The 56,528-nt window shown below is 47.2% G+C and overlaps 1 protein-coding gene across 1 annotated transcript; it reads right to left on the bottom strand.

The window, feature by feature from the left end:
• Positions 1-32,323: 32,323 nt before the first annotated feature.
• Positions 32,324-55,958, bottom strand: LOC104678180 (chromodomain-helicase-DNA-binding protein 6; the record flags this gene model as incomplete). Its single annotated transcript, XM_030926554.1, has 10 exons — positions 32,324-35,519; positions 42,099-42,218; positions 43,227-43,418; positions 45,075-45,527; positions 46,468-46,674; positions 47,118-47,269; positions 50,392-51,963; positions 53,330-53,538; positions 55,006-55,222; positions 55,898-55,958. Coding segments are annotated over 10 exons (4,080 nt in total), but the record flags the coding sequence as incomplete, so codon positions are not given.
• Positions 55,959-56,528: the final 570 nt, after the last annotated feature.

Raw genomic sequence — 56,528 nt, 5'->3', positions numbered from 1 at the left:
ATGCCCCCTCAGCTCATGGGCAGGACCTTCTTGCAAGGAAGCACATGCAGCTCTGGGTTTGGAAAATGTCAGTGCTTGGATGGGCCAGGAATCCATGTTCCTCTCACTCATCAAGAAATCTGGCAGAGGTCGCACTCAACAGGGGTGCTGTGGGTACCCCACCCAGACTCCCTTTCCCTGGTCAGTGTACCCACGAATCCCCTGGCTGCAGGTGTGATGACTGGGAATGCTCCCAGTTGCCCCTTCTGCGAATTGCCCTTCGCTGAGGAGTGACTGGCTGATAGGGTGATATGGTTTGGCTGTGTCCCCACCCAAATCTCATCTTGAATTGTAACTCTTACAATTCCCATGTGTCGCGGGAGGACCCTGGTGGGAGGTGATTGAATTACGCGGGCAGGTCTTTCCTGCACTGTTCTCATGATAGTGAATCAGTCTCACAAGATCTGATGGTTTTAAAAAGGGGTTTCCCTGCACAAGCTCTCTTTCCTTGTCTGCCACCATGTGAGACATGCCTTTCACCTTTCACCATGATTGTGAGGCCTCCCCAGCCATGTAACTGTAAGTCCAATAAACCTCTTTCTTTTGTAAATTGCCCAGTCTAGAATATGTCTTTATCAGCAGCATGAAAACGGACGAATACCCAGGGGGACATATAAGGCAGCCTCCTCGTCTCCTGGTGGACAGCCCAGTGTTAGTTTATGTTGCAGAGCCCCCTTGGTCAGGCCCCTCTAGACTCTACCTGGGATCCATTCTTGCTCTATGTCCATCCTCTCCTGTTTTCCTAGCTCCCTTATGTGTCTCCCCCAGGAGCCCCCTCGATAAATGACCTATAACTAGATCACTGTCTCAGGATCTGCTTTTGTGGAACCCAACCCAAGAGAGGGGGACAGACCTGCATGCAGAGGGGGACATTAACTTGTATAGTCAGGAACCGTAGGGTAGCATGGGTTCACAGAGGAAGAAGCGCCTGGGTTCCTGGGCTTGGGGAAAGGGATCAGAGGGTGTTTCACGAAACAGGCAACACTAGAGTCCACCACATGGGGAGAAAGCACCCTGGGTGGTGGGTACGGCATGTGCATGGCCTGGAAGCAGGAGAGAGCCTGGTATGTTTGGGGAACCTGCAGAGCTCTGGGTAGCCCAGGCTCCGAGAGAGGTTGGCAGGGGCCAGACGAGAGGGGCCTTGAATACCCCAGTGAAGAATCTGGACTTTACAGCTGGGAAACAAGGTGTACAGAACTGTCAGGAAAAACATCCTGTGGCTGCAGCTGTGTGGAGCAGACATGGGAGGTGGGGTGCCAGTGGGGTGGCCCTGGCAGCTGTCAGCCACCAGGCTAACAGGGACCGAGAGATGGGGAACAGGGCGAGTTTCTAAAGGCTTTCAGGACAAAGGACTGAAAGGCCTTGGTGACTAATTTGGGGACTCTGGGTATGGGAAGGAGTCTGGAAGGCATCACAAAGGGGGAGATAAAATGTCAGGGCTGAGGCAGGGTTGAATGAGCTGTACAGGGCAGGGGTCTGCATTCCCTGTGTCCACCACAGCTAGAGCCAGCCTGAGCCTCCAGCTGGAAGGTCTGGACACTGACCAGAGTATGTGGCACAGCTGGCCTGACCCCAGTAGGACCTGGGGCGGCCCCTCACTGGAGGGGCTGGCCTCCAGGCCTGATTAGGACAGGGATGGGGAGAGGCTGGGGGCGGGGGAGTGAAGTGGAGTGCAGAGCTGCTCAGGCACCAATGCGGGGGTGTGGTTGCAAGGCCCTGGGAAGGGCTCTTCGCCAGCTCTTCTCTAACTCTTCTATTCATGGGCACCAGAGTAAAAACTACACAAGATTACCCGCTGGTGATGGGGGAGGCAGACTTGCAATGCAGGGCGGGTGCAGAGAGGCCAAAATGAGCAGGGGAGGGGGCTACTCTCCATGGGGGGAAGGAAGGGGAGGTTGTTGCCATGGAAGACTCATGCTTGGACAGGCAGAACCTGACCTTCACCCAGACACTGTCCTTATCTCAGACCTGCTCTGCCTTAATTCCTTAATTTGCTGGGACATTTGCTGGGCACCTGGTGCTGGAAGCGCAGACAGGTCGGCTCCAGGCTCTGCTCAAGGCACCCAGAGGGGCAGAGGTGGACGAGAGTTAGAGAAGCCCCAGGAGGGGCCAGAAAGGGGCCTGGGGAGGTGAGAGGGGAAGGAGCATCCATAGTGGGAGGCACGTGCTCCAATCAGACCGGGGGGACTTAGGAGGGGACATGGCTGGAGGGGAGAGGGTTGCATGCAGGCTGAGGACTTGAGGAGGCTGGGGGGGTGGTACATGGAGACGCTTGGCCTTCAGCGCCTTGAATCCACTCCAGACCACTTCCTAGTGCCACTGCCATTTTCTGTTTGAGTCAAGCTCCAATCCAGACTGGTAGTCCTGGATGCAGGGGCCATCTCCTGCCCAAGTTGGCTGAATGGATGCACCGTGGGTGTTAAATGGGTCATTCTGTAGCCATGAGGAGATGGCACTAGGCAGGCTGGCGCTGGGATCCAGGCAAGAGATGCTGGAGATGAGAGAGGGTGGGCATTTTGGAGAGAGAGCCACCAGGCTTCAATGAGCTGGCTGGAGAAGGGTCAGGGCTAAGGTCTGGGTCGGTGGGGCCCCGGGATTCTGTCTTATGCTTAGGGCTAGATATATATTTGGCATCTATTCAAAAGGGCTCCCCAGGCTGGGCACGGTGGCTCACGTCTGTAATCCCAGCACTCTGGGAGGCTGAGGCAGGTGGATCACGAGGTCAGGAGATCAAGACCATCCTGGCTAGCACGGTGAAACCCCGTCTCTACTAAAATACAAAAACTTAGCTGGGCGTGGTGGCGGCGCCTGTAGTCCCAGCTACTCGGGAGGCTGAGGCAGGAGAATGGCATGAACCTGGGAGGCGGAGCTTGCAGTGAGCCGAGACCGCACCACTGCACTCCAGCTGGGTGACAGAGCAAGACTCCTTCTCAAAAAAAAAAAAAAAAAAAAAAAGGGCTCCCTGCCAGGGCCTGATCCTCTGACACCCCTTTCTCCTCCAGAGCAGCCCAGCCTTCTCCTTTTGCCCGGGTCCCACCCACCTGTCCTCGCCACCACCATGTGACCTTTGAGGCCTTCCCCAGGTTGAGTCTTTGCAGCCGGGAATCCCACATTCCTGGCTATGCTGGTGTTGGCCAGCAGCCCCAGTTCCTTTGGGGAAGAGCGGACAGGAGGCTCCCACGGGTGGGACTGTATCCTTTCCTTCCCTCCCTTGCCCCAGGAGCTGCACTGGGATTAGGGTATCTTCCTCTCTGGCCATATCCCCACAGTCCCACCTCCAGTCACAGTCTCCCCTCCCCTCCCTCTCCCTCCCTCTCTCCATCCTCCTCCTGTGTCTCTGGCCTCATGAAAAGGCCCATCGTCCCCCCAGCTGTCCACCATGGAGTGGGTGGTTGGTAGTGCCAGTTAGGTGGCAGTGCTGGTGCCTGAGCCAGGGTGAAGGCTGGAACCATGTTGGTGAGGATGGAAGGGAGCAGCTGAAAGCATCCAGGCAATGAGGCCTTTCGACTTTTGAGGGGCTTCTGGATGACTACAGGCTTTTGGCTTAGGGGGCCTTTTGCTGAGACAAGGACAGAGAGGCACACCAGTTTGGAGGGAAGCCATACTGAATTGGAGGTGCCTTCAGGTACCCCGGGGGAGAAGGCTGGAGGGCAGCAGGATATACACACTGTTAAGGTGTCCCATTTGTTGGCTGCCCCTTTGAAGCTGGGGTCAGGGCGGGGACGTGCTGTAGTGCAAGGTCAGAGGTCCACCCTATCCTACTGCTGTCCAGGGCTCCTGTTAGAGCCACAGGGAAGTGGCTGACTGGCTGTCCTGGTGCCCCCTCCTCCCAGATAGCTGATGAAGGCACTTGGTCAGAGGGCACGGCTGGCTGAGGCCACAGCCCCTCTGCTGCCCCGAGGCCATCCTTCCCTGTTCCACGGGCCTGGAACTTCCCAGGTGGCTGCCGCACCACGGATCATCCTTCCAGCTTTGGGTCCCTCGTGTGTTTTTCGTCCTTCCCCCCGTGCCTAGCCTCTCTTCTCACCATCTCCTTTCCAGGGGCCCTCCCTTTCTCCTCCCGCAAACCTCATTCTTCTCCTTTTCCCATATCAGGAAAAGCTTTGATTGCCTATTATACCCGGAACCCAAATTGTCACCAGGAGAGAAACTGGTTTCCCCCACCTTGAGAGCCTGACCTTAGACACTCAAGTGTGCCAGTCAGGGCAACATTCCTGGGAAGAGAGGGGAGGAGTCTAGGTTCCAACCAGGCGAGGGTCACCCTCCCCAGAAGAACGGGTCAAATGACTCCTAATACAAGGGAAAATAGAGACAACCCCCCAAAAAAGTCTTACAACAAAACCAGCTAATGTTCAAAACTTGCCCCGTCTCATTTCTTTGAAATTGAAGAGAATTTAACTCATCAGAAAAAATAAAGGCTATGGGAATGAAGAGATCTCCAAAGGAGTTTGTAGGCTGGGCACAGTGGCTCACACCTGTAATCCCAGCACTTTGGGAGGCTGAGGCAAGCGAATCATTTGAGGTCAGGAGTTTGACACCAGCCTGGGTAACATGGTGAAAGCCTCTCTCTACTAAAAATACAAAAATTAGCCAGGTGTGGTGGCATGTGCCTGTAATCCCAGCTACTCAGGAGGCTGAGGCAGGAGAATCGCTTGAACCTGAGAGGCGGAGGTTGCGGTGAGCCGAGATTGTTCCACTGCACCCCAGCCTGGGCAACAGAGTGAGACTCTGTCTCAAAAAACAAACAAAGGAGTTTGTGTGGTGTAAGAAGAAAACTGGGGACATTTAGGGTGAAAACTAAGGAAAATGAGTCAGTGAAGGAGATCAGAAAGAAGTGGTCAGAAGAGCTGGAGGAGGGGTGGGAGAGGAGGGGAGAGAGAGAGGGAGAAAGATGGGGGGAGACAGAGACAGAGAGAGAGACACCAGCCAAGATAAGAGAGCAAGAGATGGAGGAGTTTCCAAGAGACTGAGAGAAGCTGCAGGTGAAGAGTTGGAGTTCACAACCCAGAGGGAAGGTGATGGTGCCCTCTGCCTGGACCAAGTTGGGTGGAAGCAGGGTGGGAGGTGAGGGAGTCATGGAATGCAGGCAGTGGCTGTGGGGAGGGGGCAGGAAGAAGTCTAAGGCAGCTGAAGGAAAATGAGTGAGCCCAGGGAAGGGTACGGTGCTGAGCTGGAAGAGCTGAGATGTTTCTAGGCAAAGGGGAGGGAGCCAGAGAGAGGAAAGCAAGGCCCCTCGCGGGCAGGACCCAGGCTGGAGGGAGGAGGGGCAGGAGAAGGAGGAGGCAGCAGGCAGGCTGGGAGGCAGAGTACCTGCAGGTGTGGTGGGGACTGACGGGGTGGCAGGAAGCAGAAATGGCCTCTGCTTATTGGTCTGAATGGGAAGTGAGGTTTTCTCCTGAGATCTGGAGAGAGGATGGAGGGATATTTAGATGAGGCTGAGGAGAAGTGAAGGTTTGAGGACAGGCTAGACCATAGCCTCTGCGGTGGCTGCCCCTTGGCCACAGCCCCCAGCAGTTTGAGGACGGGGCCAAAACATTGCCTACAGGAGCGGGTCCAGGGCTGTAAGGGTGGATCTAGGGAGGGAGAGGAAACATGGGGAGAGTAAGGATTGCTGCTCCCCAACCAGTTTCCTAGGGAAAACCAAATTTAGAATCGACAGAAATGTGGCTGGGCATGATGGCTCACGCCTGTAATCCAGCACTTTGGGAGGCTGAGGCAGGTGGATCACTTGAGGCCAGGAGTTCAAGACCAGCCTGGCCAACATGGCGAAACCCCGTCTCTACCAATAAAATACAACATATACAACATATTAGCCATGCATGGTAGCACGTGTCTGTAATCCCAGCTACTCAGGAGGCGGAGGCATGAGAATTGCTTGAACCTGGGAGGCAGAGGTTGCGGTGAGCCGAGATCGCACCACGGCACTCCAGCCTGGGTGACAGAGTGAGAGACTGTCTTGAAAAAACAAACAAAAAAATCAACAGAAACCTGGCAGGGACTTCAGAATTGTAAAATGTGACTATTTGCTTTGTAGCAATGTAAAAAAAAAAATCACATTTTCACTGAGAAAGAAGAACAAATGAAGAAAACCGAATGTCTGGGGACAACCTGACGCTGACATTTCTCTGCCTTGCTGGTGTCCACCTGCCCACCTGCCTGGCTTGTTTATCGCTGTGCTTACAGATATTTCCTACTCTTTACTTCTTGACATCTTGACCAAGGTCACTGTGATGAGTGAAGACACAGTCTGTTGTCATTTTCCAGCAAGAACTCACCCAAAGAGTTAAGTGATGGCCCAGAGTTTTCCAGAATCATTAGCACCTGGCACTAAAATAGAGGCAGAGAGTGAATGATCCTGTTCCAAGACAAGTGTCTCTTATCGTGTGAAGATAAATGCTGGTTGATATCGCCCATTAGGCCGGGTGCAGTGGCTCACGCCTGTAATCCTAGCACTTTGGGAGGCCGAGACAGGTGGATCACCTGAGGTCAGGAGTTTGAGACCTGCCTTGCCAACATGGTGAAACCCTGTCTCTACTAAAAATACAAAAGTTAGTTGGGCATGGTGGTGCACACCTGTAGTCCTAGCTACTCAGGCGGCTGAGGCAGGAGAATTGCTTAACCCGGGAGATGGAGGTTGCAGTGAGCCGACATTGCACCACTGCACTCCAGCCTGAGAGACAGAGCAAGACTCCATCTCAAAAAAAAAAAAAAAAAAATTGTAGGAAAAGAGACCTTTAGATCAATGAAGATGAGTGGTGCTCTTTGCAAAAGTGTACAAATTCTAAATGGAATTGCTGGGAAAAATAAACACTGAAACATTACAGGGTTTTATATCTATCAATGTATTCCCAGCTTAAAAAAAAAAAAAAAAAAAGGAGTCCTTGGACCCTAGTGTTGGGTCCACAGAGATTCAATATGTTATGGCTCCCCTTTTGTGTGGTGTGTTTTCAGAAGTTTCCATAATTGGCCAGCCTGTAATCCCAGCACTTTGGGAGACTGAGGCAGGCCGATCACTTGAGGTCAGGAGTTCAAGACCAGCCTGGCCAACATGGTGAAAGCCTCTCTCTATATATACATACATACATATATATAATACATATTAAATATATATTATATATATAATGGTTCCATAATAAAGTCTTAACTTTTTTTAAAAAGATGGAACAATTGACAATGGACACCTGTCATTCCTCTTGTTCCCTTCTTATTTTGGAAGCTCTGCTAGATGCTGCTGTCCGCAAGTACTGACCTTGCCTTTTCTGATTTTCATTAAAAAGAAACTCGTGGCGGCCAGGCGCGGTGGCTCAAGCCTGTAATCCCAGCACTTTGGGAGGCCGAAATGGGCGGATCATGAGGTCAGGAGATCGAGACCATCCTGGCTAACCCGGTGAAACCCCGTCTCTACTAAAAAATACAAAAAACTAGCCGGGCGAGGTGGCAGGCGCCTGTAGTCCCAGCTACTCCGGAGGCTGAGGCAGGAGAATGGCGTAAACCCGGGAGGCGGAGCTTGCAGTGAGCTGAGATCCGGCCACTGCACTCCAGCCTGGGCGACAGAGCGAGACTCCGTCTCAAAAAAAAAAAAAAAAAAAAAAGAAACTCATGGCAACTAGGTACCAATTAATTCCTCTCACTGGAGAGCTCTTGTCCCTGTTTCTCCTCCCCCAGACAATAGGAGATATGTAAAATGCCTTTTCAGGCTCCCTTTCCCCTCCTCAATGCCTACATTTTGCCATCATTCAGCACTTTCCCTTTAGGTTAGCAATACATGTTATTGCATCTCTCTTCTGTTTAAAAGAATATACTTAGCCGTTACATTACAAATTCCATCCTATCATTATTTATTCGAAGGTAATTGTACATGATTTGGTCGGCTCATGGCTCACCACGGGTTCCTCTTTTCTTCATCTCCTTGTCTTCAATCTGATTCATCTATTTCCTGATTAGATTCCTTTCTATGGCATTTTCCCCATATGGGAAAATTACGTGGACCTTTGCATTTTTTCCATCCTGGGAAGGTGAATGGCAACCTGGTTGATTTAGGATGCTTTTCTCTCAGTGGTCTGTGGAGGTGATTCACATTGGTTTCTAGCTTGCAAATAAGATGTATGATTTCAGTCTGATTCTTTTCTTTCTATGCAACTTATTTTCTCATTAGGGAAGCTTGTCTGAGTTTTCTCTTTAATCGTGGAATTCGGGAAACTTACCAGGCTATGCCTCGATGTGTGCCTTTTTTCCATCATTCCTGCCTGGAACTCAATGAGCCTTTCAATCTTCAAACCACGGAAAATTTTCTTTCTCATTTAAAAATGATTGCTTCTCCTCTATTTCTTCTTTTTCTTTCTGAGATTTTTATTCTTATTTTCATTATTCACCTATTACAACTCCTGGATCTCTCTCCTCTGAGGCATTTTTAGACTTTTACTTTGGGTTTTGTGTTATCTCTTCCATGTGGTTTCCCAGGTCTCCATCCTCCCCTCCAAGTCATTTTAAATTGAAAACGACGTTTCCTTGTTTAGGAAAGTATTTGATTTCGCCTTTGCCTATTTTATTTTATTTTTGAGATGGGGTTTCGTTCTTTTACCCAGGTTGGAGTGCAGTGGCATGATCTCGGCTCACTGCAACCTCCGCCTTTCAGTTTCAAGCAATTCTCTTGCCTCAGCCTCCTGAGTAGCTGGGATTACAGGCACCTGCCACCACACCTGGCTAATTTTTGTATTTTTAGTATTGATGGGGTTTCACTATGTTGGCCAGGTTGGTCTCGAGCTCCTTGTGATCTGCCCGCCTCAGCCTCCCAATGCTTTTGGTTTTTTAAAATGTGAGCTTATGGTTTTGTTTGCTTTTCCTGTTGTGCAGGTTGTGGTTGGCCTCCTCTTGCCATGCTGGGTGAATTGCAGGCTCTTCCTTCCTGGCTGCTGGATTCCCTCAGGTGCCGACTGTCTTTCTGCCTTCTTGCAGCCCTAATCATCTCCAAGGCTCAGATCCAGCTGACAAATTGGCTGCACCTCTCTGTGTCCCAGGAGAGAGCTCTCTGCTCATTCTGCTGTTCTGCATCCCCGTCTCCCAGCCTCGGGGCAGGGAGGGATTCTGCAGGGCCTCCCAGGACCACCCAAAGCTGCTGGCTCTGCCTCTCTTGTGCATGCCTGCTCCAAGTTCGCTCTTGGAACCTTGGAGGTCCCGTTCTTACCCAGGGCTCTCTCTGCTGCGGGTCCCTACTGTCTGCCCCAGAGGGAGACTAAGTCCTAAGCCAGCCCTATCAGGACAAAGGCCCTGTCCAACCCACTATGCCTGGCTGCTGGCTGACCCAGGAGCTCTGCTGCGGGAGCCCATTGGAGATTGGAAAGGAGGGCAGCAGGGTGGTCAGGCTGCCTACACCCTGGAGGTTTAATTAAAGAGAAGTTCTTGGGTTTCATGATATTGAAGAGATGACTGGGATCAATTACCTTGCAAAAGTATATCAGAAAAAAATAAAAATAAAAAGCAAAATGGAATGGATTTGAATAAAATCAGGTTTTTTTTTTTTTTTTAATTTACTAGGTCTATGAAGACGCATCTAGCATGCATAGAAAATTGAGTGACATTGAAGGAGTTCTGAGGAATTCTGCACATCTTTTGGTTCTGGTAATTATAGCATTTTGTGAGGAAAAGAATAAACCTTAAATGCTCTCAGTTCTCTCCTTGGCACAATACTGTGTACCCACCAAAAGAGTTTTCCAAACCTTTGAACGTGGGTGAAGATGAAGTGTGCAGGGAGCAGGGTGATTTCTTTTTTCTTTTCTTTTTTTTTGAGACGGAGTCTCACTCTGTCCCCCAGGCTGGAGTGCAGTGGCGCGATCTTGGCTCACTGCAAGCTCCGCCTCCCGGGTTCATGCCATTCTCCTGCCTCAGCCTCCCGAGTAGCTGGGACTACAGGCGCTTACCACCATGACCGGCTAACATTTTGTATTTTTAGTAGAGACGGAGTTTCACCGTGTTAGCCAGGTTGGTCTCGATCTCCTGACCTCGTGATCCACCCACCTCGGCCTCCCAAAGTGCTGGGATTACAGGCATGAGCCACCATGCCTGGCCGATTTCTTGAAAACACTTTGGACTGGGCCTCACGGTCCATCTTCAGCTGTGGCTGAAGAACTTTCGTATACCATTAGACCACAGGAAGTTGTAACAAATGACTCTTCAGCTCTTGCAGGTGATCGAAGTACACAATTGCTATCATTGATTCCAACTTTGATTTTGTCTTTTGTTTTACTTTTTTTTTAACCACATGATAAGTGTCCCAGGATTTTTTTCTAAAGAGCTTCAAAGTGAAACTGTAGACACTTTCTTTGCCTTTAAAAGCCAAAAAAGATCATCATCTGAGAGAAATTATGAGCCTTTCAAGGCCACTTGGGACATAGTGGATAAATTATGCCAAAAACCAATTCCTCCAATTCCTAAGGACTTCAAAGTTGAAAAATATTTCCTTCAGAAGAAAAGAACTTCTGAGATAAAACAAATGATAGCAATTCCAATTATGCATTTTTCCTACTTTCTCATAAGAAAAGTATTAAATTAATGTCTCTATGAAGGATGGGTTCCTAGATTACATTTAAATTTACAGTTTCATAGAAACGATCATATTGAAGTGAAGCAAATTTCTGAGCAGTCCCATTCAGTTGAAATTAAATAATACATAGAAATAGCCAAACACGTGCAAAATTTGTGCAGCCTGGAAGCACTCTAAATCCCACAATTCAGAGTGTGTTTTATGAAACTCCAAAAAGATCACTTCTGCTATGATTGTATCAATTTAATTGATCTTGGCAGCCTGGTGATTTGACACTGTCTTCACCACACTGCTCTTTAGTCTCAGCGATTACAATAGCAGTGCAGAAAGCTCATTTTCTTTTTTTTTTTTTTAGTAAAATATTTTTTGTTTATTTTTATTTATTCATTTTCGTGCACATTTTGTTTTCATAAAAAGGTTCTATTCAGATGTAAATCAAAACCTCAGCACACCAACATGGCACAAGTATACATATGTAACAAACCTGCACGTTATGCACATGTACCCTAGAACTTAAAGTATAATAAAAACATAAATAAAAAAAAGAAAGCTCATTTTCTACTCTTAGTGGCTTAGAAACCCACTTTTGCTGCTCTGTCCAGTTAGAGGTTCTGGCCCCAACAGCTGCAGAGTGAGACAAACCATATCGAATGTTTCCTGAGTCTTTCCTTTTCCACCCTGATATGGTTTGGCTGTGTCTCCACCCAAATCTCATCCTGAGTTGTAGCTCCCAGGAGGGACAGGGTTGGGAGGGACTGGGTAGGAGACAACTGAAACATGGGAGCAGGTTCCCCCATACTGTTCTTGTGGTAGTGAGTAAGTCTCATGAGATCTGATGGTTTTTTGTTTGTTTTTGTTTTTTGTTTTTTTTGAGATAGAGTTCACTCTCTGGCCCAGGCTGGAGTGCATTGGTGCCATCTCAGCTCACTACAACCTCTGCCTCCCAGGTTCAAGTGATTCTCCTGCCTCAGCTTCCTGAGTAGCTGGGACCACAGGCATGCACCACCACACCTGGCTAATTTTTGTGTTTTTAGTAGAGACGGGGTGTCACCATGTTGGCCAGGCTGGTCTTGAAATCCTGACCTCGTGATCTGCCTGCCTCGGCCTCCCAAAGTGCTGAGATTATAGGCATGAGCCACCACATCCAGCCGAGATCTGATGGTTTTATAAGGGGAAACCCCTTTCTCTTGGTTCTCATTCTCTCTCTTGCTTGCCACCATATAAGACATGCCTTTTGCCTTCTGTCATGATTATGAGGCCTCCCCAGCCACATGGAACTGTGAGTCCATTAAACCTCTTTTTCTTGTTAATTACCTAGTCTCAGGTATGCCTTTATCAGCAGCGTGAAAAGGGACTAATACACACCCTGAACTCATTCGTTCGTTCAGTCTTCAAGCAACCCTGCAGGAAGAAATCACTAGTCCCATTTGCTGTAGGAGGAAAGTAGGGGTCAGAGATGTTAAGTGACCTGCCCAAGGTTACACAGCAAGTAAAAGTCAAACCTAGCCTGATTCCCAAGCCAGTGTAATCACTGTGCTCGGTTTGCAGCCAAACGGGTGAAGATCTGAGGCTCCTGTGACATAATGGATCATCTATATTTGCTGAGATAAAAATGATGTGCTATTACTTTAATCTCATCTGTAAGAACTGTTCATTCCTGGAGTTATGACGTCTTTTATCAGGACATCCGCGTATGGTTCTGAAGCTCCTGCTGAATAGAGTGGGCCATGGAATGTCTGGTTTGTTGCTGGGGTGGCATAAAGGGCATACACTGAAGTGAAATGCTGCCAAACCATTCCTCTGTTCTTAAAAAATAAAAAATGTGTCTGGCTAAACAAACTGTGGAGTATTAATATAATGGAATACTACTAAGCAATGAAAAGGAACAAGGTACTGATTCATGTAGCAACATAGATGAATCTCAATAGTCTTACACTGGGCCAAATAAAAAGCCTGACATGAAAGAGCACAGAGCAAATGACTTTATATGAAATTCTAGAAAAGACAAAACTGAGTGTATTATTGTGCTAGGGCTACCAATGACAAAGTACCAGAGACGGGGTGGCTTAAACAGCAGAAATTTGTTTCCTCACAGTTCTGGAGGCCAGAAGCCTCTATCAAGGTGTTGGCAGGGGTGGTTTCTTCTTAGGCCCCTCTCCTTGGCTTGTAAATGGCGGTTTTCTCCCAGTGTTTTCATGTGGTTGTCCCTCTGTGTGTATCTGTGTCCTAATTTCCTCTTCTTATAAGGACACCAGGCATACTGGATTACGTTCCACTCTAAGGACCTCATTTTAATGTAATCATCTCTTTCAAGATCCAACCTCCAAATACAGTCACATTTTGCAATACTAGGGATTAGGACTTTAACATGTGGATTTTGGGAGAACACAATTAGCCCACAACACCTAGACTACGGTGAAAATAACCAGAATAGTGGTTGCCTCTGGGAGGAGTGTGGGTTAGGGATATACTAGGAAGGGGTTTGGGGGACTTTCTGGGGTTGATGGAAAACTGGATTTGGTGATAGGGTTTGGGTTATACAAATATCTACATTTGTTGGCCAGGCACGATGGCTCAGGCCTGTAATCCCAGCACTTTGGGAGGCCGAGGTGGGTGGATCATGAGGTCCAGAGATCGAGACCATCCTGGCCAACATGGTGAAACCCCGTCTCTACTAAGAATACAAAAATTAGCTGGGCATGGCGGCACACGCCAGTAGTCGCAGCTACTCGGGAGGCTGAGGCAGTAGAATTACTCAAACCCATGAGGCAGAGGTTACAGTGAGCTGAGATTGCGCCACTGCACTCCAGCCTGACGACACAGCAAGACTCTGTCTCAAAAAAAAAAAAAAAAAGAAGTATCTACATTTGTCAAACTCGCTGGAATAAAACATGTAGTCCATATTGTACATGGAATAGTACAATTTGTGCATTTAATTGTCTGTTAATTTTGCCTCAAAGAAAACCAGAAACAAATATTGAACTCTAGTTAATAATATGCATGCATACTGTTAAGGGATAAAGTGTACTGCTGTCTGCAAATAGCTTTTGAACTGATGGCTGGGTCTACAGATGAATAGATACTTGAAAACGCAAATATAACAACCTACCAACAATTGCAGACTTTAGATGGTGGATTCACTGTACAATTATTATTATTATTATTATTATTATTGAGATGGCGTCTTGCTTTGTCACCCAGGCTAGAGTGCAGTGGTGTGATCTAGGTTCACTACAGCTTCTGCCTCCCAGGTTCAAGTGATTCTCCTGCCTCAGGCTCCTGAGTAGCTGGGATTACAGGTGCCCACCACCATGCCCGGCTAATTTTTGTATGTTTTTAGTAGAGACACGGTTTCGCCATGCTGGCCAGGCTGGTCTCAAACTCCTGGCCTCAAGTGATCCACCTGCTTCGGCCTCCCAAAGTGTTGGGATTACAAGTGTGAGCCACTGAGCCCAGCCCAGCCCTTTCTTTTCTCTCTTTCTTTCTCTTTCCTTCTTTCTTTCTTTCTTTCCTTCCTTTCTCCCTTCCTTCCTTCCTTCCTTCCTTCCTTCCTTCCTTCCTTCCTTCCTTCCTTCCTTCCTTCCTTCCTTCCTTCCTTCCTTCCTTCCTTCTTTCTTTCTTTCTTTCTTTCTTTCTTTCTTTCTTTCTTTCTTTCTTTCTTTCTTTCTTTCCTTCTTTCTTTCTTTTCTTTCTTTCTTTTCTTTCTTTCTTTTCTTTCTTTTCTTTCTTTCTTTCTTTCTTTCTTTCTTTCTTTCTTTCTTTCTTTCTTTTTCTTTCTTTCTTTCTCTTTCTTTCTTTTTTTTTTTTTTTTTTTTTTTTTTGACAGGGTCTTGCTGTGTTGCCCAGACTGGAGGGTAGTGTTGTGATCTCAGCTTACTGCAACCTCCGTCTTGTGGGCTCAAGCGATCCTCCCACTTCAGCCTCAAGAGTAGCTGGGACTACAGGCGTGTGACACCACACCCAGCTAATTTTTGTATTGTTTTATACGAACTGGGTCTCACCATGTTACGGAGGCTGGTCTCGAACTCCTGGACTCAAGCGATCAGCTTGCCTCAGCCTCCCAAAGTGCTGGGATTACAGGCATGAGCCACTGTGCCTGGCCTCATTGTATAATTCTTTCAACTTTTCTGTATGTTTGAAATTTTTCGTCATAAAATGTTGGGGGGGGATAAAATTTCCATTTGAAAATATTAGCTAGATGTTTCTCATAAAATCTTTCTTCATTGCTAGATCAAGGTTGCCACAAGCCTACGCCCAAGTCATTTGTCCTTGTGTCCCCCACCAATGTGCCCAGGAAGAAAGAGTAGGGAGGCAATTCAGAAAGAGGCCTGAGGGTGTCAGGGAGTTCTAGGGACTAGCTAAGGCGTTTGGGCTCTGTGTTTGAGGAAACTGAGGCTCAGGCTGTTTAGCGTTGCTGTTTAGAATCCAGGGAAGTCCATGATGTTTTTTCTTAAGCTATGTTGGAGTGCTTAGGTTCAGTGGAGAAGTTGGGCATGGCCATATGAATGATATGCAGTTGACGGCACATAGTAGGCACACAAGTGTTTGCTGAATGAATATTTACATGAAATTGGAAAGGAGCCTTCCGAAGATGGAGCCAGCAGGAGACAGTGAAGTTGCCTGTGGGGGCAGGGAGGAGTCTGTCTCTGTCTGTGCCCCAGCCCACCTCTGGTCTGGCCTGAGATACCTTGAAAAGTGGGCCCAGGAGAGGCCCCTGGGTCCCTGGGTTCCTGGACAGCCAGGGTGAGGGCGCTTTGCCACATTCTTAGGAGAGAGCACATCCAAAACAATTTCTTTTTCTAAAAACTCATTGCTAACGGATTCCAGATGTCCGTTTGTTATATAATGGGGTTTGTTTTAATAGCGTCAACTTCCAGATGTGCAGCCTGGAATCAAGAAGCCCATTGGCCCCCTGAGGACACTGTGAGCCAAGCTGAGAGCTGCCCGGGGGAGAGACATGGACGTGCAGAATCAGGGATGGGAGAGGAGCCAGGGTGCCTTCTCGATGCCCACTGGGCGCTCACCTGCCCTACAGCTGTCCCTGGACTGAAAGGCAGGGAGGGTGTTCCCGCTCCCTTTTTTCCAGCCCTGACTCTGAGCAGGGGCTCCCAGGAGACAATCATAGACAGGCAGCTTGGGGAGGGTCTGCTTTGGAATCCGGTTCAAGCAGGCCTAGCTGGATGAGCCTGGAGAAGTCCCTTGGCCTCCCTGTCTTTGAATGGAAAATAGAATAACGCCATTCTGCCCACAGAGGTCATTGTGCAAAATGAAATGCAGTAAGTAGCATAGCGTGGGGCTCAGAAAGCCTTGGCTTTCCCTTTGGGCAGAGTGGAGAGAACAGGGGCCCAAGTAATCAAGCATCCTCCCCTACTCCTCTCAGCAACACGGATGCCCCTGGGCAGCACGGGCTGCCTTTTCCCTGGAACACTGGAAAAGAGCCAAGGTGGGGAGCTCACCACCTCCCCCAGCGGCTCGTTCCATGGCCCTGCAGCTCCAACGGATAGAACATTCTTCCGTTCACTGAGCCAAAGACGGCCTCTGTGTGACCCCTAACTGGTCTGAGTTCTGCTCTCTGGAGTTCTGCTGAGCAGGCCACACCCTCTTTCACCTGATACCCTCGAGTATGGAAAGACAGAGACCAAGTCTCCCGACCCTTTTCCTAGTAGGCAGCTGCAGTTATGACATCAGATGGACAAAGATTAAGATGCTCTAAGGAGAGGTGTTCCAAATCCCAAACAAGAAAAGTCACCATGTCTGGGGAAATGACTGTGGTTCTCCCTGTGTACATGTTAATAAAATCGGTATGCCTTCATTCCAATTCAAAGAGAACTGGGAGGCCGAGGAGGATCACTTGAGCCCTGGAGTTTGAGATCAGCCTGAGCAACATAGAGAGATCCTGTCTCTACTAAAAATAAAAAAATTAACCAGGGGTGGTGGCATCTGTGGTCCCAGCTAACTGGGAGGCTGAGGTGGGAGGATCACTTGAGCTCGGGAGTTCGAGGCTGCAGTAAGCCATGATTGTGCCACTGCACTCCAACCTGGATGAAAGCGCAAGATCTTGTCTCAAAAAGAAAAAAAGTCACAATATCTGAATGCAGTCACAGGGGTGAGATGTCCACAAAGAGATAAACTCATCATCTTCTCCAAATGAATCTATATAAACAATGCCCTTCCAACAAATTTCCAATCAAATTGGCGGGGGTAGGGAGAGGGTGCAATACAAAGTAGAACATAAGTGTACAATACTCACCGTATCTCTGCAGACGAAAAACATTAAGGCGTGACTTACCCTCCCAGATGTTAAAACACAGGTAACACTAGAATACCTTCAACATTATGGTACTTGTGCTGGCGCAGCAGAGAGGGAAATGGCACAGAAAATGGAAACATGAGCAGTAAACCCATCTCCAGATGAGAATGTGGAATGTGGCAAAGAAATGCGTGTCACACTAGGCTGGGCGTGGTGGCTCACACCTGTAATCCCAGCACTTTGGGAGGCCGAGACGGGCGGATCACGAGGTCAGGAGATCGAGACCATCCTGGCTAACACGGTGAAACCCCGTCTCTACTAAAAATACAAAAGATTAGCCGGGCGTGGTGGTGGGCGCCTGTAGTCCCAGCTACACAGGAGGCTGAGGCAGGAGAATGGCGTGAACCCGGGGGGCGAAGCTTGCAGTGAGCTGAGATCGACCACTGCTCTCCAGCCTGGGCGACAGAGCAAGACTCCGTCTCAAAAAAAAAAAAAAAAAAAAAAAAAAAAGGAAATGCATGTCACACTAAAGTAAATAGGAAATTTCAACAGTGGTTACTTTTGGGGAGTGGGACTTGGCGTGGGACAGTAGCGAGTGAGAGGGAAGTGTTTATTTTTCATTTTGTATCTTTTAGAGTTGTTTTATTTTTCCAACCTTATATATGGTTTTTTTGGTTTGTTTGCTTTTTGTTTGTTTTTGAGACAGAGTCTTGCTTTGTTGCCCAGGCTGGAGTACTGTGGTGCAATCTTGGCTCACTGCAACCTCTGCCTCCTGGGTTCACGGGATTCTCCTGCCTCAGCCTCCTGAGTAGCTGGGACTACAGGCACGCACCACCATGCCCAGCTAATTTTTTGTATTTTTAGTAGAAACGGGGTTTCACCATGTTAGCCAGGATGGTCTCGATCTCCTGACCTTGTGATCTGCCCGCCTCGGCCTCCCAAAGTGCTGGGATTACAGGTGTGAGCCACTGTGCCCTGCTGTATGTATTCTTTTTTTTTTTTTAAAAAAACAACAACATATATATACACACACACACATATACATATGTACACACATACATATATATATATATATATTTGTTTGTTCGTTTGTTTTGAGACAGGGTCTCGCTCTGTTGCCCAGTCTGGAGTGCAGTGGCATGATCTCTGCTCACTGCAACCTCCTTCACCTGAGAAGCCAACATGTTTTTATGCCAAAATATGTTCCAGAGGTTTTGATTCTTTTTGGGTTTTCTCTTTCGAACATCTCTGCACTTAAGAGAAACCTAGCAAGTGTTGTAACACTAATAACAATAGGATATATAACAAACAATGAACAGTTATTGCCTCTACCTCAGGGAGGTGAAAGGGGAGGAGGGCTTTTACTTCCTAAGCCATTCATTTCCCCACTTCTCATCCCCCGCCTGCTCACTCCTCTTCTTTTTTCTGGATAGCAGGTATAACTTTAAAAATTGAGGAGAGGGGGGAATTGAAAATTTGAAAAAAAAAAAAAACAGGGCAGAAATGATGGATTACTTAAGAAGTGGGACTGGACAACTGGCTAACAATTTGGAAAAAAGTTAGATTTCTACCTTAAACCCAAATAAACTGCAGATGGCTTAAAGATTTAAATGCTAGAAGGTAAACCATAAAAGAATCCAAAAACAGGCCGGGCGCAGTGGCTCAAGCCTGTAATCCCAGCACTTTGGGAGGCCGAGACGGGCGGATCACGATGTCAGGAGATCGAGACCATCCTGGCTAACACAGTGAAACCTCGTCTCTACTAAAAATACAAAAAACTAGCCAGGCGAGGTGGCGGGTGCCTGTAGTCCCAGCTACTCGGGAGGCTGAGGCAGGAGAATGGCGTGAACCCGGGAGGCAGAGCTTGCAGTGAGCTGAGATCCGGCCACTGTACTCCAGCCCGGGCGACAGAGCCAGACTCCGTCTCAAAAAAAAAAGAATCCAAAAACTTACACAACTTTAGGGTAGGGGACAACTTCCTAAGAAGACATCATATGAACAGACTGACAGATTTCACGACATGATAATGGGAGGCTTCTTTCCATTAAAATATAATAAAATAAGGTCAAACTGTGAAAAAAAATGACAGACAATATTTAACAGAGGATCAAGCATTTTAATATAGAAAAAGCTCTTACAAGAATTCCTGCCTCATAATTGTTTCCCCTACGCTAAGAATGGAGGGGAATTTGACCACAGTGAAATCAGGGTTTCTAAGGGCAGGAGGAAGGTAGGAGGGGAAGGGCTGAACAGAGTTTTCAGGTTGGGGGTGGACAGCTCAGGGGGACAGCTCCAGGGCCAGGGTTGGGTGACCTCCATGTGGCAGGGGTTCCCCACTCTCCCTGGCATTCACAGTCTTATCTGGTGCCAGTCACTTCCTCAGCCAGCCTAGCCTCCCTGCCTGGGACATTTAACGTTTTGCCATCTTCCTCACACATCAGGCATTTCCCTGTTTCCATGACTTTTGCAAATGCTGGTCCTTCTGCTTGGCTCACTCTCTTTCATCTCTACCTGAAAAAAATCCAACTGCTCCTTCAAGTCTCAGCTCAAATATCCCCTGTTCTGCAAAACTGTCTTTAATCCATCTGCCCCCGCTGCCCCCAAGGAACTCCCTTTGGGCTCCTATGGCAACTGCCCATTAGTCTATTCGGCACTTACTACACTGCATTGTCATTTTCTGCCCACTGGCTCACTCTAGACAGGGGGCTCCGGGGACCCCTTTCCCCCTCTCCATATCCAGCAAGGAGCAAGTGTTCAATTAAAATTTCATGAACAAATGCATCGAACTGTGAGTAACAGACCAGGGCAATTGAACTGACGCTAATTGAGCTTCAGGTTCAGTCCATCTCTTTTATATTTTTTGAGACAGGGTCTCTCTCAGTCACTCAGGCTTGAGTACAGTGGCATGATCACGGCTCACTACAGCCTTGAACTCCTGGGCTCAAGCAATCTTCCCACCTCAGCCTCCTAAGTAGCTGAGACTACAGGTGTGTGCCACTGTGCCTGGCTAATTTTTTATTTTTTATTATTTATTTATTTTTTTATTTTTTTTGAGACGGAGTCTCGCTCTGTCGCCCAGGCTGGAGTGCAGTGGCCAGATCTCAGCTCACTGCAAGCTCCGCCTCCGGGTTTACGCCATTCTCCTGCCTCAGCCTCCCGAGTAGCTGGGACTACAGGCGCCTGCCACCTCGCCCGGCTAGTTTTTTGTATTTTTTAGTAGAGACGGGGTTTCACCATGTTAGCCAGGATGGTCTCGATCTCCTGACCTCGTGATCCGCCCGTCTCGGCCTCCCAAAGTGCTGGGATTACAGGCTTGAGCCACCGCGCCCGGCCAATTTTTTATTTTTTGTAGGGATGGGGCCTTGCTATGTTGTTAAGGCTGGTCTCAAGCTCCTGGCCTCAAGAGATCCTCCTGCCTCAGCCTCCCAAAGTAATGGGATTATAGGCATGAGCCGCTGTGCATGGCTGATTTATTTCCTAAAACAGTATGCGTTTATTTAAAATAAGGGCAAGTTATTTAACGGCGATGCAATTAAGAGAAATAATTTTGTATAATTCAATTATGATGTAGTAACTTATAATTGCATCATAGTTGAAAGATATCAAGTTATAGTAAGATCAGAAGACACGCTAAGGGACATTGGTACGTGAATGCACTTGAACTATTGAAAGCTGCTGTCAGACTCCACAGTGGCTTTCTTTCTTTCTTTATTTTTATTTTTTATTTATTTTTTTGAGACAGAGTCTCACTCTGTCGCTCAGGTTGGATGGAGTGCAGTGGCGCGATCTCAGCTCACTGCAAGCTCTGCCTCCTGGGTTCACGCCATTCTCCTGCCTCAGCCTCCCGAGTAGCTGGGACTATAGGCGCCCACCACCATGCCTGGCTCATTTTTTGTATTTTTAGTAGAGACGGGGTTTCACCATGTTATCCAGGATGGTCTCCATCTCCTGACCTCGTGATCCACCCATCTTGGCCTCCCAAAGTGCTGGGATTACAGGCGTGAACCACTGCACCTGGCCCAATTTTTTAAAACTTTATAAACAAAAGAGGTTTAACTGACTCATAGTCCTGCATGACTGGGCACGCCTTACAATCACGGTGGAAGGCAAAGAGAAGCAAGGCACATCTTACGTGAGGGCAGGAGGTGGTGGGGCAGAGAGAGAGAGAGAGAGAGAGCGCCCGAGAGAGAGAGAGAGAGAGAGAGAGAGAGAGAGAGAGAGAGAGAGAGAGAGAGAGAGAGAGAGAGAGAGAGAGAGAGAGAGCGCCGCAATGGCTTTCAATAGTTCAAGTGCATTCCCACCAGGCGCATTCCTGCCCTTGAGATTCCTAGCATCAGCCAGGAGCACCTTAGTGGGAGAAAGAGCTGTGACAGTGATGATAGTGACATTCCAAAGTTTTGTGGCAACATGAAGGAGGAGGTGTGTCTGCGCTTGCACAGTGACTGCAGCCCTCAGGCAGATGTGGAGAATGTGTGAGGCTAAAGGCTCCCAAGCAGCATGGGGCATAGGGAGCCTGAATGTAAGCCCCAGGGCGGGAAGTTTTGCCTATCTGTCCACCGTGGAATCTCCAGCATCTAGAAGAGCATAGTAGGCCTTTGGTAAATATCTGTTGAATGGAAGGACTGAAATTAGTTCTGAAAGTGTCTGGAGGGGGCTTACGTTACCTCTGAAGGGCCTCCAAAGCTAAATCCTTTTCCTGAGTTAGAAAAACAGGACTGTTCTCACTGAAGTTTTGGCCTTCAGAGTGTGATGAGGAGTGCAGAGGGGCATGGGGCAGTTTCAGGGACATGGCCGGGACCACAGGCAGTGAGAAAAGGGCACAAGGGAGGAGGGGCGCTCCCAAGATGGCAGTCCCTAGAGATCAGGCCTGGGTCTTGCATTCCTCCCTGGGGCCAGCGCAGCAGGAGAGGGTGCTGGGCAGGGGTGCTGGGGGCTGAGAGGACCAACCCAGCTTCACCAGGCCCAGAAGAGAAGGTGTACACAGGGAGAAGGCAGCTGTATGCAGTGGGCTCAATAAAGAGGATTTAGGCTTGGTGTGGTGGGTCATGCCTATAATCCCAGTGCTTTGGGAGGCCAAGCTGGGAGGATGGCTTGAGGCCAGGAGTTCAAGACCAGCCTGGGCAACACAGCAAGACCCCATCTCTATGATACATTTTTTTAAAAAATGAGCCAGGCGAGTGGTGCACACCCATAGTTCTAGTTACTTGGGAGGCTCACAGAGGATCACCTGAGCCTGGGAGTTCAAGGTTACGGCAAGCACTCCAGCCTGGGTGATGGAATGAGAAATGAAACCCTGTCTCTAAATAAACAAATGAATAAATAAAAAGATCTGCCTCTGTATAACAGGAGTTTGAATTTAGGGCTCAAAAAGGTCAAGCACATTCTCAAAATCACTCAGAGAGTGACAAAATCAGGATTCAATTTCACATCTTTCTAATTCCAGAGCCTGACTTTTTTTTCACTCTGCTAAAAAAAAGTGAGGTCACAGGCACATGGCAGGCATGGAGCCCCGGGCGAGCCAGGTCTCAGTCTGGGTCAGTGTCGCACCAGGGCTGCGGTCAGAACCACAGTCGTTCTGGAGACAGGGCCAAGCTAGGGTTAGAGGTCAGGGTGGCCAGGCCTGAGAACAACAAGCTTTCCGGGCTCTTTGCCACCAGCCAGACGCAGGGTCCTGGGATTGGTGGCAGGGCCTGCTGGAGCCCCCAGCTCCCTCTTTCCACCCCCCATCTAGGGCCTGGCCTGACCTTCTTCCCCAGGGCAAGGAACTGGCCTGGCTTTTATCCTGGAGGAGGTTGCAGCTGCTCCTGCAGCCCTGGTCCCAGCAGACAAAGGCGCTTTCTTTCCTAGCACAAGGTCTTGATTGCATGTTGCCCTGGATCCAAAAGTTCCTATGGAGGAAGCGGTTCCCTCTCCGGGTGTGTGTGTGTGTGTGTGTGTGTGTGTGTGTGCACATGTGTGCTGGGTTTCAGGGAGTTGGGTTGTCAGGGAGTGGAAGCCCTCTCCCAGCCTCCTGCGTTTAGCCTGGCATTGCTCAATCTGCATCCTTTGTGTACATCTCTAAGTGTTTATGCATGTGTGTATACACGGTGGTGTGTGATTGTACGTGTGAGCATGTGTGCATGTCCCTGCAGCTGCAGGTGTGAGTACCTAGTATGTACCTGTGCATATTTCTGTACACATCAGCACATGCTTCTACACAGTCACAAGCCTGTGTATCTGTGTGACTTGTGTCTGTGCCCACATGCGTTTGGGGGTGTATGCGTATGTTTCATGTGTGTGTCTACCTGAGACACCTGGTACCAGGTCCCTACCTCTGCTGCCTCTGGCCGGGCCTCCCCACACCTTTTGCTGCTGTGTGGGGGCTCTGCAGTATGCAGGTTCTCCTAAAATAGCCCCCTTTCTCCTTCCCAACCCCCGGCCCCGCCTCTGCATTTGTCTGGGAACAACCTGGCCTCTTTCGGCTCCGGGAGGGAGACAGGTTTGTACAGCTTGGCTTGGCCCATACACTTTCCAAAAGCTCTCTGGCTCCCAGCCAAACTCTTTATGAAAGGCTCATGGGGAATAGCCTAACAGGAAGGTGGGAACTCTGCCTGGGGGGCTCAGGAACCCTGCTCCAAGCCCCAAGATTAAATGGGAGCATCAGTCAGCTGAGCTTCAGCCAGAGAGGGCCCTGCAGCCCGAAGCCGAACTTGGTTAACGGACCCTTCACCCCCAAAGACGGGGACACAGCATCTCAGGGTCTCATGTCCAGGGTGGCAGAGCTGGGAGGGGTCCCAGGGCTCAGGCAGCTCAATTCCCCATGGGCACACTGGAGGGAGAGGCCCAGAGGGATGCCCCAGGCCAGGCAGGAGCTGAGCCGCTTCCTGTCATCCTGCAGCCCCAGGCCCTGGTGACCCTGCCATGGATAACCCTGGGTCTGCCTCTTCTGCAGGGAGATGGGTGCCACTGTCAGACTTCAGAGTAGCAGGCTCTGAGCCTGGCTGGCCCTTTTGCTCAAGGTCTCCTGAGTCCATATCACAAAGTCAGTGTTTGATCACAGGGTTGGTTTACCCAGCACTTGCCTTACTCGGGGTTCTGGGGACCTCAAGCTGTTTCTCCTAGTCCCACTGAGGCACAAGGGAGAGGCTTTCTGTACTGCTGTCTCCCCTACTGGGGCTCAGTTGTTTTTTTTTTTTTTTGTTTGTTTGTTTTTTTCTTTGAGACTGAGTCTCGCTCTATTGCCCAGGTTGGAATGCAGTGGTGTGATCCCGGCTCACTGGAACCTCCGCCTCCCGGGTTCAAGCAATTCTCCTGCATCAGCCTCCTGAGTAGCTGGGATTACAGGCGCGCACCACTATGCCTGGCTAATTTTTGTATTTTTAGTAGAGACGGGGTTTCACCATGTTGGCCAGACTGGTCTCGAACTCCTAACCTCAAGAGATCCACCCTCGGCCTCCCAAAGTGTTGGGATTACAGGTGTGAGCCACCGGACCCAGCCTCTACTGGGTCTTAAGGGTGCCTTAGGGTGAAGATGGGAGGGCAGTCCAATGGGTAAGAACCTATCCCAAGTGGATGCTCAGGGCACAGGTGGCAGCCCCCTCACTGGTTCATCACAGGAGACACAGGGGCTACTGCTGGAGATGCCACAGTCATGTGGGAGGGGCAGGCTGGTGGGGCACCTGAGGAAGAGGAGCCTGGAAGCCTGGTTCCAGACATGGCTCCAGGGGCCTCCTGGGTGCTGGAAACAGATGAGAGACACCCTCAAAGAGGATGGTTCCTTCAGTCCATCCCCACTGACCCCCACCAATCACCCCTCTCCTCTTCCCTTCAGGAACCCTTTTCCTGGCAGGAGGGATGGTAGCTGGGAAGCTTTGCTCTTATCTGTCATATGCCCAAGCCAGGCACCGAAACTCAAAAGCCAGACAGAGAATCTTTTTTTGTCTGCTTCCCATTGTCATATCTTGTCCTTGAGAAACACTCATGGACCAGTCCAGCTTGAAAGGGAGTCAGAGAACACAAGAAACAACCAGGAACTCCAAAGAAAGGTCAGGGTTTCAAGAACGTTGTGCCACCCCAGTTGACTGTGCAGAGAAAGTACCTCTTTGGACGGAGGTTTTATGTCTTTGAACTCTTGTTCCTTACAGAGGCTGGGAGTGGTTGGACTCATGGGGTGGGGGTGGTAGAACCCGACCCCTTGTCCTTGGGCCTGTTTTGGGGGTGCTGGGTTGTATAGTGGGAGTGGAGTTGGTGGGGGCTCTGAATCCTCCTCCCACACTCAGTCTAGGGATGGGAGCTGCCTCTCTGTTCCCTCATGGGATGCTAATTATCCTCAACTTGTCTGGGGGAAGAAAGGAAGTAGCTGCAGGGGCTTAGCCAGGAGGAACACCTGCTCCCCTGCTCCACCGCCCTCCAGCTCTCCCTCCCTCCCTCCTTCCCTCTCTCTCAGATGCACACCAACACTAGGAGTATCCTTATATACGTATGTCCTGCTTCTTGACGGGGAAATTTGACAAGGGACTGGGGTCAGGGTAGGAGTATCCTCTACCTGGGGAGGCCCAAGGGGCTGCGCGGCTGGGGGCTTTCCTCAGCCTTGTACAATCCACCGCCCCACCCCCAACCCCTGCCCAAGGCACTCACCGGGCCTTGGCCTCCGGGCTCTTTGCCGGTCTGGAAAGTCTGGGATCTGTGAATGGAAAAGCCTGGGTCAGAGCTGGAGTGGGGAGTGGGTGGGAGTTGGGAGCTGTATCTATAGAGTTTAGAGTTTTCTTGGTCTGAGCCAGGAAAGAGTCTAAATACCCAGCAGTGCTGAGTCCTTGCCTGCCCTGTGCACCATGAACCTTCCTTGGCCCGGCTCTCCTGACCCACGCAGGCTTTGGGAGTCCCTGAGGATTTTCAAAGAGCCTCAAGGCGCTGGACACAGAGAAAGGTGAGGCCAGGTTGTCATCCTGAGGGGGAACAGGCATACACGGCCAGCAGGGGCCTGATGGTAGATGAGACCAGGGGGACGTGGCAAAGCTGCTTCAGGCTGGCCACAGCACTGTGTCGACCTGGACTCTTTTTTTTTTTTTTAAATATTTATTTATTTATTTATTTATTTATTTATTTATTTTTGAGACGGAGTCTCGCTCTGTCGCCCAGGCTGGAGTGCAGTGGCCAGATCTCAGCTCACTGCAAGCTCCGCCTCCCGGGTTTACGCCATTCTCCTGCCTCAGCCTCCCGAGTAGCTGGGACTACAGGCGCCGCCACCTCGCCCGGCTAGTTTTTTTGTATTTTTTAGTAGAGACGGGGTTTCACCGTGTTAGCCAGGATGGTCTGGATCTCCTGACCTTGTGATCCGCCCGTCTCGGCCTCCCAAAGTGCTGGGATTACAGGCTTGAGCCACCGCGCCCGGCCGACCTGGACTCTTGAGCCTGTCCTAGTGTCCTGCTTCTGAGAGCCAGCTGGACATCTCAGTGGGGAACAGGACAGTCACTCTCGAGGCAGGAGGATCGCTTGAGCCCAGGAGTTCGAGGCTGCAGTGAGCTGTGATCACACCACTGCACTCCAGCCTGGGTGACAGAGGGAGACCTTGTCTCAAAAAAACAAGAACAACCAAAAAAGGCTCCGTGTGAAGAGGGGAGGGGGACGGGCAGCTCCAGTGTTTCCTCCAAAGTGAAAGTATCCCCTCGGGTTTGGAGGCTGGCCCTCAAGAAGCACGCCCAAAGCCGAGGGCTTCTTGGAAGCATTTTATCTCAAAAGTAGACATGAATCTTATATTCCACTATGTGATTCACTTTTATACAAAACCATGTTTGAGTTAATATGAAATATACATACATATATATGTATTTTTTGAGACGGCGTCTTGCTCTGTTGCCCAGGCTGGAGTGCAAGGGTGCTATCTCAGCTCACTGCAACCTCTGCCTCCTGAGTTCAAGCAATTCTCCTGCTTCAGCCTCCCAAGTAGCTGGGATTACAGGCACCTACCAACACACCTGGCTAATTTTTGTATTTTTAGCAGAGGTGGGCTTTTGCCATGTTGGCCAGGCTGGTCTCAAACTACTGACCTCAGGTGACCCACCCGCCTTGGCCTCCCAAAGGGCTGGGATTACAGGCATGAGCCACTGTGCCTGGCCATATGAGATACTTTTAATGAGTTTTTGCATTGAATCTATGAATAAAATTGATGCTGCAGGATGGGGATCGACAAACATTTTCTGCAAAGGATCAGACAGTATAATAAATATTTTAGACTTTGCAGGCTGTGTGGTCTCTGTGACTACTGCTTCATAGCCCAAAAGCAGCTTTGAGCATAGCTGTGTTCAATAAAACTTTATTTACGGCCACTGGAATTTGGATTTGGGATTTTTTTTTTTTTTTGAGACGGAGTCTTGCTCTGTCGCCCAGGCTGGAGAGCAGTGGTGCGATCTCGGCTCGCTGCAAGCTCCGTCTCCCGGGTTCACGCCGTTCTCCTGCCTCAGCCTCCCGAGTAGCTGGGACTACAGGCGCCCGCCACCACACCTGGCTAATCTTTTGTATTTTTAGTAGAGACAGGGTTTCACCGTGTTAGCCAGGATGGTCTCGATCTCCTGACCTCATGGTCCGCCCGTCTCGGCCTCCCAAAGTGCTGGGATTACAGGCGTGAGGGGATCATTTTTATGGTCATGACATATTTCCCTTTGATTGTCCAATTATTTATAAATATGCGTCCTGGTTCTTGGCTTGTGGGCCTTGGCTCTGACTCCACCGCGGGAAGAAAGTGTGTTGGGCCTGTGGCTCCACATGCAAAGCCAAGACCTGAGCAAGAACACTAGATTTTGGAATCAGACCCATCTCTAAATTCTTGTACTTCCTCATTAGTTGTGCCACTGAAGGCAGGTGACAACCTACCAGAGCCTGGTCCTCCTGGAGAACATGTTTTGGAATGAGCTCACAGAAGGCCTGCACAGTGGCCTGCAGAGTAGGTATTGACTAAGCAGTGCTGTGGCCACCTTTAGTGGTGCACGTGGCTGAGCTTCCCTGGGTAGGAGGAAGGTCATGGCCAGCGTATGGGTGGGTAAGATGTGCCTCTTCCCCTCCCTGGTCAGCTCCCCCATCCTTTTCCCCAGGTCACTCTAGCTGAACAGTTGTCCTACCCTCTGCCATCCTTCTTTCCACCTTCCAAGATTGGACACTGCTTCTCACGGGGCTCCTTGGCCCTGGGCTGGTGAGTCCAAGCATTTAGACACTTACTCCCTAGGATAAGCCCCAGCTCAGAGGCCTCCCAACACCAGCACAGCAGGGATGGGAAGGAAAAACTGAGGCTAACTGCCTCCCCACTGGCCTCAAGGATGGTAGCTGCAACCCATGGGCAGCAAGGGCCAGAGCAACCTCTCTCCCCTTGCTCATCATTTGTGCTTAGTGCTATTTTATGAAGCTGCACTCTAGAGGGATGGCCCGCTCCAAGCCTCAGACTAAAGATGCCCATCCTGGCTCCCCTCCTGATCAGTTTACAGTTCTGGGTTTACTCCTTCTGAGTCCCCGAAGCCCAGTCCTGACATTTTCCAGCTGGATGATTGGGCAAGTTACTTAGCCTCTTTAGGCCTGGGCCTGTTTCCTTGTATGTATGAGGACAACCTCATAGGGTTATTGTGGGGATTAAGAATTTGGCCATAACATACATAGAACAAATCCTACTCACAGGAAGTGCCTAGTAAACAGCACACTATTGCTACTAAGTAAGGTTACCAGATAAAATACAGGATGTCTGGTTAAATTTTAGTTCCAGATAAACAATAAATTTTTTTAGGCTGGGGGTGGTGGCTCATGCCTGTAATCCCAGCGCTTTGGGAGGCTGAGGTGGGAGGATCGCTTGAGGCCAGGAGTTTGAGACCAGCTAGGGCAACATATCAAGATCCCATCTCTACAAAAGATAAAAAATTAGCTGGGCATGGTGGCTCATGCCTGTGGTCCCAGTTACTCCAGAGCCTGAGGAGGGGGCATCACTTAAGCCTGGGAGTTTTGAGGTTGCATTTTTTTTTTAGAGACAGGGTCTGGCTCTGCTGGCCAGGCTGGAGTATAGTGTTGTGATCACAGCTTCCTGCAGCCTCAACCTCCTGGGCTCAAGTGATCCTCCCACCTCAGCCTCCTGAGTAGCAAGGACAATAGGCACACAACATCATGCCTGGCTAATTTTTCAAAACATTTTTTGTAGAGATGAGGACTCCCTATGTTGCCCAGGCTCAAACTCCTGGATTCAAGTGATCCTCCCCGCTCAGCCTTCCAAAGTGCTGGAATTACATGGTGGGCCACCGCACCCAGCCAAAAATATTTAAATAAATTTAAAAAGGGAAAATTTTAAAAAGTGCATATACCAAATACTGTATGGGATATACTTACTCTAAAACATGTTTACATGGAATTAAAATTTAACTGGGTGTTAACTTTCCCTCCTAAATCTGGCACTCCTACACTGAGGGAGGCTCCAGAAACCCACAAACCTTCCTGTTCCCCAGCCCCAAAACAGTCCCCACATCCCTCTAGTCCACCCAGCACAACGGGCCCATGCAGAAAAACCTTCTTTCCTGTGGGCAGGACAGAAAGCTGGTTTCCCGCAGTGCTCTGAACCCAATCCCAGATCCACTCTGTACTTGCCTTGGGACTTGGAACAAGCTCTTCCTTGCCCCTTCCTTATCCTACTTTTCCAGTGAGACTGGTAAATTCTCTTGCTGGCTATCCAGAAGGAGTAAAAGACCTATGACTCAAAAGAATCAGCAGTATTAAGAACCTGATTGATTGGGCCAGTGGCTCACGCCTGTCATCCCAGCACTTCAGGAGGCCGAGGCGGGCGGATCACCTGATATTGGGGATTTGAGACCAGCCTGACCAACATGGAGAAACCCTGTCTCTACTAAAAATACAAAATTAGCCGGGCATTGTGGTGGGCACCTGTAATCCCAGCTACTCAGGAGGCTGAGGCAGGAAAATCACTTGAACCCAGGAGGCAGAGGTTGCAGTGAGCCGAGATTGCATCATTGCACTCCAGCCTGGGCAACAAGAGCGAAACTCCATCTCAAAAAAATAAAAATAAACAAAGACTCTGATCATTTCAATGAACCCCATCAACAGCCCTATTAGTGCAAATTATCATTATCCCCTTTTTACAGATGAGGAAACAGACTTGGAGAAGGGTGTTCCAAGTGACTGCTCCTCCCCTACAACTGGCTCTCATTCTAGTTCTTCCCATTGTCCTCCAAGGCTTGGGCTGAGCCAGAACTCAAACCCCAAGGCCGTCTAGGAGGCACCAACTTGTCACAGCCATGCTCAGACTCTATGTCCAAATCGACCTCATAAAACAACTTCCCAGAAGAAGCCAGCATTGAACTCACCCTTTCCCCTATTCCCTACTTTGTCCCACAGATACCTTGTTGAGTTTGGATTATGAAAGTGGCCACAATGTCCGCCACTAGGCAGCCAAGATCCCAATTACTGGGCTGGGTGAACCCTACTTCTGACCTAAGAAAGAAATCCTGTGGTTTCCAGAAGAGGTAAATGAACAATACTTCTTACAAGAGGCCATTTAAGCAATTTGGTGTAAATGACTCTAGCATCAAGTTTTCCAGAGGGTGTGACACTTATTTGAGTGTTCTGTTTTTCCTGGTGCCAATTTTTCTGAGTGTAATTTCTTCACTCAGTTTTGGTTTCTGAGATAGAGGCCCCAGACTGTTATTGCGAAAGGCAAAGTTAGGGTGCCGTCTCCCCAGCTGGTGGGACTGCGGGGTCTAGCCCAGCTCTGCTGTTCAGGATTGACAAGATAGCTTTGGCAGTCTTTCTGCTAGTTTTCAGGAGGCAAATTCGATGTTGGCATCCCTCTACCCAGTGCCCAAGATGCTGTGAGGACACATGAGGTCACTAATGGCAAACACACACCAACAGTAGTCCAGTGTGCTGAACCAACTATTCCTATTCTGTCCTTGTACAAGGTAGTATTTCCTGGGACAACATTTTAGGTAAAAAACGAAACCAAGACCCTTTACTACTTCTTCTGTTTAAGTTGTTATGAGGGCTCCCTATGTCTTGATTAGAGGCCTGTAACACCTAAGGCCTTACTGTAACAATGGCCATCCATGCTTCAGGCCATTCATGCACCCATCTGGTGGTGTTTAGTTGGCAGCCAACAAGATGAGGCCGGGTCAGTCTCTTGCTCAGCCTTCAAAGAGGCTGTGGCACTTTCCTGCCAGCCTCATTGATAACTTCTGACTCACCCCTTTTGGGGTTGAGACACCAGGCTCAGGAGCACAGAGTTCTGAAAAACCTTGAGAATTTCAGCTACCCTGGTGGTCCTGTGTTTTATGAACCTACTCTAACCCACTCAAGTCTAGTTCCCCCATACACTGCAGGTGTGTGATTGAGGTATGGATTGACTCTTGGTATGGAGCTTAAGAAGTGGCGCTGGGGATGTACCAGCTGACAGCGTTCAGGCCTCGAGTCAGTGGAGGAGGATGCTGTGCTGCCAACTTTTTTTTTTGAGATGGAACCTCACTCTGTCGCCCAGGCTGGAGTGCAGTGGCACGATCTCGGCTCACTGCAATCTCTGCCTCCCAGGTTTAAGTGATTCTCCTGCCTCAGCTTCCCAGGTAGCTGGGATTACAGGTGCCCGCCACCATGCCCAGTTTATTTTTGTATTTTCAGTAAAGACGGGGTTTCACCATGTTGGCCAGGCTGGTCTCAAACTCCTGACCTTAAGTGATCCGCCTACCTTGGCCTCCCAAAGTGCTGCGATTATAGGCGTGAGCCACCTCGCCCACCCCCGACTCCCTTCTAGGGCATGTTTTTTTTTTTTTTTTTTTTTTTTTTTCCCCCCCGAGACGGAGTCTTGCTCTGTCGCCCGGGCTAGAGTGCAGTGGCCGGATCTCAGCTCACTGCAAGCTCCGCCTCCCGGGTTTACGCCATTCTCCTGCCTCAGCCTCCGAGTAGCTGGGACTACAGGCGCCCGCCACCTCGCCCGGCTAGTTTTTTGTTTTTGTATTTTTAGTAGAGATGGGGTTTCACCGTGTTAGCCAGGATGGTCTCGATCTCCTGACCTCATGATCCGCCCGTCTCGGCCTCCCAAAGTGCTGGGATTACAGGCTTGAGCCACCGCGCCCGGCCTAGGGCATGTTTTAACCAGGTGTTCTGGTCAGTCGGTCGAGAGACAGGCCAAGTCAACCCTCATGATGAATACTCAGCAAGTCCTCCATAGGGTGCCCAGCACGGATCGGACACCTTGGAAAGACAGTGGGCATACCATGCACTCATAAATGCCCCAGGCAGCAAGAGACACCCAAGTGCCACTGAATTCCTCAAATACAAATGTGACTTTTAAACTTTTTTTTTTGTTTTTAAATCCAGGATCAAGACCACAATTTATTATGTAAGACATGGGGTGAAGAATGATCAAGAAAAGTTATGGCTGTGAGTGACATGGAATTAGATGAAAAGGCTCAAGTTTGCTGAAGAGTTTAAATTTGGCTTTTGCTCTTGGAAATGTCAAAATAATCATAAGAAGCACTTGTGCCTTACAGAGCAAATAATCCACAGAGTGTCATTTTCATTTTGCAAACAGGGTCACAACAGCAGTCAAATAGAAGCCTAAACACCCAGAGAGTTAACATACAGATTCGATAACGTATCACAAGGGATTGAGCATGCTGGTGGGTTTTTAAGTCAGATCCACATTGAACCCTGTGACCTACTGGAGGTTATAAGTGGAACCCGGGGAAAGCAGCTTTTCCATACAAAACAACAACAACACAACGACAACAAAGAAAACCAGACTCTGCTGGATGTCTGTAATACTCATTTGCAGTAAGGCTTTCAAGATACAGGAATTTTTATAGCATTTGTATTTTAAGGATTTAGGGCAAATACATTTTTTTTTTTCTACTTGATAAAAAGAAAATTAGTACTTAAAAGGTTCAAAAATATATTGATTGAGTTATTTTTTTTACATAAATAAATTATATTGATTTTTAGGATTTAACAGCTGAAAAAACCCTTTCTGCTTCCACTGGAGGCAAAACTGAACAAAATGTTAGTTAAATAGAGAGAGCAGCATTTCTAAGAAATCTGTGGTCAGCATTATAGACCATCTATGCTACAAGGATGTCATTGAATAGGATTTGTTCAATTATTGGATTCTTCTGTGATTGGTTATAGAATTTCTGGTTTATATCTGATTCATAAAACTGGGACTCCACTTTTTGAAGATACATCTGATTGACTTTTTTCAGTCATGATTTAACAGACTTCTTTGAGATGCTCATTTTAACATTTACATAATTTATAATCCCAAATGTATAAAAGACAATGACAAAAGCATCATAAATAAATAATGCAAAATGAAATAGTTATGTCAAACTTTTGGACCTTCTGATAAATTAGCAAAACTGTAACAGAAAAAGTAAAAAATACAGTAAATGTGACAACGAAAAGTGAAACTGGTACTAGTAACACTTGCAACATTTCCAAGGGTCCTGCGCAGCCCTGCGCCCCCAGAGTACTGAACCATGAGCTTACTTCAAGTCTTAGGGTGTGAACTACCTGTGAAGAGCGAGACCATCGGAAGGGACATTAACACGAAGGTGAAAGGACATGGGGAAGTGCTGCTTAGGCAGGTTCTTTCTCAGTTCCTAAACAAGGAGAAGCTGAGGAAGAAGAGAAAATAATGTTGACTTGCAACATAGTTTCGATTAACTGATAATTTGGGATTTGGGTCCAACTGTAAGATATAAACAGAATGGAGAAATTAATGGAGAAGTAACTTTTCACAGCTGTATTATAAAGGATGGCACATATCTGACAGCCTCAGACATTCCTGATCAAAGGACCTACTAGCAAGTGTCAAAGTGTTGGGCAACTGTCTTCTTGCAGGCTCCAGAAAGAGCCTTATTGGTGAAGGAAAGCCTGAAGTGAAAATCCATTCGGTCTTGGTGCTCTTTAAACACAGAGAGGCAAATTAATGGCTAGAGAAATCTGTAAGCAAACCAGGTCGGAGCAGAGTGCCAGCTGTCTGTGTGTGAAGCAGTATGTGGCTCCACGGAGCGCAGGTCCTGGCCCCACCCCCGTCACCAGCAATAACTCATGGTGGGTAAAGCTTTCTTGCAGCGAGAGGCATCTTTTCACTGGGGAGAGGGACGTATAGAAAATAATGCCTAGTCAGTCAGTATTTCTTCTTGCTGCAGGTGTCTGAAAAACCATGAAGGGGGAAATTATATTACTACCAGTAAGGTTTTTGTTTTTTATAAAGAAATGAATATATGTATTTTCAACCATTAGTTATATGCTTCTGTCTATACTACTCACTTAGGAATCATGATAAAATAGGGAATTATTTTAACTCAAAAATATGCACCAGCACTTCCTTTTTCTGTGCTTTTTGGTTCCCTGTGACATTCCTCCTGTGCAACCCAGCTCATAGAAAAAGAGCTCCTCTTTGTCTCTGTTCTTCAGCCCTTCAATGGTAAATCCCTAGACAGCTTTCTTTTGCCATTTTTCCTCCTCGAGTGAGTGGGAAACTTGGAAGAGAAGGGGGTGGGCGCGTCACCAAGTACTGTATTAGCTACGATTGCTGGAATGAACGGGATGAACAGAATGTGAATTCTGTGCCTCCTGGACTAGGTAGACAACACTTATCTAATGAAGTGGTGAGACCCTGCAACTATTAACATCTGTTACCATAGTTCTCAGACAGGAAATCAGGTAGGTCATCTTACTTATGGAAACACAGGTTCTTATGGAGGTGAAGTGAGGGAAGTAACAAACCTTTATGGGATAAGAAACTTACAAGTCACAATAATTTCTTAAATGAAAAAAGTTCTAATTGGTGTCGTTGTTGGAGTCTTTGAGTGCCCCCTCCCCAGCCTGTGCCACATGTTCTCTCTCTGCAGGCAAAAGGGCACTGGGTTCGGCACAGTTCTCATCACTGCTGGGCTCCCTTTCGCAGCTGGGAGCAGGCTCTGGGTGGGAGTTGGGGTTGTCCCCCTTTGTCTTCTTCTTCTTCCTCTTTTGGCTCTCCAGGCCTACTATTTCCGAGTGTCTGGCCTGCTGCATGGCTGGCAGAGCCATGCCCATACCAGGGGAGAGGAACATGGATGGGTAAATGAGTCCAGGAGATACTCCGGGGATGAGAAATGGGTTAAAAGCCACAGGACTACTAGTAGTTATTGCAGGTTCAGACTGATCAGAAAATGGACCTGGACCAGGCTTGTCCTCAGCTAAAGTGTCTGTTTTCACATCATGGCTACTCGGTTTGTCTCCCGCAGTCTTTTCAGTCACTGCCGTACCACTTTTCGTTGTGCTTGACAGAGACGCCGGAGCAGTGGAAGTGCAGGTGGTTGCCATGGGTGGACTGAGGAGTCCCCCAACACCAAACATCTGGGGCACAGCAGCCATGCCCGGCAGCATCATGGGCAGCATGCTCAGGGTACTTTTGACCTCTTCACCCGCTGGCATCGTGGCAAAGCCAGCTGGAAACCCCACCAGCCCGGTGAGGGGGATGCCTGCCATATTTCTCATGTTTTGAAGTCCTACCAGGTCCATCCCAGCAATCAGTCCATTCATGAACAGCGGCCCCATTCCAGAGGGAGAGTCTGCCACAATGGAAGGAGCCTTCAGGAGCTCGCTCCGAGGCCGCCTCCCCCTCCTGCGGGGGCCCGTATCTCGAAGCACAGGCTCACCCAGGGTGTGATTGAACTTGTTTTCTGGAAGAAACCCCTGGAAAAACAAAGAAACACAAAATGCTGAGGCGACAGGATGGCAGGTGGTCAGCTGAGGGTGACGACCAGGGCTCTGCACTGGCCTGGCCTGTCTCCAGCTGCACGAAGGGTTCCCAGGAAAAGGAGCACCTCCCGCCTACTTGTGCAGCTCTCCGGCCTGACTGTACCTGACAGGCTTCTCCCTCAGCAGCTGACAGCATTTTGTGGCATGGGCACAACTAGGGCACCTGTCACTGCCCAGTGGTAATTCCAACATGCTGACTGGCAAAAGTGGTATCCAGCCTGTGAGAAGCTGGCAGAAGAGGGTGGGGAGCTGGAGAAAGCACTAAAAGTGCCCTGGTTCTCGGTGAGACTATTGTGGCTGAGACCCCTTCACCAGATCCCAACGCTTGCCTTCCTCTTGACACAGGTTTTTACTGAAGCAACAAAGAATATGTAAGACAGGGTTTTGAAGGCAGACAGACCCGAATTTAAATCCTGACGGCAACCTCCTAGCTGTGGGACTCAAGACATGTCAGTTAGCCTCTGAGTTTAAGTAAAAAAGGACAATGGCAGCTATCTTTAGAGTCTCTGAAAGTGACGTGTTTAATACATTACCTGATCCATAGGAAGCAGTGCTTGCTAATGGCACATTATTTATTGTGTGTATGCCCCACCCCTCTCTGAATACAATGGGATGTGTACATGTTTGCTGAAGAAATGAAGGACTTCTTGAACATTGTTGGGGAAACTGCCACCAAAATAAGTCATGTTCTCCCTAAGGGAGACCATCTATTTTTTCTCTATTTGGAGGTTCGCTCTTCAATTTTCTTCATTAGCAGAGAGCTCTGCAGTAAAGCACTTCTGCTCCATGTGGACCACACTGTGACAGGACCAGGGCCCTCAACACGGGTGATCTGGCACCTGCACTGGACATTCCCATAACCCATCAGGACGGCTGAGCTGCACAGAATCACAGGGGAGGGCAGACCGCTTCAGCAGCATCAGCAAGCCGGAGGCAGCACGTGGAGAGGGAGGTGCAGGCTGCAGCCCCACACCCTTCTTCTTGAGAGTGGAGCTCAGGAGCTCTGCAGGGCAGAGAGGATGCAGCCAGGAACCTGGTCCCTGGAGCGTAAACAAACCACTGCAATTACAATGGATCTTTCTCTGAATTTATAATCCCTAGAGAGAGAGAGAATTTCTTCCCCACAGATAGGGAGCGATTTCTTTCAGGACTTAGTGCCGCAGGCCCGGCGCCCCTGGAGAACTGCATGCCTTTCTCTCTTCTGATTGCCCTCCACACCTCACTGCTATCAGCTACTTTATCAAGTAGTACATGCCCATGGTATGAGAAAAGGTGAACTGTACTTGTGCAGTTGAGCAGTCTCAGAGTTTCCTCACACAGAGGAGGTGTACAGTGTGAGGACAAAGCCCTCCCCTGCTGGCACCCTCCCTGACTGCCTGGGCATCTTCTTCTTACGGTTCCTGCTACAAAGTCAGTGCTGTTTTACCCCCTTCCCTTTGATTACAGCAATGGTGAAGCAAAATGTTCACAGTGGCCTCAATGGATCTTGTCACACTGGATTCCACTGAGGTCAATGATCACCATCAAGGCCGGAATGTGGAGCCTACAGAGCAGCAAGAAGCGGGAGAGCTCAACAGTGAGGGGTGAGGCCTCTGGGCTGCTGAGGCGACTCCTCGGGCTGCACCTGCGGCCTTTTCAGGATTCTCCTTTGGAATACCTTCCCTTCCACTAGAGTCTGCAGAGTCGGGGGTGGTGATGGGACAAGCAGCAGCTGAGGCTCCATCAGCCCACAGCCTCCTTGTCTGTGGGAAATCAGAGGCAGAGATCTGGCTGTACCTCTCAATGGGGCACACTCTTGGGGCGAAAAAGGAGGTGCGGGTCTCACCAAGAGACACCAGAATGACTGAAAAAACCCCACAGAACATAGAGAAAGAAGCCAGGGAAGCTGACGATATCTCCGGGCTGAGACTTGCCACCAGGCCTGAGGGCTATTAAGAAATCTATTTACAATCTGCCTAAGGGCACCTACTTTTAACTTTAATTCGGCAGCCCTGGCATTTCCCATTTTTTTCACTGCCTCTCTTCTCCATAAACTATGAAAGAAGCAAATCCTTGGAAGACCCACCAGATTTTTATTTAAGGGGCAGCTGTAACCTTAGTTGGTGGCACTGGTTTCAGGTTCTCATGGGCTGTAAGGACACGTGTGTGGGGGGCCCCAAATGAGCAGCAGCTGGACTGTGTTGGCTCCCACGTGGAGCCCTGTGGAGTCAGTACTATCATCATGCCTGCTTTACAGAGAATTTACAGATTCATAGGTATGTGAAAACGTGCATATCTGAATGTTTCTGAGTCCCCAGAAATATTTTTTGAACTCCTACACCTGTCCTTCAGTTTCCCAAGAATATATATATATATAAAACCCCAGTTCATCATAGACAAAAAAGCTTTATGATGGCAACTTTAAGAAAATTCTTCTCAAAAAGCCTTGGTTTGCATCACAGGGCTGGAAGAAATCCCTGAAACTGTTATATTTAGTCCCCTTCGTTTTCACAAGTGGGGGTGGGGGTGGGGGTGGGCAGGGTACAGTTGGTCAGGGACATAGCAGGTGAGAACACAGGCCCAGCCCAGGCCTCTTTCCACAGCACACCACACCCTCTCTTCTTCCCAGCATGACCTGCCACTTGCAATTTGCTAGGCTGGCAACTGCCCCTCTGGCTCTAGGGAGGATCACTGGGGAAGCAATTCCTGGCTGGTTCCTATTTCTAAAGAGAGACAGTAGGACTTGATGGATCGGGGCCAGGCTAAAAGGATAATTTCTCACCAGTCTGTCTTGAGCTCATCAATGCAAATCGCCTCATTCTGGGCCAGCCACTCTGTCTACACAGCAGTCTCAGGCCCTTGCTGGCATGGCACCACAGCCCAGGGTGCTTCAGCCAGGGTAACCACAACTTGACCATACACCTTTCTGAGCCCTCTTCCTGCAGCCTACCCACAACCGAGAGGCAGAGAAAGATGCTGGGGAGTATCTTTCTTTTACATCCACAAATGTGCCCTCAAAACTCTCCAGCGAGAGGGGGCATATTCCATCTCAGAAGTCTTTCTGTTAGGAAGAAAACAAGCCCAGCACTAGATGAATGGTGCCTCCTTCTTATTTTCAAGGAATCTGCTATAAATCAGGTCTTCTTTAACATGCTTTGAGACCCTCCTCAGGGTATCTAGCACCAGGCTATGCCCCAAAGGACCTTTGGCCACCTTGGCCCTGGCCCAGTAAGTGCAAATAGCAATCTCAGGATATGGGATGTCAAAAGCATCCTTTCCCTGCCCTTGCTGAGAACCATGGGTGTAGAAAGAATGGTGGGTCCTTTCAGAAATGAGAACTTGCTTAGAAGGCACAAGCTGATCTTTCTTCCCCTCTAGATGTGGAGAATAGCAGCAGAAAGGCCCCGAGGATAAAGAGAATGCTCTTCATTTGCAGCAAAACAAGAGTGCTGGCAAAGGAAGTCAGCTTTAACCACGTCCTGTGGAGGAGTCACCCCAGCCACCAGCTGCTGCCCACCCCAGTCAGGTGCCCCTCCCAGCAGCGCGGCGACCACACACAGCGGCCAGGCGGGCTTTGGCAGCTCTCCCTCCCGGTAATTATACCCTGGGAGCAAACCTGCTTCCCCTTCCAGGAAAGGCCTGCGGAGGGGGCAAAGAGAACAAGGAAAAGGAGCTTCCTTATGTTCAAGCACACTGGAGGCAAATCTGCTTTCTATCTAATTTGCACAGGCATCCAGCCCAAGAACATCCTCATCAATGCATGGTAGCATTATTCCAACTCTAAAACTTAACTCTGGGTGGAGTTAAAAGAAGGTGGTGACCGGAGCTTCCTTTCTCCTCCGAAGGTTAGTACATTCATCCAACAAATACGTGTTGGGTGAAAAGAGACCTAACAATGAAAAGCGATGTCTGGCTCTTCATTTAAAAATCCTAAAACCAAACCAGAACACAACAGAAACCAGCTCTAAAGACATTTTTAGCATAACTGGTGGAATCTGAATATAGACTAGATAACAGGTATTATTAATATGCACATGTAATAATAGCAATAATTATGCAGGAAAACATTCTTTATGAGATGCATGCTAAAGTATTTAGGGGTGATATATCATGTCTGCAACTTACTGTCAAATGGCCCAGCAAAACCCCAAAACTATACACATATAGGTAAAACCAATATATACATATGTAACTTACATATATAAACTATATTAAGTATATGTGTGTGTATACATATATTTAATGAGTAACCACTAGGTACTGGGCATTAAAAATTGAATCCCACAACCTTCCATGTAGCCTGTGCTATAATTCTGTGGACACCACCCATCCAAACCACAGCGCATATGGCAGAAGGGCCTTCGAATGAAGGGAGGAGGAATTCCTTGTGAGATTTAAATCTATTTCTAAAAACAGGGGTAGGGTTTCTGCTACAAATGTGTGTCCCTTCAGATTCCTATGTTGAAATCCTGTGCCCCAAGGTGACGGTAATAGGACGCAGGGGGTTTAGGGTGGTGATTAGGTCACAGGGGCTGAGCCTTCATGAATGGAATTAGTGACCTTATGAGAGCTGGCTGTCCCTTCCTCCACGAGAGGGCAGCTGTAACCACGTCCTGTGGAGGAGTCACCCCAGCCACCAGCTGGTATTTCTAAAGAGAGACAGTAGGACTTGATGGATGAGAAGTGATGGTGAGAAGACATCTGTCTGGATGATGTGGTATGGGGCCTCACCAGACACCCAATCTGCCAGTGCCTTGACCTGTCAGTACCTTGACTTTGGACATTTGGGTCTCCAGAACTGTGAGGAATAAATTTCTGTTGCTCATAAGCCCCCCAGTATTCTGTTATGGTAGCCTGAATGGACTAAGTATCTATGGCAAAGAAAAAGAGTACAGTGCACCCTAGAAGGCCCTGTTCCAAGAGGAGCTGCAGGAGACACACGGGTGCCCCTGTTGGGAAGGCTGAGCTGCCTGAGGTCTTGTTCTTGTCTTACTGCAGGAAAAGGGCCTCCGAGGCAGGGAGTGTGTTTATTTAACAAAGGAGGCTAACACATCTCTGGGAAGAGGCTGGCTTGCAAGAACAGCTTAGAGATGGGTTTTCTGGCAAAGGGTCAGCATCTGTAGGGAGGGATGAACATTAGTTTCCAAGGAACATGAGGGAAACTGTTAGACATGGAGAAAGAAACAAGCAAGCCAAGGGGGAACTACGTGGCTCTTCCTGACACATCTCTAAAGCAAGAGCTCAGAGACTACAACAAAGCAAGAATTGGAGGTCTTCCCTTGATGGCGTATCTGAGACACTGTGCGCCGAGACAAAAGGAGAAGGTGGGAGGCAGTGTGAAGGGGCGAGGAAAGACAGAGGGGACACAAACAAAGGTGAACCAACTCATACTGCTGCAGGTGAAAGAAAGTGGGGGGGAGAATCCTAAGAAAAGGGTGGAAGGGACATTTTCTGAGACTAAAGCAAGAGGGGAAAAAAAGAGCAGCTTCTGCAACGTGACAAACTGTCTAGGGTCCAAGTCCCCCCTCAAAGGGGCTGTGGTAGCAGATGGAGATGAGCAATGGCCACTGGTGGGGCTACTAGACCAGCAGTAATCCAGGTGACAAACTCTGGAACAAGTTCCCTGAGAACATTAAATGCCAACCTCTTTCTGCACCAGGAGGAAATGACTAGGGTGGGCGGTCTTTTGGAGCTATAAAAAGAAATCACATTCAATCAATCCCACCGAGAAGGGAATTCCTACTCCAGGAAAGAGGTAGCTGGCAGAGTACTTAAGAGAAGGCATTCAGGAAAGCTTCAGTTTATGGAACAACCTGGGAAAGGCAAAAGTCCCCACGAGGATCTTCAGAAGCTCTCTATTCGGGCAGAAAGTGCTTTTAGGAGGTTAAAAGCACATTTATGTATAATTTGCCCAAGCTCAACACATTTTCAACTTGAAATGTTGTTACCGCCCCCTAGAGGTTATGACTTTTGTAGTCCAAATTTGTACTAATCTGTAAACTATAATTAACTCGGATTCGTTACACTAGAAGTATTCTGCAGAAGTCTTTGAAGTCCCTTCCAGTCTCATGATGCTATAATAGGAAAAGGGTAGTGCTTAGAGTCAGCTGTTTTTCATTGCCAGTGAGGCCGGACTAGCAAGAAATGTCTTAAACGGTAGCCATAAAAACCTAAATTAGGAAATGAAAACTTCCAATAATGAATTTTGTTCACTAACAAAGGTTAAAATTTCTTTCCTCTTGCAACTCTACACACAGGAGAAACAAAACACAAACCCAAGCTTTGGCAATGGTTTAACAAATAATTCTGGAGGTAAGGGTTGAAAACAAATGACCACTGGGAGTCACAGAGTGCTCAAAAATGCCACAGCACCATTTCTTGCTGCTAATCAACTTCCTGTGCTGGCTTCTAGTCCTCTTGAAAGATGTCTCCCAGCGAACCCCTTCCCAGCTGGGGCTTTCTCTCAAGTGTATAAGGTATGGCTCAACCAGGATGCTCCTCCTGGCCCCACACTCACGTGGCCTTCTTCCTTACCCTCAGTCCTGGCTCCTTGGGGACGGCAGGAACCCTCTCTTCCCCACTCAGAGAGCTGACATCTAATTTTCCAGGTTCTTTACAGCGTGGCCTCCTCTGCTTTGGTTTGTCTGAAAAATTCTAGGATGAAAACGGAGACCAACATTACAAAACACGCTATCCCAGATTGTTCTGATGAGGCTGATGCTTTTCAACTGGTTTTGCTATTATTCTCTTCAATGGCTGTCTGCACAGGAGCTGGCCAGGTTAAACTAAAGGAAATAGCTACCTGGCCTCACCTAGGCTTTCTCTCCTGAAGCACCAGTGTTCCTACAGTAAGCTGGAAAACAGGCTGTGTGGGCCCCCGGCGCTCCAGATTAGAACACATGAGCCAATTCACCAGGCTGCCAGGGCCCTGTTAATCCCTGGCCTTTTCCTCTTGATCGTTTCCTTGGATTCTCTCATCACTGCTACTTGCCTGGCTGGTTTCGCCTGTCTCTGGAGGGTGCGCATCTGTGAATGTGTTCTCCTCTTCTTGTGTACTCTCTACATAGGTATCTTAATAGTTAGGTGCATCCAGGACAAAGACGGTGGTGGGGTAGGTGAACAAGTGAGAAGAGAAAAACCAAAAAAGACATCGTGCTCAAGAGTCCTCTCCCAAAAATGTCTAGTCTGAGGGACTTAGGACAAAGGCAGTAAGGCGATTTGAAGGGAATGTCCCAAAGCAGAGTAACCATAAAACTAAGGACAGTCCCCCACCACCACAAATGGTAATGTATTAACTTGAAAAGAATACAAAGGAACATTTTCATAGGTGGCCAAGTTTATGCAACCTGAAGATTTCTCTCTGAGCTTATGATACTGTGTGGCAATGTTTGTGGGGACAGGGGACAAGTTCTGTCCTCTTAGGATTTTGCATGTCTACTTTTTGGCATAGTATTTTGAGATAGGCTATCATTTCTATTACTGGAGAATTTAATCAAAATTTAAACTTAAAAACAAAAGTCCTTTAACATGATGTTGTCAGCTGACAGATTTCTCCCAAATAGCTCCCAACTTTCTGGTTTCCCTCAGCATGCTTTCATCAAAAATAGCAACAAGTCAGCAGGAAGTAAACAGTGATCTTAGGCAGCACCAACAAACACTTACTGCCCCAAAACCAGGAACTTCTAAAGAGTAGTCAGCCTGCTGCCTCAGCCAGTCAAGCAGACTCTTGCTGGGAATGGCTTTCTCGGCTTGGCTGCTGGCTGCCGTGGCTGGCTCGGGAGCCGAGGTGGCAGGCCCTGGCCCCTCAGGGTGTGTGGTGCTCAAGGTGGCCTGCCCTGGGTCTTCATGGACTTCCTGGATGAAGGAAAAACGAGTCTGTATAATCACGACAGAATGAAAATTAGTTTCTAAAAAAAGAAAACACATAAGGGGTTATTTGGATCACGCCATCTATTTCCACCCTGATATTACTCAGCTGGGGTGCCTGAATTAGAACCCTACACATACCACTGACCCACACACACATAAGCTCTTGCAAGTGATTTGGTGTTCCGTTCACCTGAGCGCTCCTCTCCCGCTCTTGTCCACTTGGTACACTTTAACTCCATCCTGACTGCCGGATTTAGTTTTCCTCCTCTGTCACCACTGCCCACTGTCCCAGGCAGCACTCGCTGCTCCAGCTCCTGTCCCCACAGCACTCTGTCCCTAGCTCTCTCATGTAAAGAAGACGCCATACCACAATTGACTCACCCTCTATAGTGTGAATGCCTGTCTCACCTCTGTTTTACTAAAGCCTATAATGGGGTCTGTAACAATGTCAATGCTAAATAAGTGTTTGCATTAATAAATTAAAAAAATACTCTGAGGACAGGAGGGAAAATTTTTATTGGTCATTCCACTGGAATTCTATGATCATTATAGAGAAACTACGGTGTTGCACATCTAAAAAAGGTAACGAACTTCTTAAAAGCTTGCAGGATTGAGCAGGGAAAGGACGCGTCACTTCAGCTTCCCAAATTACTTCGGAAGTCTAAGAGGAAGACATAACCCAAGCAATATGGCTTAGCAGTAAAGTTCTCAGCCCCTAGAGGATAAGGTCCTTGGTTTGGTTTTCTGCTTTGTCACTTACTAGCTGGATAATCTGGTGGAAATTATTTAATGCTTTAAAGCCTTATTTTCCTCACCTATAAAATGGGAATAACAAGCCCATCTTCAGAGTGGTTGTGAGGAACAAAGAAGATAATCATGTAAAGCCTTGAACATGGTAAGTAGTAGGCACTCAATAAGTACTAGCTATTACTATTCCTTTTAAAATAAGAAAACATAAAATGGATTCTCAAAATCCAGTAAATGGGAAAACCCAAAATACAACATTAAGCATCAAATAAAGCATGAAAGGGATCTCTCTTGGCCAGGTATACGGTTTCTGACCTTTTCTGTTGTTTGCAAATGATTTCCTTTGAGTTTGGAACAAACTGTCTTAGCATGATCTCCGTGAATCTTCAACCCTCCGTGGTAGATGCTGTTGCCCCACTTTATAGAGGAGCAAAGTGAGGCTCAGTTGTAGCCCAATGTCACCCAGTACGTCAAGCAGAAGAGCCAGGATCACATTCAGGTAGCCCTGACTCCTGTTCTTTCTCCCATACCCCAGTCTCGGAGAGCCTCACTACCCCGGAGAAAAGCCGCTGCACACTCAACCCTGCCATCTTGCTCTGCCGTGCCGTCAACAGTGGCTCTTCTGAAACCCTGGAGGAGCAGGGTTGTTCCTATTTGAAATGGCAAGACCTCCTGGCTCATTTCTCCAGGCTGTAAGCAGATTAAGTGCCATTAATGAGTTAGTAACTATCTAGTTCTACAAAGGATGGAGGGCATCTTATAATGAGAGAAAATAAAGCGGGACAACTGAAATAGAGATAAAAGATCCACAAATTATTTTGTGTCTGAGGAAGAAGGATTTGTTTCTCAGTGTAGAAACATGAATGTTTTTCATCTAATGACCTCAATACCCACCAAGATTCCCGCCTGAAGTGTTTGCTCCTTCAAAAAGATGAGGTCCATCCCTCCTTCAACATGTTTCCGCCTCCCTCTCCGCCTCCTCGTGGCCGCATCATCTCTTCTGAGGTTTCCATTGACAATCTGTCCGGTCACAGGATGGATCAGGCCAGCTTGCAGAATCCCAGACAAGTCCATGCCAAGGGCTCCCTGAAGTGAACTGATAGCCCCAATCTTAGGGGTGCTGGTGCTCACTGGGAAAGGGGATGTGGCTCCTGGGGACCCCTCTGATGAGCAGGAGAGGTCCATAGCTGACTCCCCATGCCAGCCATTGAGGATGATAGGGGTGTGCCCGTGGGTGGCAGAGAACTGCTCCAGGCCCCGAGCCTTTGCATCCCTCTCCACCTCAAACTCATAGGGACGCCTGTGCTTTTGTTCATCCTTTGTGAATACTGGAGCTAAGAAGCTCTCCTGTGAACACACAAACAGTAAGAGAGGTCTGAATGCCACACAAGTGGCTGAACGCCAGCTCTTTCTCCAGGCCTGATTTCCCTAGGCCTCATATTATTTCCAATCATCTTTTTAGGAGTTCTTCTAACTCGGGCCTCCTCAAATCCGAACAGCTTGTTAAAATGCAGATTCTACTTCAGTGGGTCTGAGGTAGAGCCTGAGAGTCTGCTTTTTTAACAGGTTTCCAGGTGCTGCTAAAGTTGCTAGTCCATGAACTACATTTGGTGTTGCAAGATGATAACTCAGGAATGCTCAACTTCAGCCATGCATCAGAATCATCTGGGAAGTTTAAAACAACCCAGTACCCAGGACACACTCTGGACTGATTAAATCAGAATCATTAGCTTGTCAAGGTCCCCAGCTGATTGCAATGTGCAGTTGAGCATGAGAACCAGCATGTTAATAATGTATCTCAAAACTCGTCACCCCCACCAAAATGCTCACTCCTGCCTTGATTTCCCTAATTTCTATCAACTTCCACTGTTAGCTCAGTTCTCTAAGGGTCAACCACACTGTTCCATTCATGCTTCCCTTTCCTTATATATTTGTTAGTCATGGAGTCATCTTCGTCAGTTCCCCTCGTCTTTGTATCCACTCTGAATCAACTGGGGTCTAGAACCTCTCTTTACCAGTTTCCTGCTTGGCCCTCCTAGTCAAGCTGTATACCACTCTAGGTGAGCTGCAAACCCCTGCTTTCATCATACCTTCTCCTGCTCCAATACTTTTACTAGCTCTCCACTACATACAGGATAAAGTCTAAATTCCCCAATCAACACTAATGGCTTGGCAAAACAAACCCCTATCCACTAAGTAAACACTTGCTGAATGAATGAACTCAACTGAGACGTGGAACATGCCCACCATTCTCTGTTTTGTGGTCACTCCATTCTTGCCGGCTCACCTTCTGAATCTGGGCCGCCAATGCTGCGCCGCTGCTGAAGCTGTGTTCTGCTGCTTCCGGCTCTGAGAGGCTGGTTCGAGAACTAGCACCGCTGGTTAACACCGGGGCGGGCAGTGTGCCTGAGGGCTCATACTGCTGGCTGGAGGGCCACTTCCCCTTTAACACCACATGGCAGATATTATCTAGGCGGTTAATTATCACGCGGTCCTAGAAAAAAGGATAAAGCTCTGATGAATAAGGATCGAGTTACCTAAACTCACAAAATCCTTTGAGATCAAGATCAAGCTTTTCACCAGAAGGAGTCGATAAGAAAAGAGCACACTCAAACATACTCACTTTATAAGCCTTAAAATAAAAATCATAGTTTAGACAATACAAATGAAAGCCATGGCACTATTTATAGTATATATATATATATAAATATATAGTATATATATATATAAATATGAGGACAATCTGACACTTTCATCTTACAGTTGAATTAGTTAAGTGCATGTATCTTTAATGTTCAAATGCTACATAACTAATACCTTTTAAAGGTATTAAACATTTCTGAGTTTGTTGTTCAGAACTATTTCTAAAAGGTTTAAAAACAATTCAAAGCTGAGAATGGTTTTGGGGCGGGGTGGGAAATGCAAGCTCTGGGGTACCTTTGGCCAATCAGAGAAGGAATAGAGAGTTTTCTCCTGTAGCAGCTGAGCAATAGTGGGAGCTCGAGCCTCCTGTAGCTCATCCCCAATGTCTCCTGCGATGCCCGATGTTGAGCTCTTGCTCTCCTCCTCAGAGTACTTCCCTGGATAATCTGGGAAGAGGTTAAAAAATTACTCAGGCACTTAATTGTAGTAGTGAGATAATAGTGATCTGAGAGATTAGGATATCCTGATCTTTTCCTTTTTCTTTTTAAATTAGCTTATTCTGTGCTAATTTATTTTAAATGGAATATTAATTATGTTATCTTCTATTTCTAGGAGAACCGTATCAGTTAAGCCAGAAAAGCAAATCCTGCTCTGGGGCTCCCAAGGCAAGTCCTCTAGTGAGCATTTGCATCCACATCCCAACACAAGAAAAGACAAGAGAAAGGAAATTTTTCTTGTGTATCCAAGAGTGAAAGGGGATGACTAATCACAAAGAGGCTTCTCACTCAGTGTAGTGGTCAAGGGAAAGCTGAATATTCTAATACTTTGAGATCTTTGAAGGGACAGTCTATGAAATGGAACAGCAAGAGGGTGATTAATATGAGAAAGGATGAAAGTCATGAAGCTTACAACAAATGTCAGACAGACCTGATTCATGTAAAAGATGCCAAGAAAATCAGAACATTTCAATTACTTCACTCACGGAAAGAAATGGACATGCAACTTATTCTTTCAAGCTTCAGTAATGGTGAAAGTTTATCATCAACGTGAATAGATCTTCAAAGATCCACTTACAGGAAATGAACAGACAATGGCAAAGCACTTAAGGCCGGAAAAGTTGTTGACCTCTTTCTTGGTTCAATGACAAGGAGCATCCATGCTTTGAAATGTGGATATTTCATTTTTGAATGTGCAACAAGTCTCCTAGGGAATTGCAGCGACCTGACCATGAAAATCAGGGCCTTGCTAGGCCTGGTGGACTCAGGATAGTCAGACAGATATGGCCCAGGCCCTCAAGGTTCTTACGGCCCTATGAGGGAAGACAGCCAGGAAAGCAGCGACAATAAAAGAGCAATTAAAATTACAAGCTGTGGTAAGTGCTATAAAGGGAAAGAAACCAAGTGTCATGATAGGGAACAACAGGGAAGAACCTACTCAAGTAGGTTGTTAGAGAGTCTCTCGGAGGAGGGAAGTCCCATGAAGATGAGGCGGCAATGGGGAAGGGTATTGTGGACATGCTAGGAACTAAGTGAAGGCCAGGTGAAAAGTACAAAGATGAGGCTAGAGGGGTGGAAATCATCTAGAACATGCTGAGTCCTGTAGGCCAGGATAGAGAATTTGGATTTTATTCTAGATTCAATGGGGGACCACCACTGAAAGGTTTTAAGCAGAGGAGTTGAATTTAAGTTTTTTTTTAAAAAGTGAAATCACGTGAGAGGGAAAACCTGGAAAAAGCCAGGAGACCCGGGCCCTGACAGGTGTACCAGTTAATTACTGCTCCTTCAGGACTGTAGATTTCTAGTCTCGAAAGCAGGGCTAACTCTCTCTGCCTTACCTGTCCCACACCTCGTATGTGTGGAGGATCCCTTCCAAGGTCTGCAGAAGCACTTTTAAAACCATCGGTGAAAGGGACTCCCACCCACATGTGCACATGATGCTCACCAAAGCTTAGTAAGGTCACTGCTTCCTCTACTCTGACTTAGCAAGGCTGACGCTGCCATCAAAGGATACTAGTTCAGGAACATAATTTCTTCTCTAAACCGTACCTTGTACTCACTTGACTGCCTGGGTTTCCAAGGACCGATAATTTGATTTTTACCCACAACAGGGTTCAAAAAGCAACGTGGGTTTTATAATTCAACACATGGCAGCAAAGCTTCGTGGCCTGCCGTGAGGAGGATCAGGCATAGTTGCAGACTGGTTCCTTCTGGCTTGGCGGAGGTTACAATTCTATCAAGCTACTTTCAATTTGGCATCTCGGTTTTTATCTCAGCTAGTGTGTAAATTTTAATTTGGGTTCAGAACTCTTCCCAAGAGTTCTGAATAAAACCAAGGAGTTTAAAAAGAAAAAGCTAGATAACTTGAGGCTGGGTGCAGTGGTTCACGTCTATAATCGCAGCACTTTGGGAGGCTGAGGCAAGTGGATTGCTTGAAGCCAGAAGTTCAAAACCAGCCTGGACAACATGGTGAAACCCTATCTGTATTAAAAATACAAAAATTAGTCGGACGTGGTGGCACACACCTGTAATCCCAGCTTGGGATGTTGAACCCAGGAGTCAGAGGTTGTAGTGAGCTGAGATCGTGCCACTGCACTCCAGCCTAGGTGACAGAGCAAGACTCTGTCTCAAAAAAAAAAAAAAAAAAAAAAAAGCTAGATAACTTGAGGGACTTAGCTTAGCTCCTTTCTTTCCCTCTTTAACATAAAATCAGTGCCCCAGAAAGGGATGATGTGTCTGTCTACATCCCTCAGCATCACAGTGGACCAGGCATGAAGGGAGTTGTTTCTGGTTTTTTGTTCACCCTAATAGGCCTTCTTGGATCTGAAAAAAATTAAAACTACAGCTAACAATCATTTGTTGCTGTTGTTCCCCACGATCCCTAATCACTGTATGTCTATTCTTGCAAAGCCCATAGAATCTCAGGGTCACCTAGATTCTTAACATTTTGAAATTCCTTCTAGCTAGAACCCTTATCTAAGATCTCCCTATTTAAAAGGATCAAATCTATTTTCTTTATTGCTGTAAACTTTTTATTTCTTTTGAGTTACTGAAAGGAATCTAAACCAAATGCACTGACCTTAAGTCACACAGTTTTGACAACGACATGAATAAATGGCTTTTTTGCCCACCTTAACAAGGATCAAATTTATTTGTATTTTTGTTCAGTTCCTGAAAAATTAACTGCCCCCATATTAAACTGCAAGTTCCTAACATCCCAAGGCTGTTCCACTTTAGCTAGTTTGAAGCACCTTATCTAGGGGAAGAACAAACTATTTCCCCATAACACCATACATACCATCTATTGAATGAAAACACACAAGCCCCTGCCCAAATTATATGGGTGAGGCAGCCAAAGTGCTATGATTGTCTATGATCTTCAATTTTCTACAACATGACCACAGTTACTAAGCTATTTGAATTTTCAGTCCAAGGCCTATGACCTTTGGTGAGGGCAGGCAGGTCTGTTTCAGAAGCTGTAAAAATATGAAGCACTCTCTCCCCCAAAACCCAACCCCCCGTCATGAGTGAACTAGTTTATCCAAAATACGACAAGATCCTACATACTGTACCTTGACTATGGCAGTTTCCATCTCTATCATACTCATCTTTATTCTCAAAATCCATGTCTTCTGATTTGAGTTCACTTCCTTCGAGAGGATATGTGGGGAAAACTTTTTGCCCCTCTGCACTTTCTTTCCAAGGTTCTTTTAAAAGCTCATGCTTCACTTTAAACGGCTCTGATGGAACAGCAGTGGCTTCACCCTCCATGGCGATAGTATTGGTTTTGCTTTTGAACAGATCTGGGATATAAGCCTTGGGTTTCTCGATTTCAAATTCATCATTCTCAAGGCCATGCATCCACCTCTCCATGTGTTTGCAGTGGCATTGACAGGCTGCTGGAGGCGGGAAAACCCTCTGTAGTCCAGGAGTCTGGTTTGCGACCTCTAAGCTTCCTTTCTTGGTTTCATCTGCATGGAAGCCTTGGTTCTTTTCCCTTAAGATGTCAATAGTGGGCTCTGTGAGATGCAATACCTCTGGCCTTTCCTCCATGCCTACTGCCATGGCTAAGTTTTCCTCCTCGTTTTCTTCCTCTTCCTCTTCATCACTGTGGTTCTGACTCAAAATCAATTTACTTTCTAAGCTTTTGTTTTCCAATAAATCAATTAATTGCTGATCTGATGACAGGTTTCTTTTGGAGTCACAGACACTAAGACTGCACATATCTACAAACCCACTTTCATTTCCTGGATTCAAGGAAGGGGAAGATAAACACTTGGCTTCCAGCTGGCTGATGCTTTCGGGTCTCTGTCCTGCCTCACTGAAGCAGAGCTCCTCTTCCTTTGAAATAGACATCAACAAATGTTTTCCATTTTTGATGTTTGCTTGAGCTACTCCTCCTGCTTCTAAGCTACCCATAAAAGTGGGGCCGGAAGCTATTTCTGCCTCATGGCCACCAGGCTGGCAGTTCCCATCTTTGCTTATTGAGATGGTAATAACATCTTTTCTACATTCTGTATTGGTACTTGGGCTCTCCCGAAAAGAGCCTGGTTCTTGGCTGAGCACCTTCTTACCATACATCATGCTCTCTAAGGACTCAGGCAGCAGGCTTTCATCATGGTTGATGGAAATGACATCCTGAACTTTAGAAATAAAGTTTTCACAAGTCACATCAGGCAGGCTGAGATGATCATCTCTGCTTTCTACTTTCACTAGATTCTCAGGTTCATTTTCAAGGGACTCTGAAGTCCTACTCATTTGAGTATATGTAAGAGATTCATACAATTTGGAGTTGGTCTGGTAAAGACAACAGAGATTTCCTGGTGCCTGGGTGTCAGATCTTTTATGCTGGGCATAGTTTCTATAGGCATCCAGGAAGGACAGCTGGGGGTCGTTCATGATGTAACAGTCAGTGCGGTTCAGCCCATGTTTGGCAGTGCCGATGAGCAGGTCTCGATCATGCTTCCCACACTCCCACCAGACTGGGAGGTAGAGGCTGGGCCTGCACAGCTGGAGGCGTTCATGCAGCTGAGGGCACTTAAGCACTTGCTCTCGAACTTTGCGTAACAGTTCAATGCGGTACAGAGTTCTTGCAGCACGTTCCTCAGTGATGGGTTCAACGTAGATGGTGGTATCTGGGGGACCTGGAGAGAAAGGAAAATAAAGGCTATCACTTAAGGTGGTAGCCTCAGACACTTCCGCCCACCTGAGCCCCTGCATCTTTGGCCGTGGAGTTCAGCTCTCTGGCTCCTCAGCACGGCAGTTTTAGGTGTGTGGGCCCTTGCTAAAACAGGAAACCGAAAAAGAATGGAAGGACAGACCCAAGGGGTGTGAAAGAAGAGCATAAAAACTCCAGTTCTGAAAATAGTATTAGTTTTCTTTAAATAAGTATGTACTAGGCCAGGCATAGTATAGTAGTAGTTCACGCCTATAATCCCAGCACTTTGAGAGGCAGAGGCTAAGAGGATAGCTTGAGGCCAGGAGTTCAAGACCAGCCCGGGCAACAAAGTGAGACCCCCTGCCAAGTCTACAAAAAATAGAGAAAATTATCTGGGCATGGTACCATGTGCCCACAGTCTGGCTGTTTGGAAGGCTGAGGCAAGAGGATCTGGGAGCTCAGGAGTTTGAGGCTATAGTGAGCTGTGATCATGCCACTGTACTCTACACTAGGTACTTTATACATGTTACTTAGTTCTCATGAAAATCCCACCATACCATCATCATGCCTGTCCTGTTTCAAGGATAAGGAAATTGGCTCAGATAAACCACCTTGTTCCAGGTGACAGAACCAGGATTTAAATCCAGGTTTTGTCAGTGTGACTCCAAGGTCCACATCTTTCCAATATATTCAGCTCCCTGGCTTGGATGACACCACTTTAGCCCTGCCACATAGGAGGCAAAGGCTGGGACGTCTTGTGCGTGCTGCCATCAGCCCTGAACCCACACTGAGTAGGTTCAATGTTTGCTTTAGCTTTCCTAAAATATTGTCCCATGGTCCAGAGGAACTCCATCTACAAATACGAGGCTAAAGGGAGGCGTTGCAAGTGTCAACCAGGAAGACATTTTTCAAAAGGGTTCTCTATTGGATCAGGGGATATTTAAATGACAGCCACTTACTTTCTATAGTTACAAGTCGACATGTAAGGAAATACTTAAAGTTATTAAGATTTAATCTAAGGAAGGTGTGAAGTTCAGAGTAGGATAAATCTGAACATGACTTAAAAAAAAACCCTTATACTTTGCAAAAAGCGGTTAATAGTATCTCAATATTTGTGATATTTTAAGCTGAATTTCAACTTTCACTGAAGTTACATCATTTTGGGAGAGAGATTTTATTTTATGAGGTGGACCCAATTAGAAGTTTATGAATTTCTAAAAGCCCACTCATCTTTACCTAAATTCCTCATGTAGACTCTAGTTTTAATAGGTATACGTAAAGTAATTCTGCAATTTGAAAATCAGAATGTTCTTTCCTTGTATCATCTGACAATATACTGATAGTTTTCTCACCGCCATCTTTCCATGTGGGTAGACGACAGACATTCCGGCACATGGCCACAAAACTATAAAAATACTGTTCCAGGCTCTCATCCGACTTCTTGTCCAAACGGGAAATGATGCGGAACTGTGTCCAGTCAAAAGTTTTCTTTTCTTGATCGTAAACAACACCAAAGGAAGACACTGTTCTATAGAAGTCTGCTTGTTCTCTCCTAGTCCACCTTGAGATTTAATCAGAAAGGAAGAGTGAGCTGTTTCTTCTTTTTTAAAGCCAATAACTGCTTATTGAGAGCCTACTGTGAAAGCCCATAAAGTCAATAAAGGAGGCAGAGCTGGTTTGTCTCTTTTGTTATTTTTATTTAAGTTAAACTGGGCTGAGAGGCTTATAATGAAAACAGCCTATTATCCTACTCCCAAAAAGGTAATCACTTCCAAATCTTTCAGCTCTTTCTTCTGGTATTTACCTCCCTATTTCTAAACCAGGTATACACTTGCTACCTCTTGATTCATCAATTTTAGGAATCACCTAGTTAACTTCTGCCTGTAGAAGATGAATATTTTAAAAATACTATATATACTTAAATATCTAGCCTTGTTTTTTTTTTTTTTTAACCTGTATGGCAATATAGAAGCAGAGAATCCTGGAGGGATCTTCCAGACCATTAAATTCAACCTCCTCATCTTACTGGTGTCCCGAAGGGAAGTGACTACTTCAGTGACACAACCCCTGCCTCCTCACCTCATACTGCTTTTCTTTGTGGTTTTATGTAGGTAGCTTGTCCATGACAATTATTTTCTCTGGGACACCAAAGTCCTCTAGTCTTTATATCCTATATGAGCAAGTCAATGACTTAAGGGAGGTGGATAATTATATACCACCACAGCCTTTACGTGGGGCTCCTGGGCAGGGTGCTCTCCAATCCAGAGGGAGTCTAGCTAGGCATGGGGGTAACAGGGTGAGGGGTCAGAGAAAGAGTGAGAAGCAGAGTCTTCTCTTTAGAGATGTGTAAGAAGGAAGAAATATATTCCCTGAAGTATCAAATTTCCTAAGTCAGGAGTACAGAGAAGAAACTGAATTTGTTATGCAGTCTTCGTTTAATTCATGGGATGTTTCATCAGAAGGATAGCGAAATATGACTCAAGGAATTGCAGCTTCGTTGATACCTTCTGGTGACACCATTCCTAGCCTATGCTGGCCTTCTGTAAGCCTTTTAGAGCTTAATTCTCAGATGGGCAAGTAACTGCTGGTAATTTATTCCTTCCTTCTGGGCTTGCATTTTATGGTATTTATTGCCCTGAAAGGCTTGATAAGGATTTAGCTATAAGACAGCTTCAATGTTCCCTTTGTTACTAAAAGAATTAGGGGATCTGAAAGGGTCTGACACATTCTACTGTGGTGTTTCTAAACCACATCCCCAGACACTGGGGTTTAATTTAGGTAAGAGTGTCAAGTTAGAAAATCACAAAAATCTGGAAACTGTAAAGACAGGGTAGGGTGTTCCTAGACCTCATCAGACTCCCGTCACCATGACACCATCACAACTGAAGGCTGAAGGTAATGAATTCTGGAGGCAACCTAACTTCACAAGACAACAGAAATACACTCGCCCTCCAAGCTACCAGCTTTACCTCTTGAAAACGTTACCCAGTGGGTGGCTGAGCATGCCCCTTTGGCCACTGGCTTTTACCTCTTTTGGGCTTCCTTGTTGATGAGGTCCATTTCTGAGGTTCTCCTGAACATCTCTTCCTGAACCCAGTATCCTTGGCTACCTGGTCCCAGAATTTCAGGCCGGCACAGTTCCTTGCGGTTGCAGCGCTGGTAAACAGTGACCAGACGTCTGAGACGAGCTGTGAGGGCGGATGAAACTGGCCAGGGCGATTTGTCTGGGTCGGAGCCATCCTGGGCTTCAAACATCAGTGAGGATATTAGTATTTACAAACAGAACTAAAACAGGAATGACTGTCTTTTGGTTTTGTTTAAATAAAAACAAAGCTGACTCAATAACTTACTCAAAGTAGTTACTGTTTTAATAATTGGCCCAGGAGCTAGGCATGGCTGGAAGGGCTGCAATTTTGCCTTAGATACAGCTTATGTTGTGGTCAATTCTGTTATCTCTCAAACACAGAAGTACCTTTTGTGGTGGCAGAAGTCATCTGAGGACTTTGCTCTAAAGCACAGGAATGAGCAGACCCTTTGTTGCCTGGGCTTTCCAATTACCAAAGCTCCTGTCATGACTGAATTCAGAAAATTCAAAAACCAAACCAAACTAAACCAACCCCTCCAATCTTTCTTTAAAAAAAGAAAATCAATGTCATCACAATTCCTTTTTACCTCTCAGACCCTATTCTAACTTAAGATACTAACATTTACTTCACTTTCAAATTTTAATGCCAGGTAGAGGAAGCTAGAGCCATGTTAAAGCTCCACGTGGGACTCCAGGGGATTTTGATGAAGGTCAACTTATTTTGCTTTTTAGAAGAGCCTCCTTAAAAAACTACATGTTAATTATATATAAACTCCATGATAACTAACAAACTAGGACCTTACTTTCCTATGCCTTCAGAAGGACATAGTCTCACCTGCCCGGCTGTCATCCTTCTTTTCGCCGAAAATGCCATCCCCTCTATCACTGGAACTCTCCTAGGGATAAACAAACCCATCCCATCAGCAAAACTGCAGCTTAGAAGAAACCAGCTCAGAGAGTCTTGATACGGAAAAAGTAAGCATCACGCATAAGAGACGTCCCCTGCCCACGAACAACTCAGACCAAGGTAGGACCTGATAGAGCTTGCTTCTGTACAATCTTAAAAGAGCCAGAAAGCAGTTTATTTAAAATAAGTTTTTTCTTTTTTTTTTCTTTTCCTGGAACCATGTGGGATGCTTCTGCCTGTAAGAAAATCAGCCTGAGCAATGATGAACTGGCACACTCTCTGGCAATTACATTTTACAAGTACTATTTTAGTTGTGAATTTAAATATTTGCTTTACCATCATCACTTGCAATTTAATACTGTCATTTCTTTTCATAAAGGTTGTGCCTGCATTTCTGTTCTTTTGCTGTGAAAAAGTGTCATGTTCGTGTTCATTATGCCTAACTTACTTCACAGCAACAGACACTATTTTCATAAAACACTACTGCTCCAGACATGAAACCTGATGGCGCAAAACCCCAGGAATTTAAAATTAAAATCATGACTTGAGCTCTAAGTGA

The sequence above is a fragment of the Rhinopithecus roxellana genome, unplaced genomic scaffold (assembly GCF_007565055.1).
Source record: "Rhinopithecus roxellana isolate Shanxi Qingling unplaced genomic scaffold, ASM756505v1 contig5257, whole genome shotgun sequence".
Classification (NCBI taxonomy): domain Eukaryota; kingdom Metazoa; phylum Chordata; class Mammalia; order Primates; family Cercopithecidae; genus Rhinopithecus; species Rhinopithecus roxellana.
Note: the sequence above shows the minus strand (reverse complement) of the source record. Positions and strands in the feature narration are given on the sequence as shown.